Source organism: Anastrepha obliqua, chromosome 1 (genome assembly GCF_027943255.1).
Source record: "Anastrepha obliqua isolate idAnaObli1 chromosome 1, idAnaObli1_1.0, whole genome shotgun sequence".
Lineage (NCBI taxonomy): Eukaryota > Metazoa > Arthropoda > Insecta > Diptera > Tephritidae > Anastrepha > Anastrepha obliqua.
The window spans coordinates 62,892,867-62,964,955 of NC_072892.1; the positions used below are offsets into that span (position 1 = coordinate 62,892,867).

General features: G+C 36.5%; 2 protein-coding genes across 2 annotated transcripts in view; one reads left to right on the forward strand and one right to left on the reverse strand.

The window, feature by feature from the left end:
- LOC129253285 (uncharacterized) overlaps positions 1-117 on the reverse strand; it is a 1,860-nt gene extending 1,743 nt beyond the window's left edge. Inside the window, exon 1 of the mRNA XM_054891594.1 lies at positions 1-117. This exon is cut by the window's left edge and continues 1,743 nt beyond it. Within this exon, the coding sequence (XP_054747569.1) occupies positions 1-117 (117 nt within the window).
- Positions 118-12,385: 12,268 nt separating this feature from the next.
- On the forward strand, positions 12,386-46,370 carry LOC129253295 (uncharacterized). Its single transcript, XM_054891602.1, has 4 exons — positions 12,386-13,356; positions 13,426-13,707; positions 13,753-14,104; positions 46,302-46,370. The coding sequence occupies exons 1-4, from the start codon at positions 12,386-12,388 to the stop codon at positions 46,368-46,370; spliced, it is 1,674 nt and encodes a 557-aa protein (XP_054747577.1).
- Positions 46,371-72,089: the final 25,719 nt, after the last annotated feature.

A 72,089-nucleotide genomic window follows, 5' to 3' on the forward strand; every position in this document is an offset into this window, starting at 1 on the left:
TTTCTGCTCCGTGGCTGTTGCAATGCAAATATCCGTGACCGCTTGGTTGAATTGTTGAAAAATAGGTGATAGTTCGATTAAGCTGAGCAGCGCAGTTATATTGCGAAAGAGCTGCATGTTTCGGTCACACTAAAGATCCCCGACTTTGGTATGCTAGAATTGCATACCGTACTTTCTTCGAACCGTTTTGCTTGGCTTTGATGATTCAACTGTTTCTCTTGGAAATGTAGCCAATATATTAGATCAAAGTGAAAATTAAATTCTTTGTTTATGACATAAATGCTTCCTTTACTGCTTGGTGCCGCGTTCAATTAGCTTAATTAAACCAATTTCAACATTTTATTGTGCTTAAAGCGGTAAAGGTCAGAGGCTCGATGAAGAAGCTCAAGGGTTCAATAAACAATTATTTAGAGGAGTTGCGATAAAATTTGTTATGGGGGTAGCGAAGTATTCAGATTCGATGGATGAGAAAATAACTTAACAGCGACTTGTTTGGCACTTAGAAATCAGAATAAGTGTTTCTCTGCTATTGAGGAGTCAGTCACCCATTACTTTGATATCTGTAACTTTCTCTATGTGTGGTGTGAAGTTTATAAAGGGCTTCGATCCTTCTAGCCACTGTGGGCGATTTAGAGATTAGATATTCTAACTGCCAGACGAACTTGCCTTGAAAAATAGGTATGATTTTAAGCTGGTATATTTATTCAACCAGGATCTTTAAGTGCTGTGAAATTGTGCATTTCGGACATGTGTGTGTGTAGGTCCAATGTATTTATATATAGAAATTCCCACGACTGCGCCAGTTTCGCTCAGATATGAGTGCGTACTTTACTCTAAAACTGGTTGTACTCGGCAAAATTTCCAATTAACCGAACACAGCGGGCAACAAATTACGCTTTAGCCGATGAGGTTTTGTAACTTTTTTCAACTTGAAATGACTTTTCATATAAATGACTTCTGAATGATGGGAAAATGATAAGTTTTTAGAACACCAAAAATAAAAAAGTTAAGCAAGATATAAAAAAATTCACCTATATGTGTTTTTAATACAATTTGCATATGCAATATTTAATATTTGGTAATAGTTCATTATTGAAATGACAAGTAGGGACTTAGTAGCAACTTAACAATTGCTTCATACACATTATCGAAATATATGTATTTTATAGCACAAGATATATGGAAAGTTCTGAGTAACTTTGTGGAGCTCCGAATAGTATTCATTAGAATGCTTATTTTACTGAATTGAGTTTTTTAACTGGTGACATTTTAGATTTTTTTTCAAAATAATAAAATAATGAATTTATTAAACAGAAATAACTCGTTCAAGCAGATGATATCCAAAACGTGAATACCAAAATAAACAAGACTGGCGTCATATAAATATCTTTGATGGCGCCATCTTTTGAATGAGTTAGCAAGGACATGCTTAAAAAACCGTCAGTTACCTCAACGGTGGTTTCAAAACCAGTGTCCAGCTATAAGCAAAAGCAGTATTTAAACTCGAAACCTGTCAGGGTACTAACAGAAATCGATTTACCAGACAGGGGGCAAAGTTTCTCGGAGCAAGTCAAGCCATCATCAGGACAGCAGGAAGCCCAGCAATCATCGGCGGTAGATAGGGTAATTGCAGGTCGATTAAAAATATTTATGGCTCAATGGCTGAAACTTACCTCAGATAAAAGAGTGTTGCAAGCGACTTCAGGTTATAAAATTCCTTTTTGCTACCGAGTATATCAAAGTCAGTCACCTAGCGAGCCTTGTTTAAATAATGCGATTTTGCCTGATTATGAGACTGAAATTAAACACCTGCGTGATAAAGGTGCAATTAGCGCTTGTAATCAAAGTGAGGGACAATTTATATCTTCATATTTTTTGATTGACAAACCAAATGGTGGAAAGAGGTTTATTATGAATTTGAAAAAACTTATGATTTCATGGTTGCTCCTCACTTTGAGCTCGAAGATTGGAAGACAGTAACTCAGATAGTTTCAAAACATGCGTTTTTGGCCTCAGTTGATCTTGAGGATGCATATTTTTTGATACCGATTCACAGCAATTTCAAGAAATTTCTGAGATTTTCATTCAGAGAACAGTTGTATGAATTCAATTGCTTACCGTTTGGGTTATCGGTAGCTCCGTACATATTTACTAGAGTAATGAAACCAGTCATCAAAGAACTAAGATCGCGAGGGTGGCAATCGGTTATATAGGGTTATTCAATAGGTGCGCTTCAACTTTTTTCCGATAGGGAGGGCGAACGACGCAATATTTTTTATTTTTCGCTTGTCATTTGTAAACTTCATTAGCATACATTTCATCATGGAACGCTACACACTTGAGTAACGATTGCAAATCGTGCAAATTTTTTATGAAAATAATCGTTCTGTTGCTGCTACTTTAAGAGCATTACGGCCATTTTACGATCCATTTAACAAGACGTCCCGTTTTGGGGTTATGTGAAGTCATTGGTCTACAGTAACAAAAGAGTGGTCGAAAATTGAGTTCAACGATTGGACTTCGTAAAACGTGCACGCGGTAGTCATGCAAAAGAAATCGAATTTCATACTTAAATGTATATGTTCAAGCTCGATAATAAGAAAAAAATTAGTTAAAAAAGTCAAACCGTTTGTGTTTTATTCAAAAAAGTTCAAAAGTTGAAGCGCTCTTACTGAAAAACCCTATATATCTTGATGATATACTATTGATGGGAGACTCGGTTTCAATTTGCAAAGGTAACATTGCGGAGACTACGTCTCTTTTTCAAAGTTTGGGTTTTAATATTAACGTGAAAAAATCTCAGTTAGAGTCTTCTCGCATATGTAAATTTTTAGGATTTATAATCGATACGCAATGTTTTTGTATGAGGCTTCCGGAGGAAAAGCGGGACAAAATTAAATCATCAGCAAAAAGCTTGAAAACAAAACCTGTGGTAAAGATTGCAGTTTTAGCGCAATTCATAGGGTATCTTGTGGCAGCTTGCCCTGCTTTGCAATATGGTATGGTTTACACGAAGCAGTTAGAGAGACAAAAGGTTTTAGCTCTTAGAAAGCATAACGCAAACTATGAGCAGAAGGTGCATATTGATGTGTGCATTCATGAAGGTCTTGATTGGTGGATTAATAATATCGGTCGAGCAAATAATCCTATAAGAGAGGGAAAGTATGTTTTAGAAATTTTTTCTGATGCTTCGCTTTCTGGCTGGGGAATTTCATGTGGGGTAATTATTCCCATGGCTGGTGGAGTGCTGAAGAGAAGCAAGATCACATCAACCTGCTTGAACTCAAAGCTGCCTTTTATGGGTTAAAATGTTTTGCATTTGCGTTAAAATCTGCAGAAATTTTGCTTAGAATAGACAACTCTACAGCGATTAGCTATATTAACAAAATGGGTAGCATTCGGTACCAAAACCTAACAAAGCTTAGTAGAGAAATCTGGCAGTGGTGTCAAGACCGGAATTTATGGATTCGGGCTACATATATAAAATCATCAAGAAATGTTCAAGCTGATAGGGAGTCGCGTGTAATATCAGAAGAAACAGAATGGGAACTGGCAGACTTTTATTCTTGGTTTCCGGACCCAGAGGCATCAGCTGTAGATGCATTTACAGTAGATTGGTCCTGTCTGAAGTTCTATGCTTTTCCTCCCTTTGCGCTTATACTAAAAGTAATCAGGAAAATAATCAATGATCAAGCCGAAGGGGTATTAGTTGTGCCAAATTGGCCATCTCGGCCTTGGTTTCCACTGTTTAACGAATTGCCGGGATATTCTTCTTCTGCACTCTCCTTTCAGAGAATTTCACCCAGCATGGAAATCACTTACCTTGATTGCAGGCAAATTATCAGGGAAGCATTTATTAAGAAAAGAGCACCGAATGAATAGTTGTAATTCATTCTAGCACCGTTATCCGAAAATACACTAAAGCAATACAACAAGCCGATTATTTCTTGGTACTCCTTTTGTAAGACAAGGCACATCTCACCCTTTGAACCTACGGTGGTGGCAGTATTAGAGTTTTTATTACCATTGGCATCGGGAAAAAGTCAGTATGGGACTCTTAACACCTATAGGTCGGCGATATCGTTATTGTCAACGTGGGATATTGGGAGCGATCCAACCATCAGAAGATTTTGCAGGGGAGTGTCCGTAATAAAACCACAACGCCCCAAATACGATCAGACATGGGATCCAAGTATAGTTTTAGAATTTTATTCAAGTCGGGAAGAGAACAGCGAATTAAAATGACTTGTCTAAAAAACTCGCGTTGCTCTTATTGTTGGTGACTGCCCAAAGAGTGCAGACCTTGTCGAAAATAAAAACGGCTAATATAACTTTCCAAGATAATTTAGCAGTTATAAAGATACCTGATAGAATTAAAACTACGGCGGTCGGTAACACAAAACCTAATTTAATAATTCCGGCGTTTATTGAAAATAACAAAATATGCCCAGTTAAAACTCTTCAAGTTTACTTGAATAAGACAACAGAGTTGAGAAGTCACCCAAACGAAAGTCTTTTTATAACATTTAAGAAGCCTTACAGGGTAGCTACGTCCCAAACGATTAGTAGGTGGGTGAAGCAAGCAATGATGGAGAGTGGTTTTGATATAAAGCAGTTTTCAGCGCACAGCACGCGTCATGCATCAACATCGGCGGCGTTTAGGAAGGGCATCGATGTGGAAACTATTCGCAAAACGGCAGGATGGGCAAATAAGTCGGAAACATTCGCTCGATTTTATAATCGACCAATAACTAATGAAACAGGTTTTGCAAAGTCTGTTATTAAAATTGAGACTAATAGAAATACTTAAATAAGGTGTAGGTCTTTTAAAGATCTTAAAGCGAAAGACAAATCTCATGTTTTTGTAAATAACTACAAGTTATAATTGATCTCGAGGACGAGACAGCGTAGTATAATTATACGATCAAACGAACTTACCTGAGTGAAGTTCGATCGTAATTATGCTAGCTGTCTCGTCCGAAGAGATCAACCCCACCCACCACAGGAAGGGTAAGATGAAGAAGTATTCCTTTTTTCATTATGGCCCCGGTTCGATTTGTCGAAAATTGTAAAATTAATGAGGAAAGCGGGAAAATGGAGCGTAAGTAAAGGGTTACCACCTGGTAAAAATTTTATTTTTTATTGTGAAATGTTGTTACTAGATCTGGCAACTGGCGTTACTACAAGTTATAATTGATCTCTTCGGACGAGACAGCTAGCATAATTACGATCGAACTTCACTCAGGTAAGTTCGTTTGATCGTATAATTATTTCATTATATTGAACGATTTGTAAATTTTGTCGTAAGGCGTAAGTCTTTCCATAACGAAATGTCAAGGAAAACAGAAAAAATGGTATTTAGTTTGACACTGGTCACGCGTGATCTGTCATAAAAATCTTGTAAGGAAAAGTATCTCCAATCTGATCACTCTGTATAGGAATTTTAAGTATTCGTTTTTTATCCTTCTTTTTTATTTTAGTTGGATAGAGAGAAGTAATCCACCGAGTTGTTACTAATAGTAGATAGAGTTTGATACGGGGCATCATGCAGTTGCACGTTTTTTTGCATTAATCTACTACCGTTTTGCGAGTTGCTTCGTCAACATGATACTTCTGACTAACAGCTTGGTATGCTTTCATAATGCACGTCACTACAAATAATCGAAGGGCTGTCTGAAGCATGTTGAATATCTAGCAAATTCATTCTAAGGATGTGGCGAGATCTAACCAGGTTTTCATAAACATTTCTGATGAGAAAAAAAACGTTGAAAAAGTCCACCAAAAGAACTGCTTTTGGGATGTTGGTGAGACTTGCTTGTTGATGCTTTTTGTGTCGTGACTCAAGCAAGAAGGAAACCACCTACCTGATTTTTATTATATATTATTTACTGTTCCAGCAATAAGGTAACATAAATCTATAAAATGAGGGATGAAACTGTTAGTAATGTGAACTCTTACGAAATTCTACACGTTTTTCACTTCGAAAATGTCGATATTCTTTTGATTCCACTCTTCGTGTATCTCCACTAATTTTGTTTTTTGCCATCTGCTCACTAATTTTATCGTGACTAATATTGACCTCCAAAACATAAGAGATGCATGTAAGCACTAACTACACCCAAAAATTCCAAACTCAGTAACGCTTAGCCTGAGGAGATGAGTATTAATGGTAGCTCAAGAGAAGATATTGAAAACAAAAATAGAAATATTTATCTCCGACGTTAAGTCTGCTCTTATATACGGTTACGATATCTGGAACTGCAGCCATCGACCTCCAAACGCTGCAGATTTTCAACAATCGTTATCTCCGTAAAATATTGCGAATTTTCGGTTCCGCCACGATCTCAAACACTGACCTCTGGAATCGTTGCAACCAATGCGTCTGGAAATCATGAAAAGGTAATGGGGCTGTAACGAACACGTGTTAAGAAGAGACCAAACCGACATCACCCGCAGCGGAATCGATTGGACCGCCAAAGCAGCCGTCGTAGAAGTAGACCAGCACTGACCAAGAGGAGGAATCTTGCAGTTGACGTATTTAAAACCAACAAAACCTCGAGCGAAATCAAGAGGATGGTGCATGACAGATGGAAATGAAGGAATCTTGTCGCGGCCCTTTGCTCACCTGCAGAGTCATATAATAATGACCTCCCGTTTCTGAAGCAAATTGCGTCGCTGACTGCTGATCACTGGTATAAGCCTGTCTCAAATTATGTCTTCAAAACACCTTCCCTAAGGTATCTAACGACTAAAGTAGAAAGTTCTAACCTTTAGAATCAATAAATGTGTCTACCTGCATCCGTATAAGTACATAGAGTCCTATGAGTTAATTATTGTACAAAAACATAAAATACCATAAGGGATTAAACGCTACTAAGTCATGTCACGTGAATTAACACAAACGATGCAAAAGTTAAGGCAGCAGGAATGTAATAAATTACATCTCCCAACACTAAAACCACACTGAACTGCTTCAACATAAATAATTATTGAAAAATAATTTTATTTTTTTCTCAGTAATACATTTAGGTAAAAGAAATAAGGCTTTATATAAATATATGTTTGCATGCGAGTCCATATAAAGTGATCGAATAACCGAAATTCATTGCTAATTATCCAAACAGCAGATTAAACCCACTCCATATACTTCAGATTGACCAGATTATTTCGACGTTTTCATTATCTCTCGCACTCTGTTCTTCATCGAATTTAAAACTTTTCCGATTCTCACCCAAAAAATCTCCAACACGAAACACAAAATGCTCAAAGAAAGTAAAACACCCATTCCCATGAATACCACGCGCAAGTCTTCCAATTTCAGGGGCACGAATATAGGCTGCTTATTTCGATCTTCTAATGAAATCACACCCATTTGTTATAACTCTACGAAGCTGTGGCGCATCCAGTAGCTTATAAACCCAGCTTCCTGCAGTTTCCAAATGAATTTATTTAGGCTGTGACGATACACTGAATCCTTTTGCATGGGTAATACCAACTGATGCTTTCCAAAGCAAATATCTGTAATTCGGAAAAGCGGTCGAGAGAAATATTTTTGTTGCTCATTGTATATAGGCCACATGTCGGAGACAGAAAATGCGTAATTTGTATCTAAAGTATTTCGCAGTAACAAAAACTCCGAGTTATTGCTGAAAATTGTAAAATTCTGATAATACTCCGAAAAATTTGAGTACTCCTTTAGAAAGGGCACACTACCCGCTGCAAAAGCTATTTTAATCCCACGGTTTAGTGCGTCATCAACAGTCTTTATGGGGGACTCTTTGGGTGCATCCACACTAAAACTCTGCAAGTAAGCACTGTAAGCGGTACCTAGAATCACACCGGCCAATGAGATAATAACGCACACGATTTTATGAATGGTTGAAATGGACCTCCTTGTCCAAAATGTCATACCCAATAGACCTTGAAGCACGGATACATTGACAAAGTTCTCCATAATTGGCTGCTGATATTTCCTGTGAGATATTCGAGCCCAAAGCAAAGAGATCAACACTAAACTGACACAAAATAAAATAACGACCCACTTGTCCATTAAACTATAATAAAAAGTGTGTGGCGGCATTGGTTTTTCCACTGGTATCATAAGACACCAGGTCTTTCGGTGCCCAACAGATGTTGAACTCAGTTTACTTTCACCTGGTCCTATCGGTGAAAGTAAACCAATATCTGCCTCATTGTGCTCTAAAGCTTCTCTCATTCCAGTATAAGGCACAGATCTGTCCTTCAGCGAAAATGGAAACTGAATTGTGGCATTATAATGATGAGCGTATTCCGATAAAGCTCTGCCCATGTATCCACTAAGCGTGGTTGGTCCTTGTTTCGGTGTATAGTTATAAAATTCTGGATACCAACCATTGTCGGTTATACGTAAATGATGTCCATGCATATTTTTTAAATGTTTGGGAAAAAGATCTCGGTAAAATGGTTGGAATGTTCGTTTGACAATTTTCTGAATGGGAAATATTTGTAATGTCCAGTAGCTCCGTTCTCTCACCGCCATATGAGGCTGCAAAGCGATGACGTTTATAGCGCGCTCTTTGGCACAAAATTTAAGAATCATCGCAATATAAGCCTCATTGGCTGTGTCATCAAGGAGAAATATGATCCGACTCTCTATGTTCCAATGCAAACGTTGCCACAATGTCTGCAACAATTGCTCATCCCTCGGCTTGTTTTGGCTAAGTTGAACAATACTAAGTATGTTGTGATTGAAGTGATCCCTAAAACGCTCAATTGGCGTACGGCTATCGATGTTGATGACCGTTGCTATTGGATTTTGTGTGCCAAGTGTGTGCAGGATAAGTGGCACATTTAAGTGGGCCGGATTAGGAGTGTCGCAATTATCAATCCCGATGCTGGTATAAATGAATGTCATAATGCCGTGTTCCAAAGCTTCAGTTACGCAAATATCTTGGACTACTTGAGCAAATTGTTGATACGTTGGTGATAGCTCGATCAAGCTGAGTAGAGTGGTAAGATTCCGGAAGAGCTGCATTTTAAGGCGCACCGAAGGTACTTGACTCTGTTTTATTTGAACTGAATACTTCACTCTCTTCGAACCGTATAGTTTGGGTTTAATGATGGAACTGTTTTCCTCGGCAAAGTAGCAAATTCCACTATGCATGCAAAAGTTAATAGATTTTGCATTTATGACACAATTACTTGCTTTATTGTTTTTTCACACTTTTAACTTAATTAAAAGTGTTTCCCTTGCTACATTTTTTATTACGTTTAAAAGGTAAAGCTCAATGCGTCAATGAAGGACATAAAGGGTTCATCAACCAATATCTTAAGGGGAGTTTCTGAAATGTTTCCTTTGTTACACTCGCATGTTGATGGTTAAAGATGAGGGTAACATCTAATTTACTACCCATCCATAGAAAAAATATTTAGTATATTTTACTGTGTATTACCTTTTCAAGATTTTAGAATATTTTTAGCATTTGTTAATATTTTTTAGTATTTTTTGATATTTAGCCTGGGCCAAGAGTATATAGGTGTCTAAATTGAACGAAATTGTTCGTTCTAGTAAGTGGAGTGATGATCTTTTATTAATAAATCAGTACAAATAAGACGAATTAGGGATAAGAACATTAATATTTAGTATGTAAGACCATCATTTGATTTGCTAACAGCAGCAATTCTTTGGCACATGCTGTTGCACATTCGTCTCTACTTATGGCGCTCCAATAGAGAATGAAAGTATTTTTCAAGGCTATTTGCGATGTTATGCTGTGGTGCTTTATTTTACATTTTGAAATAGCCCACTTGTGTTCTGTGGGTTTCAGATCTGGAGAATGTGCACGCCAATCTAGCAAAACAATGTATCTAAGCCAACGCATCGTAGTCGCTGAGTTATGACAAGGAACATTGTCTTGTGGGAATAAAACTCCATCTATATTAGTATCGCCGAAAATGCGCGTTAACGAAGTCAAAAGTACAATTTCTAATACATTTATGTACATTTGACAGTGCGTGTAATAATGCTGGCTCCGCCATGCTTAACAGTGGGTACCACGCAATCTGTATGGTATTCCTCGCCAACCCGTCGCCTCACGAACGTCACACCAAGTGTTCCAGATACCGGTAGGAAAGGAAAAAATCGTTTCACAAGTTTTGTATTATTTCCTCAAAATTGCACTAGGGTAAGGAGCTGTTGTTGTTGGTATTTCAAAATGAAGTAAACCAAGCCTCCCTCGAAGATCTATTCATCAGACCACAGAACATTCGACCAACCTTCGTCTGTAAAATGTTGGTATCGGAAAGCTTATTCTAAATACTTTTTCCGATTTTTTTCTGTAAGCCATGGCTTCCTTCGCCATGGCCGCCTAATACTTTTGGCCAAGACTGTACGTGTCGTATATTACTCAGGGACAAATTGAGTCAATTGCTATGAAAAGCAAAATAGAGTTTCAAAAATTCAAAATGTATGTATTGAATGTAAGCAAACCATATAGACGCATACGCAACCAATAAGCCGAGGACATGAGTGATACTAAACTTAGGGGCTCTCAAACAACAACGTGGACAACTGAATGTAATAAATGAATGTTTTTGCTATAGTCTTCTCTGAGGCACATAAAAATACGGCTTTGTGCAGCGCATTCGGACATAATAATAAGGAGTATTAGTGGTCGATCAGGCTTGTTCCCATGACATTTATTCTAGGCAGAGGAACAGTAGGAAAGGTGAACTATGAAATGGTGATCCAGGGGTGTTGACTGTCACGGTAAGACCGACGGCATCGTGCGGCTAGCGTTCCATGGGTGCATCGTTTAATTCCTTCCACAACGAGATGGGTAGGCAGATTGCATAGGAAAGTGAATTTCACCCTTACCCTAATACGGATAGGATATGGATGTAATTGAACAGCTTGCATAGAAAGCCAGACGTCGTCACTGACCACTTGCGAACACCTTGAGGTAAGTCCCGCAAGAAGGGAAACGGAGCAACGCCGATATTTTAGTTTGGTGAGATGAAAGGCAACCTGTGTTCTCTGCTATTTCCAAAGGTTCGGGCGACATTCTCAATATAAAAAAAACTGATGTATACAACACCATTCAAAGGGGTATAGGGCCGATCGCCTCCGCGTGGTGCGCCCTGGGTAAGGTAATATTATATTTGGAGGCAGGGCATGGCAAACACGTTTATGGATGGCTCGAAGTCAGACGGAAGAGTTGGTGGCGGAGTATTTTGCGACGAACCCCGCATCAAGCTCAAATTGAGGCTTCCGGACCACGCTAGTGTTTTCTAAGCGGAGCGAGCCACAATTAAGAAAGCAGTGGATTGGTTATTATTGTAAAGGCTGTAAATATCTACTCCGACAGCCAAGTGGAAATTAGGGCCTTGGGCTCGCTGATTGTGCGTTCCAAATTTGTCGGCGAATGCCGGGCTTCTCTCTCGATTCTATCCGGATACTTCGGTTTTATGTTCACTTGAGTTCCCGGTCACAACGGCATAGAGGGAAATTGCTAGATAGATGAGCTGGCCAGACAGGGGGCCCTGGAGACGGCTTCACCGCAAAATGAGAGGATTGGGGTTCCCTTTAGAACCTGTGGTCTGCTCCTGGAAAGATGGGTCACAAGCTTGAAAGGTCGCAAAGTCAATTCACATATGGATTAGAGGCGCGCAAAGAATCTTTCAAGTTCTACAAAGTCTCAGCTTTCGAATTTCGTTGATACCCTTACGCGACTCGGCATTATTTCGAGCCCTTTTTGCGTCAGGTGTATGGAAGATGAGTTGGATCATCTTACACCTTTTCCTTAAGTGTGCTGCTCTCGCGGAGAATATATTATCACAATTATGTATTTCGGTTAGTGAATGTCGGCAACAAATAGAAGGGAGTTGTTTTTTCACTACCCATACAAGCAACACCATACTTCACCTATCCAGCTAAGAAAAGTTTATGAAATTACGACTGTGCGAGTACGTTGGCTATGAATATATTAAAACAATTCCACAAATACTCCACAACTTTGACATATAATACAAAGTTAAATTTACTAAAAGTTTCTCTCTGGATGGGTAGTCAATTAGATGTTACATGGGAAGCATTATCCAAACTCCCCTTAACCAATTCGCTGCTGAATCACTCACTTTCTTAATTGGCACATTGAGCTTTACCTCTTAAACGTAATAAAAAATATAGCAAGGGGAAAACTTTTTAATTAAGTTAAAAGTGTGAAAAAACAATAAAACAAGTAATTGTGTCATAAATGCAAAATCTATTAACTCTTCCATGGATAGTGGAATTTGCTACTTTGCCAAAGAAAATAGTTCCATCATTAAACCCAAACTATACGGTTCGAAGAGAGTGAAGTATTCAATTCAAATAAAACAGAGTCAAGTACCTTCGGTGCGCCTTAAAATGCAGCTCTTCCGGAATCTTACCACTCTACTCAGCTTGATCGAGCTATCACCAACGTATCAACAATTTGCCCAAGTAGTCCAAGATATTTGCGTAACTGAAGCTTTGGAACACGGCATTATGACATTCATTTATACCAGCATCGGGAATGATAATTGCGACACTCCTAATCCTGCCCACTTAAATGTGCCACTTATCCTGCACACACTTGGCACACAAAACCCAACAGCAACGGTCATCAACATCGATAGCCGTACGCCAATTGAGCGTTTTAGGGATCACTTCAATCACAACATACTTAGTATTGTTCAACTTAGCCAAAACAAGCCGAGGGATGAGCAATTGTTGCAGACATTGTGGCAACGTTTGCACTGGAATATCCAAAGTTGGAGCATACTTTTACTTGATGACACAGCCAGTGAGGCATATGTTGCGACGATTCTTAAATTTTGTGCCGCCGAGCGTGCTGTAAACATCATCGCTTTGCAGCCTCATATGGCGGTGAGAGAACGGAGCTATTGGACATTACAAATATTTCCCATTCAGAAAACTATCAAACGAACATTCCAACCATTTTACCGAGATCTTTTTCCCAAATATTTAAAAAATATGCATGGACACCCTTTACGTGTAATGGACAATGGTTGGTATCCAGAATTTTATAACTATACACTTGAACAAGGATCAACCACGCTTAGTGGTTACATGGGTAGAGTCCTATCGGAGTATGCATATAACCACAATGCCACAATTCAGTTTCCATTTTCGCTGATGGACAGATCTGTGCCTTATACTGGAATGAGAGAAGCTTTAGAGCACAATGAGGCAGATATTGGTTTACTTTCACCGATAGCACCAGGTGAAAGTAAACTGAGTTCAACATCTGTAGGGCACCGAAAGAGTTGGTGTCTTATGATACCAGTGGAAAAACCAATGCCGCCACACACTTTTTATTATAGTGTAATGGACAAGTGGGTCGTTATTTTGTTTTGTGTCAGTTTAGTATTGATATCTTTGCTTTGGGCTCGAATATCTCACAGGAAATATCAGCAGCCAATTATGGAGAACTGTATCAATGTATCGGTGCTTCAAGGTCTATTGGGTATGACATTTTGGACAAGGAAGTCCATTTCAACCATTCATAAAATCGTGTGCGTTATTATCTCGTTGGCCGGTATCATCCTAGGTACCGCTTACAGTACTTACTTGCAGAGTTTCAGTGTGGATGCACCTAAAGAGTCCCCGATAAAGACTATTGATGACGTACTACACCGTGGGATTAAAATAGCTATTCCAGCGGGTAGTGTGCCCTTTCTAAAGAAGTACTCAAATTTTTCTGAGTATTATCAAAATTTTACAATTTTTAGCAATAACTCGGAGTTTTTGTTACTGCGAAATACTTTCGATACAAATTACGCATTTTCTGTCACCGACATGTGGCCTATATACAATGAGCAACAAAAGTATTTCTCACGACCGCTTTTCCGAATTTCAGATATTTGCTTTGTAAAGCATCAGCAATTGGTATTACACCTACAAAAGAATTCAGTGTATCGTCAAAGCCTAAATAAATTCATTTGGAAACTGCAGGAAGCTGGGTTGATAAGCTACTGGATGCGTCACAGCTTCGTAGAGTTATTGGAAATGGATGTGATTTCATTAGAAGATCGAAATAAGCAGCCTATTTTCGTGCCCCTGAAATTGGAAGACTTGCGTGTGGTATTCATGGGAATGGGTGTTTTATTTTCCTTGAGCATTTTGTGTTTCGTATTGGAGATTTTTTGGGTGAGAATCGGTAAAGTTTTAAATTCGATGAAGAAGAGAGTGCGAGAGATAATGAAACCGTCGAAATAATCTGGTCTATCTGGTTGGATAATTAGCTATGAATTTGGCAAAATTTTATAAGCACTCGCATGCTTAAGTGTATTGAAATATTGAAACATTTTGTCGTTGAGTGAAAATAAAAGTATTTTCTGGTTTTAAATAAATCACTTAAAATTTTTTCAAAGTTTAAACAACTTGCTGGGCGGGTAACCTGATTGTATTAGATATAAGTGCAAAGCTTTCGTCCGAACTGGTTTCTTCCACATATCTGGTGCTCGACATGTTTTATGTGAGCAGCCAAAACCGTTAGAAAAAAAGTTATAAAAAATCAACGCCGTTTTTATGGCCACTCCAAGCTTCGGAAGGTTAAAAAAATCTGATTAAAAAATGTGAAATTTTGATGAGAATGTTTATGTTCTAATTTTTATTTGGGAGCGAAAGAATATTCAATAGAATATAACTAGTATGAATATATTTTTTGTGCATACGAGGGGTGCCTTTTATATGTCGGGATTTGGCAACCCTGGTGTTGCAATCTGGCAACTGACAGCTGTATCGCAAAGTTTGACATTTTTTGTCTTTTACGTACTCAGAACATTTTGAAATACCAGCGCTATTTGTGTTGTTTACAGTAACTTAAAAGATTCATCTCGGTCCAAAAATGGAATTAAATCGTGAACATTTTCGTGCGATTATTTTTTACAACTTTCGACGTGGATTAACTCAGCAACATTGCATGGATGAACTTAATTCATTTTTTGGCGATGAAGCTCCATCAAGGACCAGTGTTTATCGATGGTATGGTGAATTCAATCGTGGTCGTAGTTCACTCCAAGACGATTTTTGTGAAGGTCGTCCAAAATCTGTTGTTGTTCCGAAAACCATTGATGCTGTGCGCGAACTGATATTGCATGATCGTCATGTGACCTATCGTGAGATCGAGACAATCTTAGGCATTAGTGGGACCAGCATACACATTTGACTGTCAAAAAAATTTGTTCGCGTTGGATCCCACACAATTTGCCAATCGCTCAAAAAAAGGCTCGTGTCGATTGGTCGAAGGAAATGCTCAAAAAATACGATCACGGGGCTTCGAAACACGTCTATGACATCGTGACAGGTGATGAATCATGGATTTACGCGTATGAGCCCGAAAGTAAACAGCAGTCGACTGTATGGGTGTTTCAAGATGGGCCAAATCCAACAGAAGTTGTTCGCGCACGAAGCACTTCCAAGCAAGTGGTCGCCTGTTTTTTCGAAAAATCTGGACATGTCGCAACCGTACCACTAGAACAACGCAGAACAGTAAATTCTGAGTGGTACACAACCATTTGTTTGCCAGTTGTCTTGCAAGAAATTAGAAAAACCAATCGCCAAAGACGGATCCCTCTTCACCAGGACAATGCGAGCTCTCACACATCGGCTCAAACAACTGCATTTTTGAGCACCCAAAACATCGAATTAATGGGTCATCCGCCGTATAGTCCTGACTTGGCACCGAATGACTTCTTTTTATTTCCGTACGTAAAAAACAAACTGAGAGGTCAACGTTTTTAGACAACTGAAGAAGCGGTTGCGGCATTCAGAATGCATGTTTTGGAGGTACCTCATTCAGAGTGGCAAAAGTGCTTCGACAATTGCTTCAAACGCATGCAAAAGTGTATAGATCTTCATGGAGAATATTTTGAAAAACAATAAAGGTATATCTCTCTCTCTCCTTTTCCTCTACGTTATTTCTTATTCCTCTCTCGTGGAACAAAAATGCTCAAAATGTTGCATGGCCTTGAAATTTTACTCTCCATTCTCGCTCGCAGCCGAATGGGTTGGCGCGTGATTACCATACGGAATTCACAGGGAGAACGTTGGTACGAGTCTCGGTGAAACACCAAAATTAAAAAAAAACATTTTTCTGATAGCGGTCGCCCCTCGGCAGGCAATGGCAAACCTCCGAGTGTATTTCTGCCATGAAAAAAAGCTCCTCATAAAAAATATCTGCCGTTCGGAGTCGGCTTGAAACTGTAGGTCCCTCCATTTGTGGAACAACATTAAGACGCACACTACAAATAAGAGGAGGAGCTCGGCCAAACACCGAAAAAGGGTGTACGCGCCATTTATATACATATATATATATTCTCACTCGTCCATCGACGCCTAAGAAGTTTCACTTCAAAAAAAAATCTACTGCGTTTTCAATTAAAAAAGTGATAGATATTTATGGATTACAACGGTACACCGCGAAAAAGGCAGTCAGACAGTTAAGAAAACCTATTATTTGGGCGATTTGAGACGTTCGCGGGAAACAATTCGCCAAAAAGGAGTGGATTTATGAGACAACAACTCGTGGATTTTGCATCATGACAACACACCGTCACACAGTGCCATAATTATCCATGCATTTTTGACGAAGAATGAAACGAGTACCATACAACAGCCATCGAATGCAAGTTAGTGCAATAGAAAATACACTACTGTACCGATGACATCATCCAATGTATGATGCTGTATACAGTAGTAATCAGTAGTATACATAAAAAGTGTACATTATCAGCAACCAATAAACAAAAGAAACCAGAGCCTATAAATAGAGGATTAAGCATAGAAATAAGCTAGTCTTCTATTATACTGAAGCATATGCATTTCAGTACATCTTGGTATCAATAAAATTATATATTTTTTATGTACATCCAGAGTAAGAATTTAATTTACACTTGTCAAAAAAACACTACGGGGATTTTGTGTTTTAACAGCCGAAAGGAAGAAATGTAAAAATTGCAGTAATGGAAGACGACGTGGATGACTATACCGAAAATATAGTTTCAGAAATATTGCGAGAGCTCGATTAAACGCTGGATTAAACGCTGGCATAAGTGCGTTGCAGTGGATGGGGCAATAATATCACTTTTGAGGAATAAAATTGTATTTTGAATTTTTTGTATATATTCAAGGAACTTTTTGATCAAGGTGGTATGAACTGGTGGCCTACTTGGATTCAACCACAAAATAGAATTAACTATTTCAGAAAATTAACCAGCATTCTTGCTTTTGATGCAGTTAGCCAAAGTGGGGCAGCAGGCAGCTGATGCTCATGATGAGGAATCCCCTGTTACAACGAAGCGGTTTAAGGCTAGTTTTTCGGCTAGGATACGGACCTTTAATGTAGGCGTTTATCAGTTTGACATACAACTAGGACTAAAAGTTGAGTTGTTTTCGCAATGAGAACAACTTAAAACCTGAGTTCTGATTTCAGTTCAAATTTGCGTGGTTCAATTTGTCCAAAAACTTTTTTTCGGCTTATTTATGTTTTAGCAAACCAGGTTGCAAAGCGCTAATTTCCTTCTTCGAGTTTAGTCCAAAAAAATTGGCACTCCAGACTAGTGTGCACAGATATGATACAAATTTATATTAGAAGGTGTCAAACTTTTTAAATTTTACCAGTGTATAACACCGATTTGCAGGCATTAAATCAAAGCATAGTAAACATCAAAACAATTTGTATTCTGCGGACAATGATGTTGTCGTGGCAGTACGAAAAAAAGAAAAAACACATTTGCACATCTTCAAATCTAGCCAACACCAACACCAACAGTTTTAATGCTCAAATCAATTTTTCAACACATTCGAAACGAAATAATTTGCATCTAATGTATAATTCAGCAAAGGCGAACAAAATGAAAACAACAAAATTAAAGGCAACGAAATGTGAAGAACAACTTTAACAACACAAGCGCAACCATTCAACATAAACTGAAATGAATAATAAAACAAACAAAAAATAAATCATCGCGAATTTCGTCAATGTGACATCAATAAACCACTAAAGAGGCATCCAACCACTTTTGAGTAAAAATCACCAAACGAGCATCAAAGCAAGTCACCTAGAAATCTCGTTAGCAATACAACAAATGACTGGCCGTTGTGTCGATGCAAATGTGCAAACATACATAGATAGAAGAGGTACATTGCCACAAACGCTAATATGTCGCCGAACTGAAAAAGGCCGCTCGCTTTAGGTTCGAAGTGAGGAGCAATAAATAACCGAAAATAGACAGAGCAGAGTTAATGGTTTCACATCTGTCAAAAGACGGTACCAAATATGTGTATGCATATAGGATATATTGTTAATATGTAAGCATTTATTAGGGATGCCAGTCCGGATACCCAACTCTATTTTAAGTCGCGAAAATTTTGGAATTGCGGTAAAATATGTAGGTAGGTGTTAGGGATGCCAGTTCCGATATACCCGTTTTTTTTTGAGTCTCGAAAATTTTGGGCTTCCTGGTAAATATGTAAGTAGGTATAAGGTATGGCAATTCCGATATCCCAGTCAGATTCCCGAACATTTCGGGTTTGCTGGGAGATATGTAGGTAGATATCCCCAATCAATGCCAATAGAGTTTTTTAAGTCCAGAAAATCACGAAATTTCCGGGATTCGAAATTTTTTATAAAGCAAAAGAAAAAGAGGCAACATCTTTTTTTTTTCTTTTTACTTTCTAGCAAATAACGCGAAGTTGGAACATTTATTTGCGTATGCCTCGGTTGTTAAAATTATCTACATTTTGCCTTACCTGATTTTTATTTTTACATAAATGAATATGAATTAATTATGAGCTGAAAAAAATTATGAAATTCTTTCTACCATAAAATAGATTTGTTTACTTTTTACAGGTGTTATTTGTTTTTTTTTTTTTATTTTAGACAGACCTTAAGTAAGTAACTTATTGCCTTTCGATTTAGAACTATTGAAATAATTTCCACTTTAAATAAAGAAGCATTTATTTATTTTTTATTATACGCTAGGAGAACTTTTCAAATAATATTTAACTTATTTTTTCGAGTTAAGTTGCTGCAAAATAGTCAATACATAAATCCCTGGACTAATACTGGGATTATAATATTGTGATCCCAAAATTCTCTGGTTCTTGAAAATCTAAAAAAATGTGCATCCCTAGCTGGTATATATAACTTATATATTAGGGTAGTTGAAATGGTATGGGGCGCAAATTGGAATCATTTCAACCAATTTTTTCCCCAGTTTTTTTCCGCTTACGCAGTTAGTTTTGCAATGCTTCTAATCGTTTGTTAGGTGTTCAACAAACGATAGACCAAGATTTTGGGCAACCCTCCGAGTGTATTTCTGTCACAACAAAAAACCGCTCAAAACAAAAACACAAAAAAAAGTATCTTCCAATTGTCTTTGTATCTTCCTCTTTTGTCAGACATTATTTCTTTAAACAGGGCGTCGGAATTACCGCCGACGTGTATATTCACCTTTTGGAAATCCTGCTCTGTTAAACCATGGACACATTTAGTTGTTGCTGAAAGAGCAAACGTATTTTAGTAGGATTCCGTATTTGCTAACAAGAAGGGGAAAACTTTGGCTAGTCTCATGAAATTTAATGCTCTCATCATGCCCGTGCAAACATGTGGCGCAGTAGCTTGGACGATGACAATATCCGATGATACGTCCCATATAGTGCCTGAGAGAAAGATTCTGCGTGCTGGATCATGCCGTTCGAATTGTTACAAACGCTCCTGCTCTGAAAGTATTCGATACGGTACTAGCTGGTGGTAGCAGAAGAAAAGGAGGAAAGATCAAGTGGAGAAAAACCTGGCCAACTGGCGCCGGGTAGCATGAGAGAGAAGGTCGCGTAGCTTTGTTAAGCTCGGCCAAAATCGCGAATTTACCTTACCCAGCTTTGTCAAACTACCAAAACACATTGTGCCCAGAAAAATCATTCGGGCGCAAAAAAGAATTGGAGGAAACGTTCAAAAGTTAATTCCGTCCCAGATAAGCTACAAGACAGGCTGGAGTTATAACGTTTCAGGCCCTATCTAACTGTTCAACGACCGTTTTGCTATGCTATTATGAATGCTCTGGTGCCCCAGCTCCGAAATCAAGGCTGCGCCATGCCGATATTAAAATCATCTGGCGATTGCGGTTTATTGGCATAAATCTGCAACGTAAGAAAGATCTACAAGAAAAAGGTTAGCTCGCTGCGTGAAATGTAGCGTCATCCTGGTGGAACCGCATTTGCTCCTGATCGATATCGTCAAAGCCGATCTAGCATTATATTGGAATATGAGTTAGTTATTAGATAGATTGTTTTTTAGTTGTTCACCAAACTTGCCATGCCAAATTTATACACCAAACTATAGAGAGCGAACTAATAATCGTCATTTATGAGAGGTTTTATAATTTCATGGGAAATAATAGGTTCAATTATTTATCAAAGAAGATTGCTGACAAATAAAAATTTCAGGGTCGACAAAGAAATTTTGAAGACGTCCATTTCTTTTCAAAACGTCAGTTTCTTTAGCAAAATGAGACTTTGAGAAACTCAGAGAACTATTGGCATGTGATAAATTACGTTCGAGGTCTCACTTCATCGTGAGTTCGCTCACCAAACTAACGAACTTTAAGGAATAGTCGCACATATTACCTTGTCATGCATTCAGCTCAGGAGAGTCGCACATGAACCGAGAATATGTTAGATCTCTACTCGTTTTCAGTAAGATCTGCTGGTATTGGTATGAACGCGAAGGAAAGAGGATGAAGTTAAGAATTCTGCACCTAATGCTGAATGGGGTATAATAGTTTGGTAATTGAAGGACTTACTTTAGATCCCTTAGGGCCCTTTAGGGACTTACTTTATGGAATTCCGCTGATAAAATTAGTACTCAAGGCGGAAACTATTACTTGAAGATAGAGTTCCTTGCTTACAATGTGGCAAGAAGATTTGCGACTAATTTCTGCTAACAGGCATTTTCGATTGTTAGAATTGTTAGCTCAATTTAGGAGACACAACAATTTTGGCTCTTGTAATACTATTAAGAAGATAAAATGCCAATGTTAGGAACGAAAGGATAAGAGAGAGGAAGGTTATGTTTCAAGGGGTTGTGAAGCAGACCAAACCATGACTACCTATGCTTGTGACTAGTGATGAAATTTCGTCAGGTGTGATATATTAAATACCTGCTATACCCCCGGGTGTAACAAAAAAGTGAGAGCTATAATTTCAGAAACTCAGTCCAGTGAGAGTAAGACTGTTGAGAAGACTGTGCTGAGATGATTCCATCTAATTCTTCAGACAGCTTTAGCACAAGGGACTCGGAGCAATACGCAGTGTCGGTATCAGACAATGCCCGGAAAGTACACAATTGGGACTGGTGTTGCAGAATTCATGTAGCAAATCTGATTTTTTACTTACCTCGATGAAATGCTTGATAAAATGTTTATACATGTTTTTCAATAATTTGGCTCACCCTAATGTGCATACTCACACACATATATTTATATCGCGCTTTGCAGCTGTTGTTGCTGCAGCAATTGCTGGGGCAGCTACACGTATTGTGACATCTTCGTTGCAACAGCTTCTGGTGGTTAGCACTTTGAAAGCGCACTCATTTCTTGTCAGCATTTAAATTTTAAACGATTTTTGGTTGTTAGTTTTCTTTTTTCTGAAACTTATTTTTGCCTCTACTTTGCCTCGACTTGTTAACAGCTCAGATATACTCTGTTTAATGCTGTTTTTGTTATTGCTATTTTAACACCGTTTCCTGTTGCATACATTTCCATACGTACCCACATAAGTGTATGTGTGTGTGTGTGCATGCATTTTATGCTTGCAACATTTCGTCGGCGGTTGTAGCCGCAAGTGACAACGTGTATGTCATTAGCCGCAGTTTATGTTAATACCAGCGCGGCAGGGTTGTTGTTATATTTGCAGGTGTCAGCACTTACTGCTTCCAAATTCTAGTCAGCTTTACAAAAACGTGCCACAAAATTTGTATTCCGCAACATGTTGAACATGGAAATGTGTTAAGTACTACGAGTGTGTGTGTATGGATGCCTGTGCGTGTGTATGTATTAATATGACAAGCTCATTGGAAGGCATACACTCATACATAGGTATAATTCGCAATTTGCCAAATGTGTTGCAGACGCTTCAACCAACAACTAAATACATGGTACTTCTGCAACAAAGGGTAGCAATTTGTTAAAATAATTGTGTTGCAAATGTTGGTGACAATCGCCCAATAATTGCATGTGAAACAAATTTGATTTGAAAATGTTGCAGTGCCTAACGACTAACTGCAGGACTCATTCTACGTTTGGTCGCATATACCCGTAGTGGAATATTTTGAAGCTATGGGAAGAGCCATAGGTCATAATACTAACAAGATGTGTACATTAGGGTTTGTATTTTTTTTTACTTTCTGTCATTATAGCCATAACTGCCTCTTTATTTTCCAAAAAGATCACTGATTATTTATTTGTGACTTTTGCCAAGAGGAACCCTTTTAAGTCGTCAAAGGCCATTGCAAGGATCTCTTGACGATTTATCGCAATGAAGATAGGCTTAATGCCGCGATTGCAGAACAGTAGTTCTGTTCGTAGAATAAATACCTAGCTCGCTTATGTCTGAGCTTCACCAGGTAGAGTGGCGGGCATTCGCGTCGCCCTCCCTACCGTAGGCGTCGCTGTCCAGTAACAGTTATTTAACAGCTGCGACGGTAGTGCATCTTTGTATGCCATGTAAATGGACGATAGCCGGTACCTGTTTCCATTTGTCTCTCAGCCTATTGCTGTGGTGTCTGAGTTGCTCTATTTACGAATCATAACTGTGGTTAATTGTGTTTTAGTTATTATACAAGACCTTGTTTTACCTTCACAATCAGCCGTGTATAGCTTGTAATTAGATGCCCCAAAAATATGCCCTCTGTTGATCCATGGCTCCCGAATGAGGACAAAATTAGGGTAACCTGTTGCCAGGCGATTGATTAGGGCTTGTGCGTAAAGATTTATATGAAAAATACACATTCCTTATGGCGGTATTCATCTCTTCGCTTCGGTTCCAGCGAGGGATTTGTGAGTAGTAGCATAACCTGCGGCTTTTGTTACCGCGGCTTGGATTAAATGCACTTATAATTTGTTCCTGGTCGGAGGGTATAGGGATCCATACGCGTGCCTTCAGTCGAAACGGGGTATCCCTCTTATTGATTACCACGAGCCTCGCCTCAGGGTAAACTGTCCGACCTTAGCTATTGCTGCTTTGTATGGCTCTACTGGTCTTTGGTCGTCACAGACTATGATTTTGATTTGGTCTTGATACCAGCGAGCTTCAATACATGATTTTCTTTGGGAATCACTCTTATTCAGTACACCGATGCTTATGCGATTGCATAACATTTCCCCAAACGATTTGTTGGGTGAGGTGTAAGATTGTTCGGCCTTTTGCTGATAGTTTGACCTCTTCAGTTGACCTTTGACTTTTGGTGGCGCCAGGCGATGTAGTCGGTCTCTCAAGAGTGAAGTTAACGAACACTTCCCTTGCCAATGTAAGCTTATTGAGCCATTAAATCACATCTAATAATATAAAAAATATATTAATATGACTATGAATACCAAATTTTACTAGGAATGTGTCCCGTGATCTCAGAAAATGTAAAGGAATATAAATTTTCAAAATATGCTTTATTTATTTAGCTCTGTTCAGAAACTAAACTTAAGAGCACTACATATTGGTTTAATGTTAGCCCTTAACTTCTTGTTGCCGCTGTTGGCTGCGCTGCTGGCAATGCAAGTGAGTTTAGGCGTAGTAGTGGTGCATAGATTGTCTGCTCTCACACAGGTTAGTTTCTCACACAATTGTAAGATTCGGCGATTTCTGTTATCGAATCTTGGCCCTCCTGCGAAATTTCAATATTCGCCTTATTTTTCGAACACACCTCGTATTCTCCTGAATGAATCATATTTTACTGTGGAAAATTTTTGTTTCTCTGAAAGAAAGTTGAATTCAAGCAACAGTTAATCTGAACAGTACTCAAATACCACTAAAAGTACGTTCATTCATTTGCTATCAATTAACATTTGGAAAACTTTAGCGCTTAACGGCAAACTCATGTTTTTACCCTCACAATTATTGCCAAGTGCTTTCAATAGTCAGTAGTAGGAGTTGACCGTGGAATGAGCTACCGCTTTATGCTACCCAGCGTTTATATTCTAACAGCTCTGCTGGGACTTTGCTGTGACTTCGCTTTTATGGCCAGGAATATTACGGCAGTGACCAATCAGGAGCAAAGGCGCATTAAACCACCATCAGCTTGTATGGTCAAGAAGGGTAAATAGTCAGGATATCCACTCCTAACTGACAGTTTACTTGGCGTAGTGCATATAAAAATTATGACAATGTGACTGTTTCTGAAATAATTACGTAGACATCTAAGGGAGCATTCCATGGTTCGTACGGGACAGATCGTACGAATTTTTACAGTTTACAGCCTTAATTATAGACAAACCACAACTTTTAAACGAGTTATTTAGTGTACAAAACGTGTTTTAAAATATTCGCATATCTTTGCAAAATCAAAAAAAAATTATATGTTCGTACGGGACAGCTCCAGTCTACCACTACTCTGAGTTATAGTGAATTAAGTGAAATTTCAGCGAAACTAATAATATTAACAAGAAAACGAAAATGACATTTGATTGTGATTGTATTCGAGTTTATTAGCACAACAAAAACATTTAAAACATATTTAGTTTAAATTACTTATAGTGTAAAAATGAAAATGTTCGTACGGGACAAATTGTGTTCGTACGGGACGCGTACGAAATTCAGCTCTTAAATTTTGATTTTAACGTTCTCTAAAGGGAAAATTTGATGCTGTTTTTATCTTGAGCATGGCTTTTACATCTAACTTCGCGCCCATTTGCTAATATTTCGTGAAATTTGGATATTGCGGGTATACCTAGTGTCACATACATAAAAATGCAACCCTAACAATCTGGTGGCTAATTGGCATAGAGAGATATGAAGAGCAGATGAGAGAGAGTTAACGAAAACATCGAGGAGTCGAGTTGAACTATCGAAGCGTGCGGTATAACATAAAAAATGCAATTACTGAATTAAATATATACATATTGACCTGTAATTTTATGTGAACATTTTTCTGATTAATATTAATTAAAACTTTAAATATAATTCTTAACTGTTCCGATTGATAATCCAAGGCATCTCACTTGGTAAGTTCCTGACACTAGGCTTGGATGATTCCCAGGGACGAACATCCCGAATTTGGCAGCTATTTCGGATGCAGAAATATAAAAAATGGATGTTGAAGGAACTAATGTGGCAGCAACTTTTGCGAAATCATTCGCGTTTTGGATTACAGTATTGCTTCCTTGGCTACGGGCTTTTTGATTAAAAAGTCTTTTTATATTGCCACCGACACGGTCTACAACTCCCTTACCATGGGAAGTGGCAAAATACTTCCATTCGAATTGTTTGCTATATCTTTCAGAGAGATATACCAATAACGAGACCATATAACGATTTTTGAATTCAGAAGAAGGACCATCACTCCATATAACTTCTTTAATTCTTTCGCCATGATCTGCTGCAAAAATTTTATCACACAAATATGTCACGAAGGCGAATATATTGTCTTTATCTTTTTGCTTTGTATCAGAGCATATCACAAAAGTTTTACATTGTGCCATGAAAAATGAAGCAGCGGTAAAAAGAGTAACACTTTCCCTGCTCCATAAAGCTGACTGCACCTCGTTTTGATATGCGCAAGAATAAGACATAGCAAAATCAATTTGAAGTATTCTTGCATGTTCATTATTTTTATCGCTTTGGAATGCTTGTGCTTGTACTCTTTTTATATTTATGTGATACGTGACATATAGTAAGTCGGATATAAGGTTTTCGTATAACTCTCCACAACTGAAATGTGTCTGTCTTCAGTTTTACTTGATCGTCTCCTTTTTTCCATTGCTTATAAATTATATTTTTTCCTGGGTCATAAGGTATTACTATTTTACTTCCATTTTTACATGTTTCGCACACATTTCTCCAACAGCTTGAATCAAGGGCCATATCACAGAGAATGTTGCTCCAGTAGGAGCTATTGTAGCTTATTTTCAAACACTTCAATTTTGGAATAAAATTCTCGTGAATCATAGGTAAATACATTTGCACTGTTCTGATCGCGTGTCTTTCAATAACAAAACATTTTTCGGTCGTAGTGCACAAAATCTAGAAAACTGAATTTTTATGTTCGGAAACTCTTCCTTAAATATATAAAAAGCTTCTTTTAAAAATAAGGTGAGGTAGTGCTTTTGTAATGTTAGTTTTTTACCGTTAGTCCAACAGAAAAACAAATATATCTTCCCTGAGTTTTTCGACTATGTTAAAAAGCATGACGTTTTTGAACTTATAGAGACCCACCTAACCGAAGAGAAAATAAATCAAGCAAAGAAATATTTCCCAGATTTTGACACTTACTGGAAACCAGCAAGTCGTAGCAGCAAATTTGGAAGAGCGTCTGGAGGTTGCGTGTATGGAGTCAAAAAAGAGTTGCAAAAAAAGGGCATACGACATAGTTTCCAAGCCGAAAATGGAGTAGATGTGATAAGATTCCACGTAAAGGATGACATAATCACATTTATACCACTGTATATAAGAGGAGCAGCTTGGCATGAAGAAATTGAGGTTGTTAAGGAATTTTTCAAGGAAAACACAGAGAAGATTTCAGTCGTTATGGGAGATCTAAATGTTAGAGTTGGAAATATACAACAAAATATCGAAGACTTGTACATAGCTACATTCTCAGCAGATACTGGAAAAAGGAGCTCAAGAGACGCGGTATTAAATAATAGAGGCAACAATTTTATGGATTTCTTTGAAGACTATGGTCTAATTATACTGAATGGCAGAACAGCTGGTGATGAGGAAGGTAATTTGACTTACATAAGTGCAGTTGGTAATTCCGTAAACGATATAAGCGCAGTTTCCCAAGAAGGTTTGAAATACATTGAAAGATTCGAAGTTGAATCAAAGGTATGGTCTGACCACATGCCAATTAAATTAATAATAACAAATATGGTACTAAACGAACTGGAAAACATCAACTTATTGCCGAAAGTAGTGCTTAAAGGAAAAGATAAGATAAATTATCAATTAAAACTAAACCAATACCTAAATAAGTTTAAAAATGGAGGAGAAATAATGGATCTGAAGAAGCTTGCCAACGTAATAAAAATGTCAGTGCCACAGTCACCTGCCAGAAATATTAAAATCACTTTTAAAAATGCATGGTTTAATTTCAAATTTTTTAAGGCTAGGGAGCTATCCTTCAAATATCTGAATGACTTTAGAAAATCTAACATTGAAGACGATAAGCAAAAATATCTAAAAGCAAATCAATTTTATAGAAATGCATGTGAAAAAGCAAAGAAAGAATATTACGAAAAAATTGAAAAACGAATCAACAAAACTGCAAATGGAAAAGAATGGTGAAGTTTAGCGAAGGATATAAGATGAAAGTCATTTCAAGTTGGTACAAATATCACTGCGAACGATTTTAAATACTATTTTCAAAGCCTACTAAACCAACCGCAATTAACAAAAGACATTTATTACGCAGCTGCGCTATGTAAAGATGAATATCTCGATAAAAATATAACATTTATGGAAGTTGAAAAAACCATTGAAAATGCTAAAATCAATAAAGCGCCAGGAGAAGATAGAATACCTTATGAGCTGCTAAAGTTTGCTTCGCCAGAATTTAAGTTGGAGTTAACAAAGGTATACAACATAATTTTTGAGAACGGAAGAATCGATGAAACTTTTGAAAAAACGATAATTTTCCCAATTTTTAAGAAGGGAGATGTAAATGCAGCCAGTAACTATCGGGGAATATCGTTTATGAATTCTATCGCAAAGGTGTTAATGGGATTGATAAACGCAAGACTTGCAAATTGGGTAGAAAAAACAACGTGCTCACAGAATTCCAAGCCGGCTTTAGAAGAAACTATTCAACTGTAGATAACATTTATAATCTTGCGTCTATTGTACATCTACAGTTTCATGAAAATCAAAAAGTTTACGCATATTTTGTTGATTTCAAGGCGGCGTTCGACAGGGTGCCGAGGAGACCGATGATTTATAAACTTCGACAGATGGGAATATCTAGCAAAATAACGAACCTCATAGAAAATATTTACGATAATACTAGATCTGCGGTTTGGACGGGAAAAGAAGTATCCGACTATTTTGAAACCTGCACTGGTGTGAAACAAGGATGTGTGTTGTCGCCATTATTGTTCATTTTATATCTAAACGATTTGCACGACTATTTAGAAGGTGGACTATTGGTTGAGGGCATGAATATACGTCTTCTCCTTTATGCCGATGATATTGTTCTCCTAGCGGATAACCCTAAAGTCATGCAATTAATAACCTGGAGAAATACTGCGCTGAATGGAATATGGAAGTAAACCCAAATAAATCGGAGATGATGGTCTTTAGAAGAGGTGGACGACTTTCCCAGGCTGAAAAATGGTGGTACCAAGGTAAAGAAATTAAATTGGTGGCCGAATATAAATATCTTGGTGTCATTCTCACACCCAAAATGGCATTCGGCAAGCACTTAGAAGCCAGAAATACTTCAGCAAAAGCTAGTATTAATTGCACATGGAACGATTTTTTAGCGAAGCCCTTCATTTCATTAAAATCAAAATGGAAGCTGTTCCAAACGGTATGCAGAGCGATCCAAACCTACGCAGCGCAAGTTTGGGGATATGCCTTATTCGATGAGGTAAATAAACTTCAACGTTACTTTATTAAAAGAATCCTCAAACTACCCGAGTTCACTCCAAATTATGCAATAACATTAGAAACTAATATAGAAGATAGCCACATGTATTCTTTAGAATTACACATGAAGTATATCTGGAAAACTATTTATAAATATAATTGCAACAGACTCAGACACAAACTAACACAAGGCATCTTAAATAAAAATGTGTTTTGGCTTAAACATCTAAATGACATGGGAATGGAGTTCGGTCTGAAGTTTGAAGAAAACATCACCTCTATAGACTGGCAAGATTGCTGTGTGCAACTTCTTACCGAAATGAAAATAAAAGATATCAACATGGCAAGGCAAAAAGCACAGTCAAGCGCGAAGCGAATTTATAAACATTTAGACTACTCAAAAGGGGAATCATATATTAAAGAAGATATGCGGCTAGCTGATATTACGACAATTTTCAAAGCAAGATGTGGTTTACTGAAACTAAATGCAACTACGTATGGAAATGCTCAGAAAATATGCACCCTCTGCAATTTAAACGAGGAAGAAAATATGCAGCACTTCTTAGGAAGATGTCCGGTACTGAAGGAGATCAGAATAAAATACCTAAACGCAGCGAAGCTAAATGAAGCAGAAGTAATAGATATACTTAATGGCCATAATTGGAAAAGACTAACTTGCTTTATATACTCAGCCCTACGCTATAGAAATTTTCTTATTGCAGAGTTCAATTTTTGATTAATTTTTGAGCTGTGACAGACAACATTGTTATTGCCACAAATTCATTATTTTTTTCTTTATGTATTTATATATTCAAACGAATTATTGTAAAAATTATTGAAATGTTAGATGAAATATTTATAAATAAGTAAAGAATTACTACTACTATAGATTTATTCCTAACGTTATCAATACTAAGTCCAAGTTTTTTTGCCACACCCGCTACAACAGCCTTTTTTTTAGTGGGTGAACTGGGTAGACTTCGCTTACCTTTCTGTACAGCCTTAGCATGCGTTTGCTTACATTTGTATGGAAAACCTTCAGATTCGCAATCACCAACAATATTTGAAGCAGCCTCCCTGTCTTGGATTTGGATCAACTTTTTGGCTCTTTGGACTCTCTTTTTTTCTTTTTCGTACTTCTTCCTCTTCTGTATTTCTTCCTGGGTCATGGCTTCAGTTTTTCTTTTCCTCCACTGTTTCACTCTTTCACTCTGGACCTTTTTTCGTTTCTCGTCTCTCCATTTTTTATAACGTGACACGCTATGGTTGTTATTATTTTCACTAATTTTCTCCATTTTTTAGTTAAAAGAAAAACTTATATGCCGTGTTCGTACGGGACAAAATTTAATGACTGAATATTGAACTCATTTGCGATGCAAACTCAATCAATCAAATCAATGCTTTACAAATAAAAATAGCACCAGTAGTTTGCTTTAAATGTAATGTAATCGAAACAAATAAGTTACTCGGATGAGCACAAAAATAACTGTACAGTGTTAAGTGCGTTCGTACGGGACATCATCGAACCATATTTTTAAAAGAGCATATCTGCGTTGTTCATAAATAAACGTTTTTTTTAATATTACGTTTCAAAACGTAAAAGTTTGTTCTTTTAACACCAATTATCAGTTTCACGCTATATGTCACACATTATGAGAACTAAGCGCTTAAACTTGACCAAATTTCGATAGAAGAAAATAATATGTTTATGAGTTGTTTTTGTTGTAAAAAAGATACTTCAAACTGAGGTCAAGTAAAAGGTCGATGTTTATAATGAAGATTGATATATTTTAAATACATTAACAGTAATATAATCATCCGGAAATGCAATTTGTTCGGCGGTCGAAATTTACCATTTTCCATGGAAGGCTCCTAAGGCATATTGAAAGGCTTGTGATAGCTGTATGTGCTATTCTGGGTTTATCACTGGGGGAGTAAATTTTATTTGGCATACATTCCAAAACGAAAATTGCCGTATTTAAAATCGTTTAAATAACTATGAACGATCATGATGAACGATTTGTGCCAATCAGATCATCGCTAGTCTCTGCTTTCTTTCTGTCCCTATACTTGCCTATACCAACATTTCGTTACAAAATTAAAAACAAACTTATACAATTTTTCAACATTTTTCAAAATTTGTAAAAATCTCATCAACACACTCAACAACTCCTGAGTACGAGGGTTGCATTATATACACATTTTGCGCAAAATAATGAGAGCTCAGTAAGATAATAATGAAAATTGCTTTATTGTTTTTCAAAATATTCTCCTTGGAAGTCAGTATGAATACCTCTAAAACGTTCTGTTTTAAGACTTCAAAAGCGACTTTACGCTTTGTAAAACGTTGACTTTGCACATATTTTTGATGCTCGGAAGCAAAGAGAAACCATTTGGGTGCCAAAGTAGGGCTGTAAGGCGGAGGCCCCATTAATTTGATCGTTTCAGTGCTCAAAAACTCTATTGTGTGAGCCGATACGTGGGAGCTTGCATTGCCTTGGTGAGAGATAAATTGTCTTCACCGGTTGATTTTCCTTAATTCTTCAAAAACCTCTGACAAACAAATAATTTTGTACAGTTGCGAATGGGCGACCATTTGCCTAGAAGTGCCTCTTCCGCGAATACCTTTTGTTGGATGAAGCTCGCCTTGATTCAGCTCCGCCGAGATTCTTCATCTCCTACAATTTCATAGACGTGATTGAATTGCTGAGTCTAACCATAGAATGTTAAACATCACCTGCCCGGACCAGCATTTTTTTGCGACATTCCCAGATCGCTCACTTATATCAAAACGTACAATGTGCCAACACGAGTAAGTTTAGTACGAGCTCGTATGTGTAGTGGTGTTTGGTTTCATCCCCACGAGTTGCTGAAATTTTAGTACATATATGCGTCGTCAGTTGACCAATAAATGTACTTTTCTTTGTATGTTTTTGTTTGTGCATTTTTTGTTTGTTGGTTAAAATTGGAGCCTGTTTGTGATGTTATGCGTCAACGAGCTATCTACATCGACTCATGTTTAGGGAAGTGTAGCTAGCGGCACGTTCCAAAATAGAGAGCACCGGCTGGTAAGAATAGGATAATTACGCCATCGGCATCGGTTATAAAGTGTAAGATCAATTATATTTGCTACTCTGAACAAGTATCGAACATAACTCTTTCAAGAAACATAGTCCATATTATACCAGGGTCAAAAGAAGGAGCCAAAGGCGTTATAGATCGCTTGAAGTATTTTTTACTTCAGAATTCATGGAATTAATATATTGACCCAGCAGCTACGAAGTATACAATTCAGAATACCACTACAACGTAGGCCTTAAAAGAATGGCTTCGTACATATTTGTCTTGAACGGTGCGTTGAAAAATAATCACTTGTCAAGTAATGAGCTCTTTGATCCTACGATTTGCGGATCGAAAAGTTTCACTGCTATGAGTTGTAAACTATTTGATTTCCTTGTTATTTGTGTTTGCATTTCGGTGATTGTAACACTTAAGACGACAGGAAAAACTGATATGTTTACGCTTATCCAAAATATGGTATTTGCAAACTTTTATCAAACAAACAGAGATCTGTATAAACCAGATTCGTACGTGATAACAGATGAGAAACTTTTCGCATTCAGGTAGCGCTATGCATTCCGCATGTATATTCCTTCAGTATGACGAAAAAAAATCGAAAATACAAAAAAATTAATTTTGTTGCGCACAATTTTTTTTTAGGCATAAACCCTATACAATTTTTTAATATGTTAATCCGATATAAAATCTAGAAGCCATAGAAGTTTTATTAAAATTTCTCGTACGAAGATATTTATTAAAAATTTGTTTGAAATGATCTCTGTATTCCACCGATTGACAAATGTGATCTACTGGGTAGGTAAGGGAAATGGTTGCAGTATTAGTCAGGTAACCTGCAAGTAGAACTAAAGTGCCATTTTGATACCATTTGGAGACCATTTATAATTTAATTTATATGAAGAAGAAACGAAAAGGGTAAGAAAATACCTTTCCAATTATGATTTAGGAGTCTACATCGATTACGATTTGGTTTCGTTATTCAAGTTTTTCTTACACCAATCTTCTAATAAAAGTCATAAATAGCATCAGAAATCTTTACTTTGATAGCGTGAATACAATTTTTTAACATTTCTGGGCGGATCTTTTAAAATTAATCTTAACACTTCTATCATCTGAGGTAGTTTCTTCAAAAAACATTTGTAAAAAACACTATTTTGGAGGTATTTTCATGTTGATCCAGCTCAAGCAAATTTTAAAAGTTTCACAAATATTTCGGCAGATTTCTTAAAATATGATACATTTTGTGATTCCGGTGGGAAAATCTCTACTTTTTTGCTTATAAATTTTTATGTGCATACATATACTAATACATATAAAGCTCGCGACAATTGATAGCAGATCAACGTTTGAACTATTCTTCACATGCATGACAATTCTTGTATGTAAATTATACAAACGTATATAAAATTATATTAAAATGTAATTTACTATAAAATTGCTTACCAAATTGTATTTTAGAAATTGAATTAAAAGCCGCTGAATGGCGAAGTTCCTGAAATTTTTCCAACTTTTGTATACAATTTGAAATATGATTTTATAAAGATTTTCCTAGAAAATGAGCTTAATTTTTTTATACAAAAATAATAAAAATTAAAACGAATTTGTTTTGCTTATTTGAAAATATTGATGTGCCATTGCTGCGGGGATACCGCTGTCAGCACATATTTCAATGAAAATACAATTTTTTGCTTTATACAAAATACTTTGTATTAATGAAGGAAATTTGTATACTCATGCTTGTCTCTATAAAGCCCCTAGGGAATGGGCATGGTGTGGATTTTTTTCACGTGTAGGGCAACAGTAGCCCCGGCATTCATGGGTTAATGTGAAAAAAAAAAAAAATGTTTCGTACACTTATGCCAGGACATTTATAAACCATATTTACTATATGTACGTAACTAAATATGTGTTTGCAATCATGATTCAATTAGTGTAAGCGGCAGACTGCTTCACGAATCCAGTTGACAAATTTGTAATAATAAATCAAATCAAATATTTGGTGTTTTTCTATTTTAAAACTGAGACCCTAAGCAATTTTGCTGTGAAACTTAAGCGCAGATGTACGGCCCCTACGAAGAAATATTTATATGAATTTTCTTATCTACATATAAGCATACATGTCAATATACGTGTATGGATATGAATACACTTGTGTGCATTATAACAGCAGCGCAACCTATAGCAAAGTTTTGACTATATACAGGGTGAACGATATGAAAAACACCATAACTTTTTTGTGTGAAATTAGTTTTTATTGATTTCAAAGACAAAATTGTTCAAAAATGATTACAATTTTAACATATATTTACTTAAGGTCGATATAGCTACCTTTTGTCTTGATTGTGGCCTTCAAACGGTCAAAAGATGAGTTGCATGCTGCACGAATGTGATCTTGAGGTATTTTGGCCCATTCTCGTATCATCACTTTTTTCAGCGCATCCATACTGGCACATTTTTTAGTCCTCACCTTGCTCTCTAAAATGGATCAGAGGGAATAGTCCATCGGATATGCATCTGGCGAATTCGAAAGTCATTGTGTGGACGAAATGAAGTGTGGAACATGATTTTTAACCATTCTTGGTGCACACGAGCTTTATGAGACGGTGACGAGTGCAGTTGGAGCTTCCATGGTCTACGACCCAAAATGTTTGCGTGTCCACGGCTCTAAAGCAGCTTCTAAAACATTTTCCCGACAATAAGTTGGATTCACTTTGACATCAGGTTCGATAAAAACGATTGGAGAGCGTCCATCAGCGGTCACTGCGGCCCAAACCATTACTTGCGATGGGAAATTGCTTCGAGTGGCCATACGTAGGCTAAAATTCTCGTATGAGCGTTCGGTCAAGTAAACACGATCGTTTTGAGTGTTTATGAACTGCTCAATTGGGAAATTTTTTTCATCATAAAACCCAATGTTAGGAAATTCGCCACGTTCGTGCAAGCGCAACAACTCCTTTGCTCATTCGCACCGAAATTTTTTTTTGCTGGGGTGAAAGATCGTGCGCTTTTTGGAACTTGTAAGCCTTGACCTTAAGCTCATTTTTGAATATGCGTCGAATGCTGTCTTGCGACATTTTCAGCTCTTTGGCCATTTTTCTTCCACCTCAACGTGGATTTCGTTCAAGTCGAGCCCTCACTTTCCGAAACATTTCTGGCGTTGGTGCGGTTTTTTGTGGTCCACCTCCATAGCGTTTTGCAATGCTACCAGTATCATTGTAATGTTTTATAGTGCGATACATAAACATTTTATTCACTTTGATGTTACTGAGCTCACGAACAATGGCTGGTTGTGGTTTTCCAGCCAAATATAACGCAATCACACTATTACATTTGAATTCCATCACAGAAAAAAAAAAATTCAACAAAACTGAGACGCAAATGCTTTTGATGTATTATAAACAATATATTGAACTGTCACTTGAACGATTTTGACGCTGATGTCATGAGCTGTTTTACAGATAGAAGCAGTATGAAGTTGGTAACACTTCATATCGTTCACCCTGTATGTTTTTATTTCTATTTAATTTTTTTTTATAAAAAAACATAGTTCAAACTACAACAAAAACAATTAATATAAAGTTTCTAACTACATAAAAAATTGAAAACAATTTAAAAAAATTCCATACAAAATCAAATATTTAAAATTTTTAATCTGCGTTAGAAAAAAATTCGAGTGTACAGTTTTATAGTCCATTAAATTTTGGTTAACTTGCGCCTTAAGTGTGAAGTAGCGCAAAATTCCGCTGATTTGTGAGAGTTTCCATTTTTATGTCGATCATTTTCTGCATATAAAAAAAAATGTCCAACATTTTTTATTATGGAAGAAAATGTATAATAAAACACGGTCGATAAAAGAAAATTATGAAAAATCAACGCAAATCTTAAGTTATTTGAAACTGAGACAGTATCGTAGGAAAATGTATTGGGCTACAAAACTGCATACCCAGAATTTCTCTATGCACTCTGCCTAAAAATTTGAAATTCTGATAAAAATTTAAAATATTTTTTTATTGAGAGAGTGACCTTAGACTTTTAGTTACATATATGTTTTTCGTTGTAGTATGAACTAAATTTTTATAAAAAATTCTTAAAAAAAAAATATTGAAAATAAATAAATAGTCAAGACTTTGCAAAATGTGCGCTGCTTTATTTTGTACACAGATGTACATGCATGTGTATATGATTTTGCGAAATCTCCTTCCGCATCCAGTTGCCCGCATGAAATTCAAAGTATGCGTCTGTTTTTATATGAACAGTAGGTGCTTGAGTGTCTGAACTATTTTATATAAAAAATTCTCATCGGCTTATTTATTACTTTAAATATTAAAAAAAAAAAAAAAACAATAAAAAGAATAGATAAGTTAAGTGTTAGTGTGCAAAGTAATTATCACTTTGAATTTTTATGTACCCCACGTTTAATAAAAGTATAGAAATTGATCCATAGTGACAGCCTTTATTTCAGCTTCGTTAGAGTGATCCGAGTTAGGCCATATGCAACATTTTTCCTCCATTTGCCTCACAACATTAACATGTTGACATTTCGATAGTAATTTCATCATTACTCGCTCATAGAAACCTTTGGCTACCATTGGGTCACTGCTGGAACAGCCGATTTTCAAACGCTTTTCTTGAGACGGATATGTTTTGACTGGCGCTGTCCTGATGCATCACAATTCTTCTCTTCCTGGTCAAATCTAGCTAGTTATTTTCAATTATTTCCTTCAGGGAATCCAACTGCTAATTTTAAAGGTCCGAAGTAAGACTTCATAATATATTATTTCCTAGCCCCACCAAACATACAGCAAAACCTTCCTCACCATCAACACGAGTTTGGCCAACGTTCACGCTGTCTCATATCACATTCACTCTCAGTTTCAGAAATTGGTCGATTAGGTTGTAATTCACCTGCATTTCGCATATAAAAATTCAAGTAAAATATGGCATATTTTCTCTTCACTGGAGTCGATATTTGAAGCGCGTTTAAAAAATACTAAATCAAATAATTACAAAACTGTCTCAGAGGTTTTCTCAGTACCACATTTCATCCATCAAATATAAAGAACGCCGGCGTAGCTGAATGGGTTGTTGCGTGACTACCATTCGGAATTCACAGAGAGAGCATAGGTTCGAATCCCGGTGAAACACCAAACATTTTTCCTCTAGCGGTCGCCCTCGGCAGGCAATGGCAAACCTCCGAGTGTATTTCTGCCATGAAAAAGCTCCTTATAAAAATATTTGCCGTTCGGAGTCGGCTTGAAACTATAGGTCCCTCCATTTGCGGAACAACATCAAGACGCACGTCACACATAGGACGAGGAGCTCGGCCAAACACCCAAAAAGAGTGTATGCGCCAATTATACATATATATATATTTATAATAGTTGAGTGAGATCTTAAATTGATTTTGCCGTTGTTCTGTAATGGCGTCTCGTATGGCCTGGAGCTCGTCTAAAATAGTTAACATATTCCAAGGGCCACTAATCGCGGAGTATCAAGTCACAAATCTGCCATCAGCCGTTCCCAGTCTGTTTAAAACTGTAAGTCTTTCCATTTTCGAACAACGTCTAGATGTACGCCATAAATAGGAGGAAGAGCTCATTCAAACACACAAAAAAGAGTGTGAGCGAGTGAAGGTGATTTCGGCGTGAGCAGGCCGCGTAACAGAGTTTCTGCTTCTCAATGTTGAGCATTGCATCGCATGTAAGGCATCTAGCGTGAACCAAAACTCGCAGTATCGAGGCTGCTGAGTTCTTACCAGGCCAACTAACAGCATTCTATACCGCGGGTCATTGCCGTTCGTACCAAGGACCATTCATGGTAAATGTGTCTCCTTTTTCACTTCGTAAGAAAGAAGATCAGATGATGCCTTTATGCATAAGAAGCACTAAATAGTCCATCCTTGTGGATGCGTTGATGCTCGGACGAGCACCTGTGAACTTTATTTGTATAAGTATCGGCAATTTCGCATGTTGATATTAGCGGCTGAGCTATGAATTGGCCTCACTAGATGACAACCGATCTCACGACGAAATTCAAAATTTAGTCGAAATTTCAAAAATATTTTTGTTTTTAATGCGAAGTAAAAAACTATCAGTACTAGCTGGTCACCCATTATTTGGGCAATAAAGATACGTGTGTGAAAAATCTTACTCCCAACTTTATACGGATGTATGTAAATACGTACATATAAATATACTCTAGTGCTCCATAGTGCTTAGATCCCGTCGCATGCCAGCCAGGTAGATTTGAAAATTAACTACAGTTAAATAAATAAATGTACACATATTAATAATCACGATGTTGCAATGTGCCACATGTGCCATCACAACATTAACTATTAAATTGTTGCATGCAACTTAGGCCGGAAAACGTGAGCTCAGCCTGATAATTTTTTTCCAATATTTGGCTGTTTTTTTTTTACTTTTTTCCCGGCGTCACATTCATCTTCTTCCGAGTTTCGAGCGAAATGTTAAGAGTTGTGGCAACATCTCGAAATGGTTGCATGAAGAAATGAAATAAAGAAATGGCAATAAAGCGAAACGTGATTTGCGTTGGTGAGCAGCATTGTGGCAGGGGGTGAATAGGCAAAAGAAAACATGTATGAATAGAGGAAGAAAAGTGGATATGTATGCATGCAGTCATGTATATTTTTATTCCCTTAAGATTTTTAATAAAAATGAAATACAAAACTGTGGGCTATGCAATTCGAAAAGTCCAAGCTAAAGTATAAACGGAAGGCAAGAACAATGTTGAGGTCATAGCCAAAGGAATAGTCAATGTCAAAATAATCGTTCAGCTCAAAGTGAAAGTTAAAGTTATGGTTAATGCCTTTATCGAAGGTAAAGCTTAAGCCAAAGTCATTGTCAAGGTCAAAGTCAAATTAAATCTAGAGTCAAAATCAAAGGGCAATCAAAGAGCAGAGTTAAAATCGTAGAACAAGGCGTTGAGAAGCAAGGAGAAGCACCTCATCAGATGCAAAAAACGGAAAGAAGATGGGCACGTGAGAGAAAATCGAGATGAGTCATAATAGGAATGACGGCCGTAAATTTCGCCAAAATGTGAAATGTCTATCATAATGTTTTAAGACCGGGGCATCATTCTGTAGAGATGAAAATGGTGATCTGCTAACGGATTCCCGAGGAGTGCTTTGATTGTGGAGAAAACACTTTTCCAAGATCGTGACAGACGCTCAAAACGATCTTGCCTCTGGAGCTGATACTCTGCAATACCCAAACAGGGATGACGGGGCGCCGCTTCTGCTAACAAAACTTGCCGAAGTGAGAGATGCAAAAACAACAAAGTTGCTGGAGCTGATAACCTGCCTAGTGCGCTGTTTAAAGCTGCATGGAGTGAGTTGGCAGGGAGCATGCACCGACTTATCGCCTTGATATTGCAAGAAGAAAGCATACCCGCTGATTGGAGCCTCAGTCTCCTTTACCCTATCCTAAAGAAAGGTTACTCCACGAACATATAAAATTCTATCCTGTCTGCTATGTGATAAACTGAAATCTTACGCACAATCCCTAATTGGGCTATAACAGTGCAGTTTCAGACCAGATCGGTACACCGTCGACCAAATAATCACACTGCGCCAGACCATGGAGATCCATTAAATATCAATTCAACACACACCATTTATTCCCCGACTACAAGGTAGCCTTCGATAGCCCGATTCTCTATCAACTAGGATATATTGCATAATGTCTGAGTTGAGCAGCATACAAAGCTTCGTCAAGATAGAAGAGGACGTTTCCGAACCTTTTTATACTGTTTGAGGTTTCACACAAGGTGAACTCTCAAATACGAAGTAGAACTGAAATTTCTAATAAATCTCAAACAAGGCCCGAGTTCAAATTAAATTTTCAACGCAAGCTTTTATTTAAGTCCACAAAAGTCAAACCAAGTCCACCGGGTGTATTATGTACAAGATTTTTTATTCTTCTACACCTAGTTTTAACTACAGCTGGTGGTAGAACCTCATCGAATACTTTCAGACTCGAAGCGTTTGTATCCATTAGGACGGCATGACTCAGCCAGCGGAGCCACAAGGTCTTTGTTCGCTGCACTATGTCTGTGTCGTCGTAAAGTTTATACAGCGCATTGTTCCAACGCCTGCGATTCTCACCATTCCATTGCTTTTTCGGGAGCGCAACTCCTTGTGCCTCCTGAGAAATAAGGACCAGTGATACCACAAAATTCCAAATATACCAGACTTTTTACTATTTGCTGCCAAAACTTAAGCGAACTTATTAGAAATTCCGAACTTGCACAACAGGTAAGTAGGTGAAATGATTGAAGTATTAGTCTGGCACTCCCCAAGTAGCATTAAAGTGCCGTTTTGATATCATTATGAGACTTTCAAAACACAGATATCTACGGCTAAACATAGCTGTTTATATTTACCGAGAAAACGCTCAATGGTCTCCTCCTCTCAAAGGTCCTCCAAGATTCTCAAATGGGAATTAAATGATACACCTTTTTCTTTCAGCGTGTGTGTGCTTTTCTGCGTCTGAGCCGATCGTCCAATGACCGGCAAGTGCAGCTACGAGTTTGATAAGTGAATAGCGAGGAGTCCCCAGAAGAGAGTTTTCGATGAAATGGAGCTCCATCTGTTTTGCGCTTTTCTAAGAAAACATTTATGAGATTCCATTTTAACAACAGTCAGAGGAATGCCGATGATCGGGTAGGAGACCTCAGAGACCAATTCCGTCAAGCTTATCAGTAATTTCATACCTGGTCACTTATCCATAAACTGATTTATTTTTTTTTATGAAAAAAGAAATTATCAGAACTAAGCAGACATTTTGAAATAGCAAAGATTCCTATTACTCCCTTCTAGGCTGCCTCGGTTGACTTCGCAGTAGCGCCTTCTGTTAATACAATTTCTCAAGACCTTGTCCAATATTCGGCTTCAGAGTCTGAATCGTTAATTAATCTGAATCTGCATAATATGGATCTTTCATAGGGCCAAAAAAAAAAAAAAAACAACGACATCAAATCACACTTCGAGGTTGTCAATTCTCAACACCGGGATGGCTAACAACACGATTACCGAACTTGGTGAGCAAAAGGTCAATTGTGGCATAACGCGCTTTCTACTGAAACTGGGGATTGTGCAATGTGATCATGCCATCAATGTGTGGCCACAAAAATTATTTATTTTACCTCTGTAGTATTCATCGTTGATCGAAATGAAGTTTCTAGCAGCACTTTCCAAGAAAAATGTACCAACTATGACACTGCTCCATAATCCACTCCGAACTGTCACTGAAATGAAAATGCGCATCGTTAGCAAAGATGGTTTTGATGAAAAAATGACACTAAACCGACCACTCCGTTTAGAAGTATGGAAATGTAACACAAATAGCTCTTATACATAATTTGCTTAATCGAAAGGAATATAAAATCAACTGGCTATGATTGACGATCTTCCAATAAACAAAATTCCCATTGGCTATAGTTATTCGGCAACGAAGCTTTTTATTTATGCATAAGTTTTTCTATAATAAAAAAATCTACTATTTTCAGTTACATTCTTAATGACTCATTTGGCAAATTCTTCAGAAAATTTTTGAAGTGTTATACAGTTACTTGTGCCAATCACCTTGAAGGTCATCCTGTGGCCTATATATGTTGGAAAAAGGAATCAATACATAAAATAAACTAAAAATATATAACACTTTCGTTAAGCATTCAAAAAATACGTATATATCAGCATCTTCGTGATATGAAATTCCTGACCCAAAACGAATGCAGATACCGACGGTTGCGGCAATAAACTTTCTCCCACTAGGAGCAGCGTGCAATTTAAGCCTCGGAACGAATTTTGCAAAAACATGAAAAAAATGAATTATAAAAGCAGACAGACTGACTGGGAAGAACACAAAATCAGCATGAATTACAAATGAAAATAAATATTATGGATGAAAAAAAAAACGCACAATGAGTAATCGATATTGAAAGAATTACGAGTTGATGTGGGCAAGATTCCTTGTCCGAGTATCAAAGTAATAAAACACGGTTGCCAAACTATTGATAACCTGCCAGGAATTACATGAACTTTTAATATGTTTGACGAGTCCCTCGAATTGGTTGTTTCGTGTTAGGAATGACTATTATTTATAGATCAGTTAGAAGATATTAGGCATGACAATTTTATGAAATATAAATATTTTTGGTTTATTAAAAATGACAAAAAATATTATTTCTATTAAATAAAAATCTTTATTTAAAAACACTTTTATTGAAAAAATGTCATATTTTTGTTAAAAGATTAGGGATTATTAAAAAATGATCTTATTAAAACAATATTTTTATTAATAAAGTAAATTAAAAAATGATCTTATTAAAAAACTTTTTTATTAAAATATATGTTTATGCTTTTATTAAACAATATTATTATTAAAAATCATTATTCCAGCTTTCATATTAGGGATATTTTTATTAAAATATAAAAATAAAAAAAACATATTTCTTAAAAACTTTTTTATTTTAAACAATTTGTATTAAAAAATATTCTTATTAAAAAAAAAATTATTAATAAATAATCTTTTTCCAAAAAAAAAAATATTCAAAATTATTTTTATTAAAGAATTTTGTCAAAAAATATTTTTAGCAAACAATTTTTATTAAAAATCGTTATTCTAGCTTTCATATGAATTTCGATTAATGATTATGGATTATTAAAAGAATATTCTTATTAAAAACTATTTTTATTAAAATGTAAAAATTAAGAAATATTTTAATCAAAAATTATAAAAAAAATTTTATTAAAAAATATTCTTATTTAAAACCCTTTTATTAATACAAAATTTTTTATTAAAAAGTTTTTTGTCAAAAAATATTTTTAACGAAGAATTTTTTGATTGAAAAATCTATATTCCTGCTTTCACATTAATTATTAAGGTCGTGCGATGTGCACAGGGTTTTCCTATAAGAACGGCTCGGAGAGGTCTCTTTTTCAATGACTCCGCTAAATTGATTTAACCTAACTTTGAGGACATCGATCAATTGTGTCTTCGAAGGTATGACAGGAAGCCTTCCTGTGTTTCCTTCAGTGCCCAGGCCACATTCTCTTTCAGAGCTTCGAAGATCTCAAATCTTGTAATATTTGTTGCAGATTTCACCTTAGAAAACAAATAAATAGTCGCACGGTCCAAGATCAAGTGGTTTGTGATAAGCTTTGTTTGATAACGTTGTTTGTCTAGCACTGAAATACTGTACTTCGTCAGTAATCTCTTTAGGAACAATGAGGAATGTGGCTGCGTATGGTAAAAAAACACTCGGAGATTTGCTATTTACTGCCGAGGGACGACCGCTATTAGAAAAAAATATTTATATTATTTGATGATCATGCATGGACATTCGAACCTACGGCCTCAGGAGTGGTAGTCACGCACCAACCTATTTGTTAGAAAAAAAAAAAACATTTCAATAATTTTGCTAACAGTGGATTTTGAATTTCGGCCCTACTTACTGCGGCCGCCGAAATAGTAAAGGTGGAGATCAAAAATTCATTTATTATTGTTTCAAATTTTGACTGGATCGCACATGCGATTTTTGCCTCTCAGTGAAAGTGTACTCTTCCAGTACTTGGAATCATGTTTGGGTCTTCGTTTCAGGAATATTATCATTTCTAATGAGTTTCGGTAATTTCTAATGGTATTTAATGTGGCGCTGTAAATAGTTTTGCAAGTTTCTGATTGTTCAAACATCAACATTTTCATCTTCTTCTTGATTGGCGCGGTAACCGCTTAAGCGTTTAAGGAGGATGGTTCCGTGTGAAAAAGGCTACGTTTGTGGGGAAAGTACCTGATTACCACTCACTTGAGAGGGGCCAGGACTATTCTTCTGCATACAGTCCAAGCAGCTCATAACTTCCGGGCTCCGTCCAAGGATCCTCGGGTTAGCTCCCGAACATCCGTTTGAGAGCGAGCTAATGTGAGAAAAAGAATATGAAAATTAAAACAAAGCCTCGGATAATAACCTAAACATTTTAAGTTAACATTTTCTTCATGAAAAAAAAAAAATGTTTAAAAAACTGGAATGTTAATCATTTGTTAATGAGTTACGGCATTCGAAAGATAAGGCTTGGCAGTACACCGTCGGTGATCACAGCCTCTCTATTTAATAGTATTACAGTCCAAAAATAAATAGTAAATACATAGTTACTAGAAGGTGAAGAAAAATGTTACTCCATTCATTTGAGTATAGGGGCATAAGAGTATGCCCGAATACGAGGTAGCGGATGTATTAGCTAAAGCCGCCTCAAAGCCAGTAAAACCTGAGCCATTCTTGGTTTTCCTCGTTATGTTGCCAAGTTGAACATCAATGAAGAGCTCAGTTGTGAAGTGCTAAGACTACGAGTTGCCAGGCTAAGTCCTTACTTGATGCATGTAATCGAAAATGATTTAAGCTTAAATGGCGGAAGCAGAGAGAATGATCACAACAGATTTTTAAAGGCTCGTGAAATGTTCAAACGACTTCTCTAGTTTCTGCAACCAATCCACAGGAACACCGCTGAATTTGCTTGACGAATGCGATGTTGTAGCGAGATTAAGTAGTAAGCATTGTTTCCTGGGACAGCCAGTGAGCAAAGTATAAACGCTGCGCCCTGACCAGCTCCCTCCTAGTTTTATTGAGAAAACTGGGTTTAGACAAGTTTTTGTGATTAATAGAGGGCACAAGAGATTTTAAGGTGGAAGAGTAAACCTCCAGCTTAGTCTATTATATTCTAGTACTCCACCTCGTTAGTGAGTGTATTAACAACCCATCTCGCCTCACCTAAAGAACAGAAATTGTGGGATATTAAGCATAAGCATTAAGCTCCAATCCGTATTTACTGAGTTAAGTGAAATTCGTTAAATTAAGGCATTCAGATATAATTTTCTTAAATTAGATTCCTCAGACTCACAGTTTTTTAGCTGCGCAAATTCGTTGGTGCAAATATCCCATCGCCTGGCAACTCTCTCAAAAAACACGAATTTCAATAGCCGCAATCGCTAGTAATTTAAGCCGATAATAAAATTTTATTGAACAAACAACAAAGAAGAAATGTCTGTGCAAAGAAAGAAAAATTACGTCGTCCCACAATTGCAGTTGGCGTTGCCAAAAAAAAGTTAAATTGATTTGTTGTTGCAACCACAATGAACACAACATAATTGGGGTCGGGAAGACCCCAACCAACCGTAGAGATATGCACTCTCATGCATGTAAATTAATATGTATGACTATGTACAAATGTATCTGTGTAGTCAGTTAAGTAAGTAAGGAAGATAAATTGTTTGGGACTGGCCGGAGCTTGTGGAGCGAGAGATGCGCTGCGCGATTGCCGGCGACACGGGCATGAAATTTATTAGCTCAGTGGAGAAGTAGGAAGAATACAAGCTGCAAAACAATTGACAATACAACCAATAATAATACACGTAAATGCAACAGCAAAGGGGAACATAAGTAACGGCAAAAAAAAACTTAAGATTTAAATATAAGCTGCATGCGGCAAAAAGCGCTAGGGCGCGTAGAAGCTGGAGGACGTATGGAGGAGTAGGCAAGGCATGTCAGTTCACCAACTAACCGACTCATCGCCGGCAACAGAAGTTGAAAGGTTGCCAAATTTATATAGCAGTTGCATGCAACATTAAAAATGAAAAAAATGTACGAATTTTTTTTCATTTTTTATGCGTTTATTCCATTTATTGGCTTATTTGGATTACTTCTTGCATCGAAAATTGGTGTTAAATTTGCCAGTAAGGCTGAGAATTTACGCCTGCGGCTTAAGGTTGCGTGATATGAACAGTGACGGTGGTAGGCTTTGCAGCCAGCCCAATATATTTTCATATTCCTTGGCCTGTTTCTTTGTATTTTTTGGTGTGGAAATTTTGAGTGTTGCGGTAGCACTTGCAACGGTTGCACGCACATAGGTAAAAGTGATGGCGGCTCTGGTGGCTACTTCTAGACGCACCTATAGGGTTTTGCAATAAGCGCGCTCAAATGTTGACAGAAATGGGGAGCATCTTGATAAAGTTGGAGCTATCAATATTGGGGAAAAAATTATTTTGCCTTGACATTAGCCGTGAAAGATATATGATATAAAGAGTCAACGAATAAGATGACTGGGTCATATTAGCAGAATGTCCAAAAGACAGAGCTAATAGCACAGCGTATCGCAGAAGACTGGTGAAAAAAGAAGTAGAGGAAGATCGCGGAAAAAGTGGCTGAATTCTGTCGTAGGACAATGAGATTTACGAATTGGAAGGCGCTGACTAATGGTCGAGTTATATGAAGAAATGTAGCTGCTGAAGCTATGGTCTGCCAAAGACACTGAAGCTACTGATGATGATGATTAACCGTGGAACGTGCCATAATTCATAAACGTGTTAAAATTGTTAAAATTTTCTATTAAATTTAGTTATGTGCTCGCCAAAAATTGCGTGTGCTAATGCTAGAAGAGAATCACCTTGTGGTGGATGAGAAGTAAGCTCATTGCTGACTAAGTGGCTTCTTAACAAACGAGCAAAGTTGTCTCATTTGTAGCGACAAACATCCTAGGAAGATCCAGCAAGTGGCTCTGCACTTCGAGAAACTCATTTTTAGATGTGGATTTTGTTACGCCGGTTTTATCGGCCCTTCATTCTTCTAAGATGCGGAAGGAGTTGAACTCACTGTCTATGTCGATTGGTATTGGATTATGGTAGCGAACTTTTTGTTGCCTGGTGTGGATGGTACCGATCTCGTAAGGATGGGATTTCAATATGATTTACCCACTTGCCTTACTACACAGTGAACATTAACCGTATTAGTTGAGCAGCTCGAGAGTTTCATCCAGTGGGTCGTGTAGCTTAAAGCTTCTCTTCTATTTTACACCCGAGCTCGCTTGGCGCATGGCTTCCTTAAGTCCAGAATGAAAGTTATATTCCTCACGAATATGAGCGACATGTATTATTATTGTTGTTGTTATTATAATATCGCTTAATGAGTCTATGATGATATAAAATACTACGGACTAGATTTAAAAAAATTGATTGAACTAAATATGTATTATTGTATGTATATTAGATTCAGGTATTGAGCCAAAGCAAGAGTTAGAGAAACCAGAATCTAAATCAAGGAAGTCAGTGAAAAGAAGCGGAAGTGACTGGATACGGAACGAGGAGAAAGTGAAGAGGAACAGAACAAATTAAAAGCAGATATATCCTAGAAACTGAAATAACTAGAAACGGAGGTGAAAATGAAGCAGAAATGAGTACAGACAGGGGTGATTTGAGGCGGATGTGGACAAGAAACGGAGGTGACTAGAAACGGATATTTATAGCTAGCAAAAAAGACAGGAGATGATAGGACCTGGTAGTGACAATAACAGGAAAAATTAGAAACGGAGTTGAGCAAAAAGTTGAAGTCATTTTAAATTGAACAGAAAATGAAGCCTGAGTAAGCAGCGACAGCGCTGATTAAAATCGGATATGAACCTGAAAGAGAAGTGAATCGAAACGGCGATTAACAGCAAGTGGAAGTGATTTCCTTCTAATTCAATAAGGGCACTTTCCAATGGGGTCAAAATAATGGTAAATAGCTTTAATTAGCATGACATGAAATAGATGCTGAATGCGCTGCACTAATTTCTGGCGTTGAATTTTATATATGTATAATTGGCGCTTAGATCCTTTTTTGGGTGTTGGTAGAGCTCTTTCTCCTATTTGTGGAGTGCACCTTGATGTGTTTCCACAATTAGATGGACCTACAGTTTCAGGCCGACTCCGAATGACAGTGATTTTTTATGAACTGATTTTTCATGGTAGAAATACACTGGGAGGCTTGCTATTATCTGCTGAAGGGCGACTGTTATTAACAAAAACTTGCCTATCATTTAGCTGCGGATATTCAATGATATGATAAACAAAATAACAGCGATTATATAGGTCTTCTTAATAGGAATTCAGGAATACTTACAAAATGCACCATAGGATTGCAAAGGATCAGAGAAGTTAAGTGGTTTGATTGCAAAGAATAAAGACCTACTGAACTTACAATGCGATAGAAATAAATTGAGTAGCATGGATTTCAGATAAAAGAAGCATTATCCAATTTTGATTTCCTAAGCGATTTGATTCACAAAGGTAAGCCCCGAGTCAGCAAAAACTCCGAAATCCATAAATTCCTAACCGCTGGAAAGATAGCACTGAAAGAATCATATCTCGACCTAATGAGGTTAACATTTTCAGAAATAGTTATGAAAAGTATATCTTCAAATCACGAAGCAATTTATTAATTTTACTCCAGTTAGCCAGGATATTAAGCCAGAATATCTGGCGAACAAGTAATACCTCTAAAAATTTAGCTTTAAACAAGTCCCAATGGCATCAACGAAAAGCAGAAAAAGAATTGGGTTAAGAATACTTTCCTGAAGTACTTAATAGGACATGAAGACATGTGACTTATGTAGTATTCTCAACTTAAGAACAAAATATAAAATTCTCTAGGAAGGTATGAACCCTTTATAAGAAGATTGAGTAAAGCTCTAACCATTTATGCTGATGTAATAATATACTGTGCGCGGCAGTATCGAAAGCTTTCGGCCACTGAGTGTAGATTACATCAGGGAGGTAGGTAGGTGAAATGGCACTAAAGCGTCGTTTTGATACCATTTGAGACCTTCAACGGGCAGATATGTACAGCCAACCAGATCTGTTGATGTACTGGAGAAGGTTGATGGGATTTAGGTTGGCGTACTGTTCCAGGCTGTCGAAGAAAGGAGCACCCAGTGATCTTAATCGTCTAGCTGCCGAACCTCGACATTTACAGGGAAAGTGATCAACAGTATCCTTCTCTGAGAGGTCTACACAGATTCTGCAATGGGGGTTAAATGTGAGGACGTGCTATCTTGCTGAAATATGACATTAGGTGCTCCATAAACTTAATCAAGACCTTGTTCAACAAAGTTACGCAGCTATCTGAGAGAAACTTTGCACATGGGAGTTTAGCTAATGGTAACTCAAACTACCCCAAGCCATCAAAGAACTATCTCTAAAATTTCGTTTGGTAGAAAAACTCTTTGGACCCTTCAAATCACACCAGTGGTAATTAAAACAAGCAGGATCATAGCTATTGAATACTTTTTTTTCGAAAATACCACATCTTTACACTCATCTACTCGCGAAATTTACTACTTTGCAAATCCTTGTCTGGCACGTTTATGTGGCATCATTAAAACTGGCTTTGACTTAATTTCTTTAATCGCCGCCCACCATAGTCGACTGTCTTGATTCGTGACGACCAGTATATTTCTGCCATGAAAAAATTCCTCATAAAAACCATCTGCTATGTGAAGACGATGTGAAACTGAAAGACTCTCCATTTGAGGAGAAACATCAATACGCTCATCATAAATAGGGGGGTGAGCTGGACCAAGCACCCAATAAAAGGTGGAGGTGGCACCTGTATATCATCGAATACCCCCGACTGAAATTTACCATATCTTGCCCGAATAATAGTGCATTTTTGCTGCCAAAATATATTTCGATTATTCTTGTTTGATCCAGAGGATACTAGGGTGAAGCCCGGAAGTTGCGAGCCGCTTGGACCATATGCAGAAGAATCGTCCAGGCCACTCCCAAGTGAATGGCGATCAGGGATTCCAGGGATTCCACGATCCACTTACGGATTCATCCTCCTTCTTTTTTGACCGGTCATTTGCTTTATTCTAAAAACAAAAGGCTTCAAACGCATACAAAATAAAAATTATGGCAATATCACTTAAACTCTTCGATTCATTAAACTTCAAAGTTCGAGCGCTCATAGCGAAAACCCCTATACTGCGAACTCGCATTAATTTGCTTACGTATTTTTTCGCAATTAACTGACACACATTTCTTGACTCAAAAAAAGTGTAAACGAAAGTGAAAATGTGCAACAAAATTTAAATTTTATGCAACGAAAACGCAATTAAACAACAAGGAGGAAAAATTATAAAAAAAAATTAAAAAAAAATTAAAAAAAAAAAATCGCTGTCCTCTTTAAGCGGTTAATTAACACTATTTGTACACATTGAAAATTAATTATATTGACATTTTTAATTACATTTTTTCAATTAAATTTTTCAACACATCCATACATACAAGTACATCTTCTTTTAATCAGTTTTTGCTCGCTTTGACGTTTTCACTTTTCCTTCAGTTTTCATTTATGGCATTTGACATGCCGCTGTGGTATTTTAATGATGTCTTATCTCGCCATTTAACATCTTCTTCTGCATGCCATAGTATTTCTCAAAATAGTACACATGCACGCACACACATTTAAAAGCCTATGTTTTTTCGTTGACAACTAAGTTTGTACATCGTGAGCAACACACATTCTGGCATTTCAACGCACCATACAAAGTTCGTCTGCCCATCTAAAAGCGCATCCATCCATCTAGCAGCTCACGCGCACGCGCGCATACGCACACACACACATTTCTAAGCGTATTTTCGATTTGTCCGAATCGCCGCCGGTCAAGTTATCGGCCAACATCGATGCGACATAGTGCCACAACAAAAAAAGTGACTCGACATCACCTCAACGCCTTGTCAATGCTTGTTTACACGCCATTCATTCATTCATTCGTTGATTTAACTTTGGCGACATGTTCTGGAGTTGGAGTGGATGCTTATTTTCGACAGCCGGCAATACTTCTTTGGCCATGAGAGGTTACGTTATGTCATTTACTTTATCCAAAAGCGCAAAAATAACGAGCAATCCGTAATCAGCGAGTGAAATACTTCTGGAAAGATTTAGTTGTATGTGTGCGTAAAACATTGTTTTCAGATTTTAAGTAATTGCTATGAAAAAGTTTCCCATAACGTACGACCTGCCATTCGGAGACGGCATACAACTGTAGGTCCCTTCATTTGTAGAACAACATCAATACGCACGGCAACAATAGGAGGATGAGGTCGGCCAAACAGCCAACAATACGTGTAAGCGCCAATTATATACTTTTTACTCATGACTGCCTATTATTTAAAATTTATATTTTTAACAAAATATTACCCAAAATATTAAGCCATTTTAGGACTCTGCCCGTAAGCTAATTTTTGGAAAGTAGGGGGTCTTCGTCTAGCAAAGAGTGACCCATATATACTACGTTAAATAACTATCGTGCAGGAACTTATTTTATTTCAGTTGATTTGATTTATTAAGTCCATTTTTACAAAACTTTAAAGACCGGAGGTAAAAAATGACTCGAAGATAAGACTTAAAATAATCCGATTTCTAGATAAGATTTAAAAGTAACTCAATTCGATTATAGATATCTAGGGTGTGGTTAAGATTGATATTATTAAAAATTCTAAAAATTTCATTAAGGGACCTAGTAATGGGTTCATAATCTAACGAATTTGGTTTACAAAGTTTAACATGCAACGGAGTGTGAAAATGCAAACCTGAGTATATTGAAGCTTATCTACTCCAGTAGATCTGGACAACTAATGTTACCGCAGACAATATTATAGAAAAATATTAATAGTTTTATTTTGATTCCAAGAACTTTTAACTCTGTATTTTCTCTTGGCAAATTTGCACCAGTCACCAATTAATTGAGTGACGCTCGCCGTTTTATATGCTGTTCATTGACTTTAAGAAGGCATTCAATACAATCAAACAAGACTCGTTAAGTAGAAAGGGAGTTTCCACTGAGATCGCCCGACTTATCAGAGTCCTTTATGAGAACTCTGAACTGGCAGGGCTCCACAACGGCACAATCAGCGACCCATTCACCACCAACGCAGGCGTAAGGTAAAGTTGTCATCACATCTCTTCGCCATCATCTTAGGCACCGTTATGAGCCAATTGACCCTGCACAAAAGCGGCATCATATGGAGTTTCACCAGACTCTTTGAAGTTTTGGACTTCGCTGATCACTGACATGCAAGCGAAGGCGGACAAACCAGTTACGCTGGCACGAAATGTCGGACTGGAGGTAAAGATCACCAAGACGAAGGCTATGGGTGTCAACCATAATAAAGCAAGACCTACTATAATGGTTGACGGGTGACCGGTGGAATTTGACGAAAGCTTCTGCTACTATGGCTGCACTATCTCGACATACAGCGGAGCAGATGAAGATGTAAACTGTAGAATATTCTGGCCGATCACCATCAACAACGACGCACTGTGGAGATTCACAAATGAGAAGCCCATCCTATGACAAATCGAACGCAGAAAGTGGCGATGAATAGGTCACACGCTTAGAAAACTACCAGATAGCGTCACGAGAATGGCACTGGATGGAATCCGCAAGGGAGTATTGGTCACGGTCGGTCAAAGAATACTTGGGATAGGTCAATGTTGCGCGAGCTAGCAGATGCCAACATCAGATGATACGGCGCAAAGACAACATCCCAGAACCACGCACGATGGAAGTCTCTTGTTGATGCCCTATGCTCCCGAGCGGAGTGAATAAGAAAAAAAACAAGAAAAATCCTCACCAGAGCAAAAATGCTTTTCAGAATTTGATCCTTTTTTTGGTGTAAGCGGGCGACCTTAGTTTTACTGCCTACTCATGGAACCGCACCAAAGGATTATTTGAACAAAGTATTTTCGTTCACATTTCATCTTCACCGGCCCATAACTCGGGAATCTAGAACTTGATTTATACAATTTTCTCGAATACTCCAAAGGCATCTCAATGATGTTCAGCAACGTCCATATTTCTGTTCAAAATGCGCTAGCTCCCTTAGGTAGAGAAGGTCTCCCATGATTTCGAAGTTATAGGGGCAACAGTGGCAAGGCTATTTTCTCGGTGCGTTGCCAGGAGGCATTTTGTCTTGTTCGTTTGACCTATTGCCAGACCAATACGCTTTGTTTTCCTCTTTAAACTGGAAAAAAACCGACTTGAAAGGCTTCAAGAGATCGACAGGATTTTGGTGCCGCATTAGATCAATTAGAAAAAGAAGAATTTATTGAGTAAAGCAAAAATACACACACACTTGCATTAGATTTACAATAAAAAGTATTTACAAGTATTTTGAATCATCGTAAAGCAATCAACTAATCCGGTGATTACAAAGCACTTTACAGCGCAGATTTGTAACGCTTGTCTACACCCTAACATTTCGAAGTGAAGTGCTTTTTTTTTGGTTTTCTGCTTTACTGCCGCTTTGCTACTTTGAAATTTGTTAAGCGCTTAAAAGGCACAAATACCTACACATTCAGATAGTATCACTTGCAAATAACAGCGATTGTTCCCAGTCTATGTCATAAATATGTTTTCCACACATACGTTTGTGTGAGTGTGTGTGTTTCAATTGTATTGAGTTTAGTGCTGAGTGCTTTTAGTGATTTTAGTGCTCTATGTATAACAGTTTATTTATGAATTGCAAATGAGTCACAATTTCATAAATTAACTCAACAAACAAATACATAATGAATTTTGTGAAAAATTGCACTAATTTTGAAATCGTGCAGACTATTGAAGGGATTAAGAGGAGTTATTGAATTCGTTGTAAAGGTGTAAAAGGTGGTCTAGTATTAATTTGATGGCTTTACTGACAGAGTACAGGAACCAAAAATGCGTACATATAAAGGGTGATCAATTTAGAGGTATCGGACTTTACCTGACAAAAACCCCTATTGGAAAAAGTACCTCTAATCTGTTTACCCTGATTAGTGATTTTATATTTCTTACAAAAAAAAAATACTCCATCCTACATTTGAAGTCTGAGCTACCAACTTTTTTATCTTTGTCAGCTAAGATAATATTCGCGATGTATTACAAATTTAGTTTAAGGCTAGAAATTTACCTTTTGCTTGAAAAAAGTTAATAAATATTAAAAACAAAGGAAAAGCCGGATCGGTGATATTTGGCCGCCTTGTTGTTGTGATTAGACTATTTTTTCAATTTGGCTATTTGGTGCGATGATACCATTTTTCCTCTACATAATCAGTCACTAGTTTCATATGTCTTACGCCAGTTAACACGAAAGAAATGGAATAAGATAGACCCCGCTCTGAGCAAATCGCCTCACAGCATCTCTAGAATGGTCCTAGATTACAGTCCTCAGGGAACACCTGAAACCTTGTAAAAGTCCTATGCCCCTCAAAGGAGTAATCAGGAGAAAAAATCGCATATGCAAATACATTCAATTTTCGAAGGAGGAACCAAAGACGATTTACAATTTTTGCAAATGGCTTCGCAAGTCAGACATATTTGACACTTGTAAACTAGACAGCTGCAGTATACAAAAAGGCAAGCAATGAAGCGAAGAAAGGTAAAAAAAAACAAAAAATTTTGACATCACTCAAAATCTCTTTTTTTGTTTAGCAAAACGGTTATTCAAAAACCAAATTGGTTGATTAATTTTGCACCTCCTTGTACTTATGTCCTTTTTGTCATTTCGTAGTTTTTTTTTAATTCAAAATTTCAAAAATCTACATATGAATTATTTCATATGAAAGGCAAAAGAGTACAAAAAAAAAAATAAAAATAATAATAATAAATTCATGCCGTAGCCATACAAACTTTCACAATGCGTTTGGTCAAAGTTTTCAATATTTCAACAAAAATGAAGTCCACATTTATAAAACTAAAACTGTCAACACTCATTCGTCGATCCATGCTTAATTTGTTTTTGTTTTTTTTAGTTTCATTCTTTCTCACCGTTTTAGTGGCCTTTATTGTTGGCCTCATTTCGCATTCAAGTCCAATTCGTATATTTGTAAGTCGCGCATTTAAGTGAACTGTTAATTCACCGCATTGCTATGGTGTTTTATTGCACATAAAATGTGTGATTATTGATTTTTAGCTGTCAAACAAATGCGAGCAAATAATCAGTTTGCTGACAAACACAACAAAAGCACTAATAGTAACCTAAAAGTAATACCATAAATCATAGCAAATGCGTTGGCCAGCGAATAAAAGCCATTCGTTGGGTATTAGTAAGTGGCGAATTCGGGCCACCATTTTAACTGTAATTCACTAAAGTTGTGAATGTTATAAAAAGTTTGTAAAGAGTCATAAATATCACGATTTCAATATAAGTATATTTATTTTTCAAGGCGACAATTTGGATCTGCCTAAGCAGGTAGATACATTTTCACATTTTTTTGGATGCTAAACAAATTATATTAATGCAACACTATTGCTCACATAAATTCTTAATAACAAAAAAAAAATACTCAACTCATGACAGCGTCAAAAGAAAGTGTACACAACATATTATTTTATTAAATTACAGTTTATACTACAATAAAAACCATGTAACCCAAAGTTTCAAACTTTGTACAGAATTTATAAAAATTCGGCGAATTTTTATCAAAATTTTGAACTTATTAAACAGAATTTAGGAAAGAATTTGAAGCATGCAGTTTTATATTGTAGATCCATAAATTTTGTTATAAAAAGTGCAAGTTTCAACTGGATCAAAATTCAAATGCTTCAAATCAAATGCTTTAGTGTATTTCCTCCATTTAACGCCTACTCCATTTTTTTTATATGAAAGAAAACACCCAATACCGTAAGCAGAAAAGTTTTTGAAAATCAAAGTAATTTTTTAACCATTTGAAACTTGCATTTTCAAAATCACTAACTACTACATAATTGCAAATTTTTCCGGTAATTCTGTCTAAAAAGTTTGAAATGTTAATGGAAATTTGCTGAATTTTATAAATTTTGTATAACGTCTGAAACTTTGCATTACATGGTTTTCGTTGTAGTATAAATGATAGTTAATAAAAAAGTTATTCAAATTTAAAAATAAATAAAAAAGTAGTCAAAACTGTTCAATATGTGGTGTACTTTCTTTTGATAGAGTTTCTATATCATGAAATATGACGAGCGCATTTAAAATCAACAGCGGTGTAAAAAAAGGTGATGCTTCTTCAACAACCATCTTCAATCTATTATATATAGTTTTGCATCATGACATTAAAGACTTGACGAGATTGGGGCACCTATTTTTCAGAACCTCTCTGACGCCCTTACTAGACGCTACCTAGATGACATCTTTCTAGCTTCCTAGGAAAACATGCGAGATTGGTAGGATGACAATAAACAAAAGCAAAAGCAAATATATGAGGATCTCAAAAGTGGAAAGAAAAGCGTTTGGTGTTATTAACATTGTAGACTTAAATTTTGACAGCGTGTCCAAATTTACATATCTGGGCGTACCAATAAGTAACGACAAGAACATGCAGGACTGTATGTCTGACAGATTAATGGCGGCGTATCGTGCATACTAGACTAACATAAATCTCCTGAAATCAAGATCTCTCTCACGTAGGCGCAAGCCTGCTATTTATAAATCGCATACGGCGCAGAAATTTGGAGCATTACTCTTGCAGGCGCTCCTCGTCTAAGAATATTTAGGCACAAAATATTGCATAAACTATTTGGTCCAATACGCAAAGAAGATTGCGAGTACAGAATCAGGCTGAATAAGGAGCTCCTAAGTATCTGCAATGGTGAAGATATTGTAAGATTTAACAAGTCGCAACGCATCAGATGGGCAGGTCACATCCTCCGTATGGATGACGGTAGGCCACAAACACTTTTACTAAACTACAATCCTTTTTACTCAAGACCCCGTGGCCCTAAAATACTTGGCTGCATAACGTAGACGAAGATCTAAAAATATTGGGCGTCAAAAACTGGAAATCTCTTGCGCTGGATCGTGTCGAATGGAGGAAGATTGCTGAGGCAGCTAAAGCCCAGCCCGGGCTGTAACGCTAATAGATGATGATGACTTTCTTTTGACGCTGACGTACATTTTTTAATAATTTCGCTTTATTACTTACTAATTTATCGTCTACTGTTGTGTGCTGTTTCACCATAAATAAATACATGTTTTCGCTAACTGAATAAATAATAAAATTCCTTAGAAAGTCTAAATACTGAATATCTTTGCACTATTCATAAAAGTATATAATAGCCTATGCATAAATAAGACCAGTTCCCTTAAGGTGTATGGCTTATTTGAAAGGACGAACTATCAACTTAAGCCTTTTGTCTAATGGATCTCTTTTCATCTTGCCCTCGGCATACGAATCCAAGGTAAAAGGAAGTACCCAGAAGTTTTATAAAAACGTTTTCATATTTAAACAGATAGCTTAGACAGGAGTGGTTGGGACTGGTATAATTTTTGAATAACAGAGGCATTTCTATTCGTAATTGTGCTTTGGTTTTGTGTGGGAGAATGATTTTTGGGAGTGGAAAACATTTTCATGCTTTCAGAGCCCCATTAAATATCCGGAAAAGTAACAGCTTTGTAACATTTGCATGTTGGAAGTAACGTTAAAGCTGAAAATGAAGCCAACGTCACCATCAATTGCGGCCACGATAGTCGTTTCTACATTATCTGGATGAATCGGATTTACATGCGTCAAAAAAGAGCCATGAAACCCAAAAAAGAGTTAGCAGCATTCCTCAAAAATATGTGGAGTAATTGTTGTGCTGCTACAATAACCACCACTAGAGCTCTTTTTTATCCAAACAGAAGTTTATGGCATATTCCTTGCAATTATTTTTATTTTGCTTCATATTTGAGTGCAGAAGGTAGGTCAAAATAATTTTGCGCCCACTATGGATCCATAAAATATTTTCAGGACCTACACGTTTATTGTATTCCATTTGTAATGCTAATTAAAAATCGTGAGATGCATTTTAAGTCCAATATTAAACAGTTTATTTATCAGTATGTTGTTGGTTTTGTTGGAGTGGTTGAGTATTTCTACTGAAATGAGCCTCATTAGCGACTAGCGCCGTTTTACTACCATCGTTCTCGTGTGATGTCTTGCCGTTGTCGTTGTTAATTCTTTCTTTCAGTCAGATTCACGTATAACAGCAAACTTTTTTAACTCTATGTCGGAGTTTTCTTTAATTTGCTGTAGGAAAGGCTTACGGAATGAGCGAAGTTTTGTTCTGGCTACACATGGACATTCGCATAAATAGTGGAAAAGTCTTTCTTTCACCACCTTCCTCAGACACTTCTGCAGATCCCCTACCTTCGAGTGCCCTGTAAGGGTTGCAGTTATACGTGCGATGCTCGGGCGAGAGCATCTTAATAGGTAATTCGTTCTCTGTATGTTGTATGATAACCATGTTTTTCTTGTTGTGGTGCATGTAGTTGATTGGGGTAACCACTGCCCCGCCTCTGTTATGTCTAGTGCCAAACCTTTTCCTGCAAGCTCATCTGCTTTCTCATTATTCTCTAGATTCCTATGACCGGGCACCCATATGAGAGCAGTTCGAAGTCAATGACCAAACAACCCTAGTTTCTCTCTACATTGTAAAACTATAATAGTTTGGATCAAATGGAATTGGAATCTGGGGCACTGATTGCTGCTTGACTATCTGAAAAACTAGCCAATAGCTTTTGTGCCAATTTCTTTGTAGTATTTTAGTAATTTGCATGCTTCTCTTATTGCTAGTAGTTCTGCTTGGAACATGCTGGCATAGTCAGGAAGTCAAATGGATTTGAATAAGTTGAGCGGCACTGAATAGAGGCCAGCTACCACACCACAGTTCAGCTTAGAATTGGCAGCGTGGATTTCAATATCGAATCTACCAACCACCTTCCATTTCCTCCATTCGGCTCTAGGTGGAAAACATACCGTAAGATGAAGTTAAGGTCGGCGATTGTGACGTCTTATTTGTTTTTGAGCAGTGAGGGTCTCTGCAGGAGGATCTTGCTGTGACCCTACGATCTTGTTACCCAACTTCCTATGTCCCTGAGTTTCACTGCGCTGCTTGTAGCTTTTATGTGTAAGTCTAATGACGATAGATGTATTAGTACGTTAAGCGCTTCAGTAGGACTGGTGCTAAGTGCTCTTGAGGTTAGAATACACGTTGATTTTTGTACCTTGTTCAGCCTTGTTTGGTTGTATTTCCTTCCCGTAGCGGGCCACCAGACTAGTGCCGCATATGTTTTTATCGGTCTTACAATGGCTGTATAGGACCAATTAGATAACTTTGGATCGATACCCCATTTTTTACCTAGGATTCTCTTACACTTGTAAAGTGCCTCATTCGCTTTCTTCTCCCTGTATGTATATTGGGCCTCCAGCTGAGTTTGCGATCATTCAATTCAGTGAGCTTCAAATAACTACGTAAACTTATTTATTTCAGTGAAATGAGCTGTAGAAATTCATTTCATTATTTTTTATTTATTTATTAAAGTCAAACATACATCCAGAGGTTATTTTTAAATAATGGCACAAAATATTGGCCTTTCATTCATTTCGTCCCAAAGATTATTTGCGGTCGGTACACACCTACATAAAATGGTTAAAAAAAGATGTCAGTTGATATTTGGGTTTGCACTTATTCTTCCTACAAAAATAGGTGCATCTACATGGATATGCACCGCTTTTCATATCCATATTCGATATCGCCATATTCGTAGTGGTAATTTTGTTCATCTCCTTCTTAAAACATAGATTCAATGAGCGCTTGATAGAATAAATTTGATGTGTCTCAAATGGGATAATTTCAGTTTTTCCTTGAACTTTATTTTCTTTCCATGCCCCAGAGTTTTCTGTTATAACATACGAGTAGGACTACACCCAATCTATTAAACCAAACAACTGCTATCTTGAAATGATCCACATTCCAGCAAAATAGGTATAAGAATTTAAATTTTCGCCGCTGTTTCCACATCCATTAGTGTCAAGTGTAAAAAACTGTTCTAAGATCAGTGTAAAAATATCAATTTGGCACTTCTAAAACTGTAGGAGATCAACTTCAAATCACAGCTAACTATTTGCGTGTATATGTTTTACAACAAAAACAACTATTTGCATGAACACATGAGAAATTGATATAAAAATATAAAATTTTATTGAACAAAAATTGTAGTATTTATACGCCATGACTGCAATCGCAATGCAATGATGACTCGTCGCGCTTCCAATTTTGGTAGGCGTATAAAAGCACGGTCGTAAAAATTTCATGCAAATTATGGCAAAAATAATGGACACTTCAATAGCAGACAAGGCATTGCGATAGGCATAAAATACTTACGTATGAGAATTCACAAATATGAAATTAAAAAATAATAAAATATAAAAGCGCCAAAAAACGAATCAGCGCAATTGTTTAACAACCATTAGCGCTACCATCGTCGCTAGCACCGACCATTACAAGCAACAGCAACAACCAAGCACCAGATATTGCCCTCGGAAAGGCTATACGGGCCAGTCATAGATTGTGAACTAGTATTTGCCGCTGTTACGCTTCCAGACGTTATACGGCCGCACCTACCTGCACTGGGCACAGCATACTGTGTTTTGTGTTTGTGTATGTATGACATTCAAAGCGTTGATGGTGGCGGCGCACAATTCCACAGATAGCGATCGGCTCCAAAACGCAGCTGCAAGGCGAGGTGCAGCAGGTGAGCTGCCCGTCGCCTAAATCGCCAGTGTAAGCGTTGGTCAGCCAAACAAATCGTGGTAGCGGGTGGCAATGAAAATCGAGTAGAAAGAAGTTTGGTGCGCATATACTTATGTCGAGGTTTGTGTGTATGTACTTCCTCCCATTAATGATCGCTTTAGTGTTGCAAATGACCGTTAAAATATTTCGATTGAAAACATACATATTCAGAGAAGTTATGGCGTTTATTTCATTCACTTATTGTACTATTTTTTATTATTGAAATCGGCAATTTGAAGAGTGCGCATGCACCGCAATTCGATATGCAATTTTCTTTTCTGCCTTATCTGCAAATAGGCGTAAAATCGATTTTTAGTAGTAATGTTGTATGTTTCTTTTTCAAGAGGGAAATGCTGGAAAAAGTAGTTGTTGCTGTATAATCGAACTTATTGCAAAATTTTCATTTATTGATTTCAGTTTTGGTTCGACATCAAATGCTTTTTATCTCTTATGTGTATATTCAATTTTGTAAAAAAAAAAACAGTGTGCCAATCATTTCTGGTTTATGTATTTAATAAACTATGTTTTTCTAAAATCAATCGAAAATATTTCCGATAAAAATCATTGTGAATATGCCTATACCGGGCGGTACTTCAAAAGACTTAAGGCACGAACTTTCATGCCAATCCAATTGGAATAAAGAAAGATATTTAGCAGCTTTGCATGCTAAACAAAAAAAAAATAAAACTAAAAAAACAATAAAATAAAAAAACGCAAAAATTAAAAAAAAAAAATAAAACAAAACTATTTGTTAACAACTAAATTGTTTTTGCGAATACAGTACTCTTCACTTCATGAGCAAAAAAACGTTAATTTTTTAGTACTATTTTATGAGCTTTTATTTTTGAATAAAAAAATTATTCAGAAACCAAATTGGATGATTAATTTTGCATTAGCTTGCACATGCATTCGGCGCATACATCCAATTTATGGTGTGCTTCTAAAACAAATGATGGGGGTTTAACGTCAGATGCTATTGTATGAGATGCATTTTCATGGTAGAAATAAACTAATCCATCCTTCGGCCGCCTAGGAATTCTAAACTTTTAAACTCTTTTGCGCAATAGTTTATTTCGCTGCCGATACGAAAAAATTTCAAATTGAAAGCAAATTAAAGGCAAAAGTAACCAAAAAAAAAAATAATAACAGCAAAAAAATTATAACAATAAAGAAGAGCGAAATAAAAAAATTAAAAATATTACTAAATAAGTAAAAAAAAATATAACAAAAAAAAAAAAAAAATTGTAACAAATTTATCAAAGAATAAGAATAATAACAACGAAAAATAGCAAAATAAATAAATTATAACAAACAAAAAAACAAAAGCAACAAGAAAATTGAAAAATAATAATACAAAATGTGGGGTGGGGGGAAAATAACACAAAATAGGTAAAATAATAATAAAAAGTAGGAAAATAAAAAATAATAAAAAATATAAGTACAAATTAAAAAATTATAACGCAGAATTAAAAAAGTTAACAAAAAATAGCAAATTTAAAAATAAAAATAGTAAAAAAAATATAACAAAAACTAGCAAAAAACAAAATGAAAAATAACAAAAAAAGAAGGAAATAATAACAAAAAAAAAAAATAGCAAAAACAAATATAGTAAAAATAATAGCCAAAATCAAAACGAAAAACCCAAAAAAAAAGAAGAAAAATAATAACCATGACAAAATATAGCAAAATAAAAGAAAAACTTACAATAATCAAAAATAGCACTAAATAAAAGCAATAACAAACAAGTTGTAAAAAAACATATAATAATAATAGCAAAAAATAACAAAATAAAAAAATAACGACAACAAAAAATTGCAAAATAAAAGTATAGTAATAACAAAAATCGCAGTATAACAAAATTATTCCACAAAAAAATAATGACAACAAATAAAATATTTGTTTTTGTTGCTATTTAATATATTTACGTACTGCACACAATCACATCTATTTTGGGGCTTAACTTTTGCGTCGATGCAGCCAAGGCTGGTTTTTATGGTAATTAGTGAAATGAATGCGTGATCAATACCGTAACTTCATTGACGCTAAAGAAAAGGTTTAATTAAAATATTTTGGAGAGGTAATGTGCACAGTGGCCTCCACGGTAATCCATGCCAAACCCGCTTGACTTCTCAGTTTGAGGAATTTTTTTAAAATTTGCAAAAATCTAAAATCACTTTTTATGCACCTTATCACAATTTTTTATATCCCATATCAATTTTCATGATTCAAATTAACCCACTAAATCGACGGTGGTAGTAATAAAGATAAATGTTATTATTACAACAGCAAACATCCGCGACACTTAAAATATTACTATCACTATCCCCAAAAACCAAACAACTAAAAACAAAAAAAAAAAAAAAAACATTTGAAGTACTTACAAATTTTGCTTACTCCCGCCAACTTCTGCAACACATGCAACATCACCGCTGATGTCATTACTTGCGCTTTGCAGTTTATATTTATATACAGATACACAGATGCTTACAATTGTTTTTATATCGTCGCGTCGCTTTTAAAATGTGTAATAAAAAAATTTAATTTTTTTTATATTTTCTCACTGTATATTAACTAAAAATATATGAAATCTTTAATGACGTGATTTTTATTGCTTAACGGGGCTATTAAAAACATGAATATTAAATTTCATTTGACGATTTAATTACTTTTCAGTGTTCCTTTATTTTCGATGAACGCTGAATTAATACTAATTTTTTTGCAATTTGCTTTGAAAATATTTACTTATGCTATTTAGAAAACTATACTCGCTAATATATTGACATTTTTTTAATGTATATCTGCTTATTGGCTATGCAAAAAAACTTTGGAAATGCCTGTGGGGTGCCTCGAAACGGCGAATGCAAATGAAAACCTCCTACACATGGGAGTTGATTTTTTAACAGAACTAAAAACGTTTCTCATTTTTCTATTTTTACTAAAGACAAATACAGTAATAAATGTGTAAATAATAAACTACAAGCAGGCACTGTGTTTAATAACTCCAGCACTAGGGCTCATGTACAAGTTTTGACAATTTATTTGTTTCTCATTTATTTTCCTCCTATAAAAAAAGTTCAATTTCAATTTTTAAAATTTGTGCAAATTTAAGCAAAATTAATATTCTTAACAATTTCATACTTTATAGTTATAATTTAAAAGCATGCATGCAGTTGAATAACTCCTTTAATTTTGGTAAAATAACAAAAACAAAAAAAATGTAATCGAAAAATTGCAAAATAATAGCATAAAATAGTAAAGTAACAAAAAAATAACAATAAAAAATAAAAAAGTCATAACAACCAAAAATAGCGAAATTAAGAAAAATGATAAAGGATTTTCTAATAAGAGGTATTATTTTGATATTCCAAGAAAAATGCTATTTGTTGGCGTAGACCTTCTCTTTCATGTGCCCGAAAGAAAATAGTTACAAGGTGTTAAATCACAAGATCTCGATGGCCAATTGTGATGACCTCTTCGAGAGATAACGCGGTCCGGAAACTTTTCCCGTAAAAGATCAATGGTTTCGTTGCTTGTGTGGCACGTAGCGCCGTCTTGTTAAAAATAGACATTCTCCAGATCAATACCATTCAATTCCTGCCATAAAAAATCGTTAATCATCTCTCGATAGCGAAATCCGTTCCCCTGTAACATCAGTTATTGGAAAACCCTTTACCAAAAAATAGCAAAATAATAATATTAAAAACACAAATATGCAGTTTTATAGCTCATTTAGTTTTGGTAAAACAAAATGCACGTTCCCAGAGGCTCAAAAATAGCATTGATTTTTGACAGTGATGTAAATTCAAATTCAGTCAAAAAATACCACAAAGTCTTCAACTTGGTCTACAGTTTTCAGTTTAGACCTCGAAATATGTTAGATTTAATATAAAAAACTAAAGAATCTTTCAAAAGTGACGCCTTGATGTCAGTAGCGTATCATTCCTGGACGGTACTTTTGATATGCCATCTTTGCTAATCATCAAGTTGACAGATGTACCTGGTCGAAATGTTACAATTCATCAGGGCTTAAACTTACGCTAAGAAAAGAGTAAGCTTGCACGATAGAACAACGCGTTGAAATCATTCATAAAAAAGCTGAATATTCAAGAACGACATTTCGCAAAATTCGTGATTTTTTCATCCGATTGAGTCGATAATTGGAGAGTTGGTGAAAAAGTTTAAAAAACCTTTTCTGTCGAGAATAGAAAAGGGACTGTCAGACCAAAAACTGTACATTATGTTGAGAATATTGCTGCTGTAGCTCAAAGTATTGCTAAGCAACTTTCAACATCGATATCTCAACACTTTCAACAATTAGGCATTTGTGAATTGACTCTGTAGCGGATTTTATCTATAGACGAGCTGAACACTTGGTGGGCATTGAAAGCATGATGCCGATTAAAAATAGTGAAAGTAGAAAAATCTAAATCTTTACACATTTTATATTAAAAAAATATCTAGGCTCGTCTCTTGAAAAACCCTTTGCTTCAAGTTTTCGTATTTAAACATAAGCGCACCAGAAATGATCTATATCTTCAATATTCGATATGGGGGAATAAATTTTCAAATCTTTAGCATGAAGGATACATTTCGGGAAACGAAAACATGAGTTAAATCTTTAATACAAATTACAAAAAGAAATGGCCTGATAATACTACATTGCGAAGCACCAGGCTATACCTGAAAAAGGAAGTTATGATTTCTAGTGCAACGGTGCAACTGGAGCACTAAATAATCAAATTTACTGGGCAATATTTTATAAAATACCCTATCAGTCCTCAACAAAAAATTGCAAAGTGAGACACCGTAGACATTCCACTAACATAACCACGTTAATTAGGGCTTATAAGGCTAGACACAAACAAAATCATTTTGTCTTAACAACAGTCTCAAATAATTTTGCAATTGTGGGCAATTCCGTAATAGGTCTATAACACAGTGCTACAAAAAAAAAAAAAGAAATACACCTGACATATTACACACTGTAGGTTGTTTATATGGTCGAATAATGCATAAAAATATTTTTGTTATTTTTGTTGTACCCTCCAATTTTTATTTATTTATAAAAAACCGTTTTTTCAGACTTTGCGCGGTAATCTACGGATATCTCGGTCATTTTTTCACCGATTTTCAATATTTTATATGTTTTGAAAATGATATTGTCAGACCTTTCAAATGATGTACAACAAGTAATTATTCAAACTAGTTAGTTCTGATTTTTATTTGATTAAACCTGGAGAAAGTGTTTTTTTTATCATTTTTTTAACTTTAACAATTTTTTATTGCATAATTTTACTAAAAAATTAAAGATATTTGTTAATATTCTTTGAGTGCATTTATTAACGAAGAAATTATTGTATTATATTACTTTCAATAATCGGACAAAAATTGCGTAAACTACGCTAGTTTTCCGTAAATAGAAAAAAATGCCTTGAATATCTATCCATTTGTGGAACCATAGTTTTTGTCTTTAATGATTATTTATTTGGAAAAATCACTGCATTCTTTCGTAAAATCGATGAAATACTCACTTTTGCACGATCCATCGATGAATAATCGCCAATTTTTCGATTCATGTTCCGTGTCAAAGCATTGAAACAATTTTTCAACATCTTTACAATAAGCAAGGTTTTGGTCATCGCCATCAATTTCAAAATTGTTATTGAAAATAGTCCGCTCAGAGTTTTTCCGTGTTAATGTTATTTTGAAATCATTTTCTACAAGATTCCATTGTTTTAATCGTGATGCCAAAACCTGAGCATGTCTGTATGAGAGTTCTAGATCACGTACTAAATCGTTCATATCTGAATTCGAAACAAAATGCCGCTATTTTGATTCTAACGCAGCTGTGATAAAAGGTTCATCACTATGTGGACTATTAGATGAACTGTTATCACCGCTTCTTGAATCATCTACTTTTTTTACTTCAGTTAGCTTGTTTTCATTTTCTCTTAAAGATGGTTTCGTAGCAGTTAGCACTTCGGGATACTTTATACTGTTACGTGTTTTGAAGCGCTGACCTTGGAGGTTGGTTTGGCAAAAGTAGCACTCTTCTGGTCTGTGAATGACTTGATGATGCCAAACCATTGGGCTCGAAAATGGCAAACGATCTTGAAAACACTGACTAGATTTCCACTTTTTTAGTGATATGGAGCACGTGGAACATATATATTCTGGTTCATACCAGCGACTTTCACTATAATTGCGCTCAAAGTGAAGATTGCTTCAAACACGATAGTATTTGTTTTTAATTCACGGCGATGTTGTTTATCAACAAATAAACCGCAAACGTAGCAGAAATTATTGCGTTTGTCACACATCTTTAACTAACTTATAAATAATTTTAACAAAAAAACACACTTTGGAAGAAGGAGACTGGTCTAATAGCTGTTTCAGACTATGGTGCGTTTCATAACTATAGGACACATAACATGAATATTTAATCTTTACTCCAAAAATATATAGGTACTCTGTAAAAATAAATGAATATATGGAATAATACCGTTATTCTTCTTAATTAATTTAAATCGTTTTTTAAGTAAATAAATATCAATATGCCACGCGGTTCAAAACTTACCGAATTAGAGAGAGGTAAAGTTACTGCGTGGGAGGAGGAGGGTCTGTGCGCCTCAGAAATCGCGCGAAAATTATGTCGCAAAATTATATAGAAACACGTAAACCTTTCATTTGTAATTTATGATAAATTGTCATTGTTAAACATTTATTGTCAATACATAAAGAATGCAGTGATTTTTCCAAATAAATAATCATTAAAGACAAAAACTATGGTTCCACAAATGGATAGATATTCAAGGCATTTTTTTCTATTTACGGAAAACTAGCGTAGTTTACGCAATTTTTGTCCGATTATTGAAAGTAATATAATACATTAATTTCTTCGTTAATAAATGCACTCAAAGAATATTAACAAATATCTTTAATTTTGTAGTAAAATTATGCAATAAAAAATTGTTAAAGTTAAAAAAATGATAAAAAAAACACTTTCTCCAGGTTTAATCAAATAAAAATCAGAACTAACTAGTTTGAATAATTACTTGTTGTACATCATTTGAAAGGTCTGACAATATCATTTTCAAAACATATAAAATATTGAAAATCGGTGAAAAAATGACCGAGATATCCGTAGATTACTGCGCAAAGTCTGAAAAAACGGTTTTTTATAAATAAATAAAAATTGGAGGGTACAACAAAAATAACAAAAATATTTTTATGCATTATTCGACCATATAAACAACCTACAGTGTGTAATTTGTCAGGTGTATTTTCAGTGTTGCACCGTGTAATTTGTGACGTCATTCTTATTCTCGATTTTAAAGATTGGTATTATATGCGCTTTTTCCCATATAACAATATTTATTACATATCAGCGTTAATGGCTTTGTGAACGCGTAGCAGTTTTTGAGGTGATTACAGTTGTTAAAAGAGCTTCCAAAGCCGCCTGACTATTTGAGAGTATGTAAATGTGAATCTCTCACAATTAACTCGATGTCATGTATTTCTGCCTGAAAGATTGTTGGGTAAAAAGCTATTGGACTCAATTTTCTAATTTCGACAGTTTCATCAGTAAACTATATCTGGAAGCCAGGTTTGAAGTTGATGGAATTATTTTTACAGGCAGTACGTTTTTTAATAAGAACTTGCGAGCTCCTCAAGTTTCCTGAATGAGTTTGAGTGGCATTGAATCAACCCTTTAAAGAACTGGAGTACGTCAGAATTCGTCTAAGATTTTTAAATGTGCTTTTATATTCTCAATTTTTAGATCGGAGATGCCTTTTAATCTTAATCTTCAAACGAGCTTCGTTTTCAATTCAAATGTGAAAATGTGTGCATAAGAGCACACACCTAATCTCTATGCCACAAGAAATACTCTGTGACCGCTTTATATTTCGAGAAGCTCGTTACGATTATTGTAGCGCTTACAAAATAAAGGTAAAGAAATAGAAAATTCCATACATTTTTCAGTGTCGCTAGGGTCATGATATAAAGATGCAGCAGACGGCTTAAAAAAAGTGTGATGTTATTGCACCTAATAGAGTTCTGACTGTGAAAGTAAGACGGTGTTCTCGTACTAAGGACTTCGAAGATAAAGCACGTTCTGATTGGTCAATCGTCGAAGATGTCGATACGTCAATCATGGTAATAAAGCAGTCGGACTGGCAAATGAGTACTTATTCGATTGCACAATTAGTTAGAAACGCAGATTAGATAATTTTTCAGTATGCAGCTGATGCTACGGTCACATATTTTCATTTCTTTCGCCATTTTTTTGGCAGTTCGTTGGGGATTTCGCTCAAGTCCCTTCTTCACTTTTTGAACCACGTGACGTTGCAGTCTTTTGATGACCACCTCCATGACATTTCGCGATGCTACCAGTGCGATGAACAAACACTTTATTTACTTTAAGGTGCTCGAGTTCACGAACAATCGCTGGTTTTAATTTTCAAGCCAAATATAATGCAATCACACTATTGCGCTTGAAATCAATTACTGATTTTCTTTCTTCGCGTTTACTCTAGGCAAAATGCTTCCGCGCGCTTGCTGGACTATCATATAGCCAACTAACAGACATCTGATGCCCGTGCATCAACTGTGCGAGTGGTCTGAAGCTGATAGTTACACTTCGAGTGCCGAACCTTGCAGTGACTTCGTAGAGTCTGCAAAGAAAAGAAAATACTTAAATTTCAATCATGAAAGTCATTTAGTGTTGCGGAGAAATGGCATCCTAAAAGTACATAGTGGTTTCCTTTTGTTTAAATAACTTTTTTACTAAATAAAAAATGACTTTAACTGATGGAAGTCTATATTTTGACCATTCCACGCTCCATTGCTTGCTTGTTTGAATGTTGCAGCTGTCAAGTTCACAAGTGTCATTTGCAAAATTTATAAATTTTCCGATAGAGTGATTAATTTTGTGCCACCTTGCGTATATGCAAATTACTTCAGCTCCTAATAAAATTATATGAAAAAGTGTAAAATATTTTCTAGTTAAATGAATCAGATACATACATATTCCTATAGCAAATAATTGATTATCTAAAAAAATAGCAAAATGTCAAGTGCTTAGAAATAAAAAAAAGCACGAAAAGTTCATATGCAAATTGCCTCGTTCTCGTTAAAATATGGCAAAAGGAAATGAGCACAAATTCAAAAATGCATCCTTAATTCGCGGCGTAGTGTAGATATTTGTTTTCTGACTGCCACTTCATTTGTAGTTGTCGGGACTTTTGACATTCGTTCTATGTGCGTGTGAGCATTACTGCATTTCTCACTGCATTTCGCACTGCAACCACTTCAGCACTGCTCCCCGTTTCACCACACCTCATCTCACCGCACCTCAGCTGAGCGTTGCATTAGCGGTGACAGACAAAACTCTTTCCATTTTCTACAATAACAACAGCAACTAAACGTAACAAAATGCAATGTGAGTTGCACACCCGTCGACAGGCAACGAATTTGTATGAAATTTATCTTCACGCTGTTACGATGTGTCGGCGGCGGTGCAGGAGCAAAGTGCAAACAACTAAGCGATAATGCAACAAATGTGTTTATGTGGATTTGGCTTATGAGCGTGAGCAAGTGCAGATATGTTGCTTGCCACGGTTGCAATACTGTTGATGCTGCAGCTGATGTCTGCTTGTTGCCCGATTGCTGTTGTGGCTATTGTTGCAACACGGTAGCAAAGTGTCATCATCGGGCGCAAATGCATTAGTTGCAGGCGCAACAACAACAACCACAAGGGGCATAGTAAGAAAAAATGATTTTCAGAAAAGGAAAATAAAAGAACACACACACAATAAAAACAAAACCGCAACAAAAGCACAAAAAGTAGGCGCTGGCATCTCATTTGCTACAACTGGCTGACTGCGACGACACCGCCAGTTCATTTCAAATGTTGCGCATAAATTTTGGCGCTCAACCTGTTCGTTGGTTGAGCAGCCGCCAGGAACAAGCGTCATCAAATGCATTATTGTTATGTTATGTGTGTTGCTGTTGCTGTTGTTGTCTTTTTTTTTGCTTTTTTGCTGCTCTAATGATTTTCCTTGTTCATTTCCATGCTTTGTATGCAGTCATTTGCATAAGTTTGTCATTTTTTCGCACAAAAACAAATCGACTCATCAAAAAGTTTGCCAACTCTTGTTTTTTTTTTTACTCTTTCTTTTTTGTTTGCTTTTTCTCAGAACTTCTTTGGCTGTGGTGTGTAGCAAGTAGTTTGTAATATCATAGTTGCGCAGTGCTTTTGTTGGTTAAAGGCTAAGCTCAGCTAATCTATCAGCAAATGCAGTTTTCCAAATAGGAGATAAAAACCAAGAAACAAAAAAATAAAAGTAAATGTGCATATATTGAATAATAAATATATAAAAATGTGGAAGACAACACCTCACTAGTGTACGGGAAGACCGAAAACTTATACGTGAGTCCCTCAAGCATCGTAAAAGTCCTCTTCTGTCCTTGCAGCAGCCCTGCTAGAAGAAATTGGAAAATCCGTTAGTGTTCAAACTGCTACAGGAAAACTTCTGAAAGTTGAAAAGGTTGCAAATTCCGAAAAAAGCCATGGATTGCACAGAAAAATGGGAAAAAGTATTTAGAATGGGTTCTCTAATACCAACATTTTACGGAGGAAGATTGGTCGTATGTTCTCTAGTCAGAGGAAACGAACTTTGAGGGAGGCTTATTTTACATCATTTAAAAATATCAACAACTATAGCTGTTTACCCTAGTCCAATTTCAAGGAAATACCACAAATCTTATAAACCGGTTTTTTTTCCTTTCCCACAGCTATTTGCAAAACCTGATGTGGAGTTCGTTGGGCGCCGGGTTGCCGAGGAGTACCATCCGGATTGCTTTGTACCCACTGTTAAGCATATAGGAGGCAGAATTCTGATCTGAGGCTGTATGTCTGCTGATGGTTTCGGTGAAATGTTTATTTTTGCGAGGGTCGCATGGGCAGTCAAAAGTGCATAAATGTATTAGAAACTGTACTTTTGCCTTCTTTAGCGCGCTTTTTCGCCGACACTAATTTAGATGGAGTTCAATTCCAACAAGAGAATGTTCCTTGTCACAAATCACCGACTACGATGTGATGGTTCAGATACATTGCTTTGTTGGATTGATCAACACAACCTCCATTGCACGATAGAGCATATCTGGGCTATTTTAAAACGATAAAGATAAAGAAACACAGCATAATATCGCAAGCAGCCCTAAAAAGTGGAGCACCCTTAGTACTGCCGAATGTGCAAAGCTTGTATGCATCATGCCTCAGAGGATTGCTGCTATTATCAAATCAAAGGGTTAACCCTTTTCTTCTTCTTGATGAGCGCGATAAGCTCTTACGCGATTTTAGCCGAGTTCAACAAAGCGCGTCAGTCGTTTCTTTCTCGTGCTAACCGACCCCAGCTGGGCCCACCAAGAAAGGCCAAGTCCTTCTCTACCTTCCAACGCAAAGGGTACCATCTTCTTCCTCTGTTACCATCAGCCTCATTTTAGGTGTTAGTTTTGTTCGTCGCTAGAGAACTTTACTACTCTATTGCGCGAGTGCGCAGACTATTTGTTTAATGACAGGAGGTACCTCGTTTCGTTCTCCTTTATCACCAGACACATTCGCTTTGCTTCTTTACTCAGTTTAGAAAAGGCAGAAAAGCCAAAAATTGTACATTATTTCAAAAAGCTGTACCGGAGCGACTAAGTTCTGCAGCTCGCACAATCTTTTCCAGCATCAGGTTAAAAAAGAAACACGACAGAGAGTCCCCCTGTCTGAAACCTTGTTTGGTATCA

Excerpts from the sequence above, each read along its gene's own strand:
- LOC129253295 (XM_054891602.1), top strand. The coding sequence starts at position 12,386 with ATGCAGCTCTTCCGGAATCTTACCACTCTACTCAGCTTGATCGAGCTA. Across the intron at positions 13,357-13,425 it reads TATTATAGTGTAATGGACAA|GAAATATCAGCAGCCAATTA; the intron begins GTGGGTCGTTAT and ends AATATCTCACAG. Across the intron at positions 14,105-46,301 it reads AATTGGAAGACTTGCGTGTG|TTATGTGCTCGCCAAAAATT; the intron begins GTATTCATGGGA and ends TATTAAATTTAG.